Below are 60,948 nucleotides of genomic sequence, written 5' to 3'. Positions count from 1 at the left end.
TACTTTCTGAAGGCACTGTATGTACTGTGTACCAACCACTCAACTCTACTCTGTTTCCCAAAATTCACAGTTTAACCCTTAGAATAGGATGCCACACTGTGCTTGCTTTGCATACTGCTCTTTGGGGTTAAGAAGACAATGTTGTCAATGATGCACTTTCAGAAATGATTAGCAGAAAAGGAACTTTGAAGTTCAATGGTCTTTGTCAACCTTTGTGGACATAAACATTGCATGTACTCATTTTGATCTAAATAATATCCTAATTTAACATAACATATAGAATTTCTAAATAATTTGCATTATGTTCATTGACCAATATTAAACTATTGTAAGTGCATTATAAGCCTATTGTAAATGCATTATTCATGGTTATCTGCAGGCATACGTTATATTCAATATACTTTTTTCGTAGGCTGCAGCCCATCTTCACATCGTTTTCTTGCATGCTTCCTGCTAATCTAGTGGATACTCTTATCTCAGCGCGTGCCTGCAACATCAGCAACTTGCCCGCATGCTGCACTGACTGACGCACTATCCCCATTTGTCTCATCTCTACGCACGGCATTTCTCTTCTCTCGCCCTTTTACTGCAATAGAACCCTGTGTCCTTTCCATATTCACCATCAGTTTTATGACGAATAACGCTACGTTGAGACGTTGCTCAAGCAGTTCAACTGCATTGCTCTGTAGGCTGTCATTCCATCCCACTTTATACCCCATCCCTTTTTGACGGACACACTCTCCTCCATCCTCTTAGTTGCTTGAAAAAAGTGGGCAGTTCAAGATTTTATATTTGCCCTCACTGTCTCAAACTCCCTCTTTTCTCCCTGTTCTTTGCAGCCGGTCGGCCGCACGCGTCCCATACCTGCATAGAGCTCCCTGCATTATTGAGGACCGTCCCTTATCGAACGTCGCAATATCCCGCGCGCACTGCACCAAGAGGGAGACGATACCGAAAATAATTCACTTCATTTCATCCAAAAATATTATAAAGTCCAGTACTTCACAAGCATTAATCGAAATGTTTGTCAAAAGAATGCGGTAGGTGAAGTTTTATTTAATTTAGCCTAACAGCTTTGGACCGATGCCGCTTAAATGAGGGCAGAAAGTTCTAGTTGACCATGTTAGAGTATATTTATTGTATTTACCCATAACCTGCACTTATATGCGACATTGAGCTTTTCTTTCTTTCCTCGCATTGCGTTCCTCCCCCGGTGGTCCTGAATTTAGCCTACTCTTATTTACATGGACTATAATAGGGCTACAAACAGGATTAGACCATTTAGGGTCGTATTTCATTGAAGCTCACCTGCGCACTGTCAGGACAAAAGTATATGTTAAGAACAATACCTTTCACATTTCTTTATTCTACTGTGACATTTGGCAGAGTAATTTTAACGTCTTGCATCAGATTGAGGATAAACCCAGTAACATAACTTTTCATGACATAATCTTAATGCAGTGTCTTTTGGCTGATACGTTTTAAACTTTGCTTTGGAGCTTAAAGTTTGAACCAACTATGTCCCGAAGGTGTCGCCTACTAAATGCTGCTGATGAACGAGGGTTTTTATGTGGACATTTGAGAGTTCTGATATGGTTTGTGGAACATCTTGCAAAGCTCTTTAATGACATTAAGAAACGTACAGTAGACGTCTTCACCCTTTTACTAATGTAGAAACTTACACATAATTCAACTCCATTACTTTCCTTCACTTTCTTTTTTGCTCTTCTCCACTAGTACAGTAACCGTCCTCGTAACTCTCAGTTTAGACAGGGTCATATATAGCATCTCTCTGACTGTCTTTAGTCTTTCTTTCTCTCTTACACCCCCTCTCTTGTCTCCTCCCTGCTACTTCTATTTCTCTCCCTCTCTCCTGCTCTCTCTCTCTCACTCCCCCCTCTCTAATGCAGTCTCTTAGTGGACATGTTGCCTTTGGCATCACAGGCTAGAAGCCCCAGTCTCTGTCAGTGACATTCGACTTTAAAGGTCCAGTGCAGACAAAATTGTGATTGCCTGGGTTTTCTATTTATTTCCACACTATGAAGTTGGAATAATACTGTGGAATTGTGGAAATTAGGACAAATCCCTTTTTGTGTAAGAGCTGTTTGAAAAGACTGCTTGAATTTTCAGCCTGTTTTGGTGGGATGGAGTTTTGGCCTGCCTGATGACATCATCAAAATACCAATAAGAGAGTTCCAAACCTCTCTGCCAATAACATCTAGTTTTCACTTTTCCCCTCCCCACTCAGACCACTCCCAGACAGTCCTATCAAAATTCTTGCTTGAGAAATAGCTCTTTGCTAAGAAGCTATTTTTGTTTCATTTTGACAATTTTAATTGAAAAGAAAGTAGCAAATATAGTAAATATATTTATTTATTTAACCTTTATTTAACCAGGAAGAGCTCATTGAGATTAAAATCTCTTTTTCAAGAGCGCCCTGGCCAAGATAGGCAGCACCAAGTCATTACAAAAGAATTACAGACAGACAACATGAAAAACTACAAGTAATCTAGTAAAAACCATTGAATTCACAAGAGTATAAAACAGCAAATTAAAAACATTGACAGGTCAGGGAATCAGCCTCAAAATCCTTCACCAGTGGTTTAAATACACCAATCGGGACAAGTTCTTCCAGTTTAAAAGTATTTTGTAAGGTGTTCCAAGACGATGGCGCAGAGTACATAAAAGCCCTTTTACCAAATTCAGTTTGGACATTTGGAACAGTTAGCAGGATAAAGTCCAGCGAACGAAGAGAGTACCCACCACATTTCTGAAAATAAAAATGCACTAATAAAAAGGTAGTAAACCCAAAATGGCTTTGTAAATAAAAGTATACCAGTGACTGAGCCTACGAGTGACTAGAGAAGGCCAGCCAACCCTGGTATACAAAGTGCAGTGGTGCGTAAGGGTTTTGCAGTTTAAAATAAATCTCAAAGTGCCATGGTAAAGAGTGTCAATTGATCTCAAACACTGAGCGGAAGCATTCATATATATAATATCCCCATAGTCTAGTAAAGGCATACATGTAGCTGATACTAGCCTCCTGGCTTCAAAAGAAAAACGGGCCTTATTCCTAAAATAAAATCCCAATTTCAGCTTCAATTTTTTTGTAAGTTGTTGAATATGCAATTTAAAAGAGAGGCCGTCATCAATGAAAATTCCAAGATATTTATATGAGATTACAACCTCAATCTCCTTGCCCTGACAGGCAGTAATAGATGAAAGGTTCAGATAACTATTTCTTGCATTAGAAAACACCATTAGTTTAGTTTTGTCAGTATTGAGGATAAGCTTCAATTGACACAAGGTATGTTGAACAGTATAAAAGGCAGTTTGCATGTTCTGGAAAGCTTCTGTAAGAGACGAGGCACAACAGTAAATAACAGTATCATCAGCATAAAAATGAAGTTGTGCATTTTGGACATTTTTGTCTAAATAATTTATATAAATAGTGAATAAGAGAGGACCAAGTACAGAGCCTTGGGGCATACCATTCAAGACAGGCAATTTAACAGACATAAGACCATCAAATTGAGTGCACTGAGTTCTATCAGACAGATAGTTAGCAAACCATGCAACTGCATGCTCCGAAAGACCTACACTCGACAATCTCTGCCTTAGTATAGCATGATCAACTGTATCAAAAGCCTTAGAGAGACCGTGCTGTTTTTTGTCAATGGCTTCAGTGAAATCATTTAAAACCTTCATGGCTGCTGTAAATATACACTGCTCAAAAAAATAAAGGGAACACTAAAATAACACATCCTAGATCTGAATGAAGGAAATATTCTTATTAAATAATTTTTCTTTACATAGTTGAATGTGCTGACAACAAAATCACACAAAAATTATCAATGGAAATCAAATGTATCAACCCATGGAGGTCTGGATTTGGAGTCACACTCAAAATTAAAGTGGAAAACCACACTACAGGCTGATCCAACTTTGATGTAATGTCCTTAAAACAAGTAAAAATGAGTCTCAGTAGTGTGTGTGGCCTCCACGTGCCTGTATGACCTCCCTACAATGCCTGGGCATGCTCCTGACTCGTGGACAGTCTGTGGTGCAACGTGGCGTTGGTGGATGGAGCGAGACATGATGTCCCAGATGTGCTCAATTGGATTCAAGTCTGGGGAATGGGCGGGCCAGTCTATAGCATCAATGCCTTCCTCTTGCAGGAACTGCTGACACACTCCAGCCACATGAGGTCTAGCATTGTCTTGCATTAGGAGGAACCCAGGGCCAACCGCACCAGCATATGGTCTCACAAGGGGTCTGAGGATCTCATCTCAGTACCTAATGGCAGTCAGGCTACCTCTGGCGAGCACATGGAGGGCTGTGCGGCCCCCCAAAGAAATGCCACCCCACACCATGACTGACTCACCGCCAAACCGGTCATGCTGGAGGATGTTGCAGGCAGCAGAACGTTCTCCACGGTGTCTCCAGACTGGCACGCCTGTCACATGTGCTCAGTGCGAACCTACTTTCATCTGAGAAGAGCACAGAGCGCCAGTGGCGAATTTGCCAATCTTGGTGTTCTCTGGCAAATGCCAAACGTCCTGCATGGTGTTGGGCTGTAAGCTCAACCCCCACCTGTGGACATCGGGCCCTCATACCACCCTCATGGAGTCTGTTTCTGACCGTTTGAGCAGACACATGCACATTTGTGGCCTGCTGGAGGTCATTTTGTAGGGCTCTGGCAGTGCTCCTCCTGCTCCTCCTTGCACAAAGTCGGAGGTAGCGGTCCTACTGCTGGGTTGTTGCCCTTCTACGGCCTCCTCCATGTCTCCTGATGTACTGGCCTGTCTCCTGGTAGCGCCTCCATGCTCTGGACACTTCGCTGACAGACACAGCAAACCTTCTTGCCACAGCTCGCATTGATGTGCCATCCTGGATGAGCGGCACTACCTGAGCCACTTGTGTGGGTTGTAGACTCCGTCTCATGCTACCACTAGAGTGAAAGTACCGCCAGCATTCAAAAGTGACCAAAACATCAGCCAGGAAGCACAGGAACTGAGAAGTGGTCTGTGGTCACCACCTGCAGAACCACTCCTTTATTGGGGGTGTCTTGCTAATTGCCTATAATATTGAACTGTTGTCTATTCCATTAACTATTTTCTGAGGAGAGTTTATGATGGGTATTCTTCTCCTCTAAATACAACCCATCTGAAGAAGATCCTTGCATATATATGATCTGACCCCCGCAGTACTGCTTTGGCAATTTAATCTAGTGGAACCAATAGGATTCTAGCTCATAACTACCAAACTATTATTAATATTCAACTTCAGGGCTAATTTTAACCAACCTAATTTGCCAGACGTGATTTAAAATGGCTGGTGACAGAGTGGGAGTATATTACTTGTTATTATCCTTGGCTTGTGTGCTTTGTGGTCACAAAGGTTGTTGTCCTGAGCCCACATTATTGTAGAACATTCACCCCCCAAGCTACGTCTGAAGATTCAGTCTTGACAAACAAATGTTATTGCCACCATTGGTTGTGAATTTGAACTTTTGAAGAGTTTGTCAACCACTGGTAGGTGGTACAACTATGTTGACACAAGGGTTGGGGTCAATTCAATTTCAATGAAGTCAAATCAAGGGGTTGGCTAAAATTCAATTTCCATTTTTTTTTAAATCCATTAGGATTTATAATCTATTGAATCTCCAGCCCAAATAATATGTAATAATCCTTACTAGAGATTTCTACGTCAATGACATCAATCTCCCATTGACATTAATACTTGACTTACGTGAAAGTTCAAGTTAAAGCACACACACATTTCTCAACTTACAATGCAGCCATAAATGACTGTAGAGGTAAGATGAGCAAACTCTTGGGATGTGTGATAGAGAAAATAGACACTGGGGAGTTGAAGAGTAATCTCTAACGGGACATGAGTGATTTATGAATATGTGGAAGCAGGTTAAATTACTAAACGGAAAGTAACTGGGTTCTACATGGTTGTTAAAGGGATAGTTTACCCAAATTGCATTGTAATTTGCATGAACTATCCCTTTAACAGACAAGGCTGCGGGGAAGAGTCAGAGGTAGTACTTAATAAAGGAACTTGAATGAGCCTCCGGTGTTCATTGAAAAAGGGGAAGTTAGATGAATGAACGAGGGTTACGGAGGACAGACCAGCGATGAAGAGACAATGAGCTGAGAGAATTAAAAACAAGCCGCCAACCTTCTCTTGTGTGTCTGTGCCAGAACCGTTCCTTTTGTAGTTTTCTATAAAACAAAATGCGGATGTTGTGCCTCGCTGGGCCGTGCAGAGACTGCTAACATCTTCTGCTTCCCCCGTGACACTGTCTCCTCATCCAGGGAAACCAGGACATCATGCACCTTCTTGTCTTTCATCCCACCCTGCAGGAGGCGAGAGCCGGGCTGCTCTGAGTTCACTCTGTTTCTCTGGCTTTCACCACGCAGCCTCTGGGACTGTGGGCTCATTTAGTTCACTTCAGTAATGGACACAACATATAGGCTGGGCGGGTGGAGAGGAGAGGGGGAGATGGAGGAGTGGGAGCATAAGCAGAGAAGTGAGAGGTGTCCTGACAGAAGTGATGGAGAGCAGGAGGTAAGGAGGGAAAGCAAGATTTGATCTAAACTAAACACTCCATTAAGCATCCCCCAACCTTGAAATGAAGTGACAGGAAACACAACCTCACTAAAATGGGTGCAAGAGCTACATAGCTTCAAATCAAATCAAATTGTATTGGTCACATACACATGGTTAGCACATGTTATTGTGAGTGTAGCGAAATGCTTGTGCTTCTAGATCCGACAGTGCAGCACTATCTAACATATTTAACAATTCCACAACAAAACCTAATACACACAATCGAGTAAAGGAATGGGATAAGAATATATAAGTATATATGGATGAGCAGTAACAGAGCGGCTAAGATGCAATAGATAGTAAAGAATAGATAGTGAAGGATACAGTATATACAGTGCCTTGCGAAAGTATTCGGCCCCCTTGAACTTTGCGACCTTTTGCCACATTTCAGGCTTCAAACATAAAGATATAGAACTGTATTTTTTTGTGAAGAATCAACAACAAGTGGGACACAATCATGAAGTGGAACGACATTTATTGGATATTTCAAACTTTTTTAACAAATCAAAAACTGAAAAATTGGGCGTGCAAAATTATTCAGCCCCTTTACTTTCAGTGCAGCAAACTCTCTCCAGAAGTTCAGTGAGGATCTCTGAATGATCCAATGTTGACCTAAATGACTAATGATGATAAATACAATCCACCTGTGTCTAATAAAGTCTCCGAATAATTGCACCTGCACTGTGATAGTCTCAGAGGTCCGTTAAAAGCGGAGAGAGCATCATGAAGAACAAGGAACACACCAGGCAGGTCCGAGATACTGTTGTGAAGAAGTTTAAAGCCGGATTTGGATACAAAACGATTTCCCAAGCTTTAAACATCCCAAGGAGCACTGTGCAAGCGATAATATTGATATGGAAGGAGTATCAGACCACTGCAAATCTACCAAGACCTGGCCGTCCCTCTAAACTTTCAGCTCATACAAGGAGAAGACTGATCAGAGATGCAGCCAAGAGGCCCATGATCACTCTGGATGAACTGCAGAGATCTACAGCTGAGGTGGGAGACTCTATCCATAGGACAACAATCAGTCGTATATTGCACAAATCTGGCCTTTATGGAAGAGTGGCAAGAAGAATGCCATTTCTTAAATATATCCATAAAAAGTGTCGTTTAAAGTTTGCCACAAGCCACCTGGGAGACACACCAAACATGTGGAAGAAGGTGCTCTGGTCAGATGAAACCAAAATTGAACTTTTTGGCAACAATGCAAAACGTTATGTTTGGCGTAAAAGCAACACAGCTCATCACGCTGAACACACCATCCCCACTGTCAAACATGTTTGTGGCAGCATCATAGTTTGGGCCTGCTTTTCTTCAGCAGGGACAGGGAAGATGGTTAAAATTGATGGGAAGATGGATGGAGCCAAATACAGGACCATTCTGGAAGAAAACCTGATGGAGTCTGCAAAAGACCTGAGACTGGGACGGAGATTTGTCTTCCAACAAGACAATGATCCAAAACATAAAGCAAAATCTACAATGGAATGGTTCAAAATTAACATATCCAGGTGTTAAGAATGGCCAAGTCAAAGTCCAGACCTGAATCCAATCGAGAATCTGTGGAAAGAACTGAAAACTGCTGTTCACAAATGCTCTCCATCCAACCTCACTGAGCTCGAGCTGTTTTGCAAGGAGGAATGGGAAAAGATTTCAGTCTCTCGATGTGCAAAACTGATAGAGACATACCCCAAGCGACTTACAGCTGTAATCGCAGCAAAAGGTGGCGCTACAAAGTATTAACTTAAGGGGGCTGAATATTTTTGCACGCCCAATTTTTCAGTTTTTGATTTGTTAAAAAAGTTTGAAATATCCAATAAATGTCGTTCCACTTCATGATTGTGTCCCACGTGTTGTTGATTCTTCACAAAAAAATACAGTTTTATATCTTTATGTTTGAAGCCTGAAATGTGGCAAAAGGTCGCAAAGTTCAAGGGGGCCGAATACTTTCGCAAGGCACTGTACATATGAAATGAGTGATGCGAGAATGTAAACGTTCTTAAAGTGGCATTATTTGTCACGGCTTCAGCCGATGTCGGTCCCTCTCCTTGTTTGGGCGGTGTTCGGTGGTCGACGTCACTTATCTTCCAGCCATCACTGATCCATTTTTCATTTTCCATTGGTTTTGTCTCGTCTTCCTTCACACCTGGTTCCAATCCCATCAATTACATGTTGTGTATTTAACCCTCTGTTTCCCCTCATGTCCTTGTCGGAGATTGTTTGATTGTATGTTTGTGTATTATGTGTTGGTGCGCGACGGGTTTTATACCCACTTTTTATTATTTTGTCATTTTGGTTTTGGAGTTTTGTGAAGCACTGATTAAACAACTCCGTTTACACCAAGTTCGATTCTCCTGCGCCTGACTTCCCTGCCACCAACCCGCACCCATTACATTATTAAAGTGACTAGTGTACCATTTATTAAAGTGGCCAATAATATCAAGTCTCTAGGTAGGCAGCCGCCTCTCTGTGCTGGTGATGGCTGTTTAACAATATGATGGCCTTGAGATAGAAGCTGTTTTTCAATCTCTCTGTCCCAGCTTTGATGTACCTGTACTGACCTCGCCTTCTGGATAGAAGCGGGGTGAACAGGCAGTGGCCTTGATGATATTTTTTGCCTTCCTGTGACATCGGGTGTTGTAGGCGTCCTGGAGGGCAGGTAGTCTGCCCCCGGTGATGCGTTGTGCAGAACTCACCATCCTCTGGAGAGCCCTGCCATTGTGGGCGGTCAGTTGCCATACCAGGGGGTGATACAGCCCGACAGGATGCTCTCAATTGTGCACCTGTAAAGGTTAGTGAGGGTGACAAGTTAGTGAGGGTGACAAGACACACAAAAAAGTTAGTGAGGGTGACAAGACACATTTTTTCAGCCTCCTGAGATTGAAGAGGCGCAGTTGCGCCTTCTTCACCACACTGTCTATGTGCGCGGTCCATTTCAGTTTGTCGGTGGTGTGTACACCGAGGAACTTAAAATGTTTCACCTTTTCCACTGCTGTCTCGTCGAAGTGGATAGGGAGGTGCACCCTTTGCTGTTTCCTGAAGTACACGATCATCTCTTTTGTTTTGCTGACATTAAGTGAGGTTATTTTCCTGACACCACACTCCGAGGGCCCTCACCTCCTCCCTGTAGGCTGCCTTGTTGTTGGTACTCAAGCCTACCACTGTAGTTGCATCTTCAAACTTGATGAAAGAGTTGGAGGCGTGAATGTCCTCGCAGTCTTGGGGGAACAGGGAGTACAGAAGGGGGCTGAGAACGCACCCTTGTGGGGCCCAAGTGTTGAGGATCAGCGTAGCGGTAGTCATGTTTCCTACCTTCACCACCTGGGGGCGTCCCGTCAGGAAGTCTAGGGCCCAGTTGCACAGGGCAGGGTCGAGATCCAGTGAGATTGAGATTGGGGGGTACTATGGTGTTGAATGCTGAGCAGCATTCTTACATAGGTATTCCTCTTGTCCTGATGGGATAGGGCAGTGTGCAGTGTGATGGCGATTGCATCATCTGTGGACCTATTGGTGCGGTAAGCAGTTGGGTGTGACAGGTAGGTTGGAGGTGATATGATCCTTGACTAGTATCTCAAAGCACTTCATGATGACAGAAGTGTGTAGACCCTGCAACATACGTCTCGTGTTTGAGACATTGAGTTGCGACTGCACTTTGTCTCTATACTGATGGTTTGCTTGTTTAATTGCCTTATGGAGGGAATAACTACACTATTTGTATTCGGTCATGTTTCCAGTCGCCTTGCCATGATTAAATGCAGTGGTACGTGCTTTCAGTTTTGCGCAAATGCTGCCATCAATCTACGGTTTCTGGACGGTTTTAATAGCCACAGTAGGTACAAGATCTCCTATACTCTTCCTTATAAACTCGCTCATCGAGTCAGCGTATACGTCAATGTTATTGTCTGAGGCTACCCGGAACATATCCCAGTCCATGTGATTGCAGCAATCTTGAAGCATGGAATCCGATTGGTCAGACCAGCATTGGATAGGCCTAAGCACGGGTGCTTCCTGTTTTAGTTTCTGCCTATAGGAGGGGAGCAACAAGATGGAGTCATGGCCGGATTTGCCAAAAGGAGGGCTGTGGAGGGCCTTGTATTCATGGCAGAAGTTGGAGTAGCAATGGTCGAGCGTGTTACTCGCTTGTGTACTGCAAATGATATGCTTATAGATTTTAGGTAGCCTTGTTCTCAAATTAGTTTTGTTAAAATCTCCAGCTACAATAAATGCAGCCTCGGGATATATGGTTTCCAGTTTGCATAAAGTCCAGTGAAGTTCCTTGTTGGCCGTCTTGGTATCCGCTGCGGGGGGATATACATTGTTGTGATGATAACCGAGGAGAGTTCTCTTGGGAGATAATATGGCCTGCTTTTGATTGTGAGGAATTCTAGGTCAGTTGAACAAAATGACCTGAGTTCTTGTATGTTGTTACAATTACACCATGAGTTGTTAATCATCAAACGTACACCACCGCCCGGAGAGATGTTTATTCCTGTCAGTGCGATGCACTGAAAAACCCTCTGGCTGTACGGACTCCGACAGCATGTCCCCAGCTAGCCATGTTTTTGTGAAACAGAGTATGTTACAATCCCAGATATCTCTTTGGAAAGCAACTCTTGCCCTGATTTCATACATTTTGTTAACTACTGTAGGGACTGGATATTAGCAAGTAATATACTCTGAAGCGGTGGGTGGTGTGTGTGCATCCGAAGCCTCACTATATGACCGCTCCAGTACCCTCTCCTCCGACAGCGTTGTTTTGTGTCGGCCTCTGGAATCAGTTCAAATGCCCTGGGAGGTGCAGACAAAGTATCCATTTTGGGAAAGTCGTATTCCTGGTCGTAGTGCTGGTTGTGCTGGTAAGTCGACATCTCTCTGCAATAGTTCTTTCCGGCTGTATGTAATAACACTTAAGGTTTTCTGAGCTAACAATGTAAGAAATAATACATTTAAAAAATGAAATAGTGCACAGTTTCCTAAGGACTAGAAGCGAAGCTTCCATCTCTATCAGTGCCATCTTGTAGCTGTTTATGTGATTTGACCTTGGTATGCCTCTTGTATGAGACATGTACTGCGGTAGTACACCTGTAGTCAACCAACCCAGGAGAGATACAGGGTGTGCAGGCTTTTGGTTAAGCCCTGCACTAAAGGCACCAGAATGAACTAATTTCATTCAACTAATTGATTGGAACAAAAAGCTGCACACACACACTCGCCTGGTTTACCAACTACTTCAGTGTGTCAAATCGGAGGGCCTGTTGTCCGGACCTCTGACAGTCTCTATGGGTGTGCCACAGGGTTCAATTCTCGGGCCAACTCTCTTTTCTGTATACATCAATGATGTTGCTCTTGCTACTGGTGATTCTCTGATCCACTTCTACGCATACGACACCATTCTGTATACTTCTGGCCCCTCCTTGGACACTGTGTTAACTAAGCTCCAGATGAGCTTCAATGCCATACAACTCTCCTTCCGTGGCCTCCAACTGCTCTTAAACGCAAGAAAAACTAAATGCATGCTTTTCAATCAATCACTGCCCGCACCTGCTCGCCCATCTAGCATCACTACTCTGGACGGCTCTGACTTAGAATACGTGGACAACTACAAATACCTGGGTGTCTGGTTAGACTGTAAACTCTCCTTCCAGACTCACATTAAGCATCTCCAATCCAAAATATTATTTAGAATTGGCTTCCTATATCGCAACAAAACATCCTTCACTCATGCTGCCAAACATACCCTCGTAAAACTGACCATCCTACCGATTCTCGACTTCGGTGATGTCATCTATAAAATAGCCTCCAACACTCTACTCAACAAACTGGATGCAGTCTATCACAGTGCCATCCGTTTTGTCACCAAAGCTCCATACACTACCCACCATTGCGACCTGTACGCTCTTGTTGGTTGGCCCTTGCTTCATACTCGTCGCCAAACCCACTGGCTCCAGGTTATCTACAAGTCTCTGCTAGATAATGCCCCGCCTTATCTCAGCTCACTGGTCACCATAGCAGCACCCACTCATAGCACGCGCTCCAGCATGTATATCTCACTGGTCACCCCCAAAGCCAATTCCTCATTTGGTCGTCTTTCCTTCCAGTTCTCTGCTGCCCATGATTGGAACGAATTGCAAAAATCTCTGAAGCTGGAGAGTCACATCCCCCTCACTAGCTTTAAGCACCAGCTGTCAGAGCAGCTTACAGATCACTGCACCTGTACATAGCCCATCTGTAAACAGCCCATCTATCTACCTAACTCATCGCCATACTGGTATTTATTTATTTTGCTCCTTTGCACCTCATTATCTCTACTTGCACATTCATCTTCTGCCGATCTATCATTCCAGTGTTTAATTGCTATATTGTAATTACTTCACCACCATGGCCTATTTATTTCCTTAACTTACTTCATTTGCACTCACTGTATATAGACTTTTTGTTTTCTTTTGTTCTATTGTATTATTGACTGTATGTTTTGTTTATTCCATGTGTAACTCTGTGTTGTTGTATGTGTCAAATTGCTATGCTTTATCTTGGCCAGGTCGCAGTTGCAAAAGAGAACTTGTTCTCAACTAGCCTACCTGGTTAATAATATCCTCTTGAATCTAGGGGCCACTACTTTAATTTTTGGAAAAATAACGTTCCCAAAGTAAACAGGCTATTTTGTCAGGACAAGATGCTAGAATATGCATATAATTGACAGCTTAGGATAGAAAACACTCTAAAGTTTCCAAAACTGTAAAAATATTGTCTGTGAGTATAACAGAACTGATATTGCAGGCAAAAGCCTGAGAAAAATCCAATCAGGAAGTGACTCTTTAGAAACCTCTGCGTTCCTATGCGTCCCTATTGAGCAGTGAATGAGATATCAACCAGATTCCTTTTTCTATGGCTTCCCTAATGTGTCTAGTGTCACAATACATAGTTTCAGGCTTTTACTTTGAAAAATGAGCCTGAACGTCAACATTGCGTCAGTGGTCAGCTGGAGTCTCTGAGTGTTTTGTGCGTAAGGGACAAATAAGGCCATTGTTTCTCTCTTTCCTACTAAGAAGCCATCTGTCCCGGTTGATATATTATCGAATAGATATTTGAATAACACCTTGAGGATTGATTATAAACAACGTTTGCCATGTTTCTGTTGATATTATGGAGCTAATTTGGAATATTTTTCGGGCGTTGTTGTGACCGCAATTTCCGGTCGAATTCTCAGCCAAACGTGAAGAACTAACAGAGTTATTTCGGCTATAAAAATAATATTTTTGGAAAAAAGGAACATTTGCTATCTAACTGGGAATCTTGTGAGTGAAAACACCCGAAGCTCATCAAAGGTAAACGATTTAATTTGATTGCTTTTCTGATTTTCGTGAACAGGTTGCCTGCTGCTAGCTAGGCATAATGCTATGCTAGGTTATTGATAAACATACACAAATGCTTAACAAGTGATTAATAAAAGGCTAAGCTGTGTTTCAATATACAGTGGGGCAAAAAAGTATTTAGTCAGCCACCAATTGTGCAAGTTCTCCCACTTAAAAAGATGAGAGAGGCCTGTACTTTTCATCATAGGTACACTTCAACTATGACAGACAAAATGAGAAGAAAAAAACAACAGAAAATCACATTGTAGGATTTTTAATTTATTTATTTGCAAATTATGGTGGAAAAGTAGTATTTGGTCACCGCCAAACAAGCAAGATTTCTGGCTCTCACAGACCTGTAACAACTTCTTTAAGAGGCTCCTCTGTCCTCCACTCGTTACCTGTATTAATGGCACCTGTTTGAACTTGTTATCAGTATAAAATACACCTGTCCACAACCTCAAACAGTCACACTCCAAACTCTACAAAATTGTAGACCTCCACCAGGCTGGGAAGACTGAATCTGCAATAGGTAAGCAGCTTGGTTTGAAGAAATCAACTGTGGGAGCAATTATTAGGAAATGGAAGACATACAAGACCACTGATAATCTTCCTCGATCTGGGGCTCCACGCAAGATCTCACCCCGTGGGGTCAAAATGATCACAAGAACGGTGAGCAAAAATCCCAGAACCACACAGGGGGACCTAGTGAATGACCTGCAGGGAGCTGGGACCAAAGTAACAAAGCCTACCATCAGTAACACACTATGCCGCCAGGGACACAAATCCTGCAGTGCCAGACGTGTCCCCCTGCTTAAGCCAGTACATGTCCAGGCCCGTCTGAAGTTTGCTAGAGAGCATTTGGATGATCCAGAAGAAGATTGGGAGAATGTCATATGGTCAGATGAAACCAAAATAGAACTTTTTGGTAAAAACTCAACTCGTCGTGTTTGGAGGACAAAGAATGCTGAGTTGCATCCACAGAACACCATACCAACTGTGAAGCATGGGGGTGGAAACATCATGCTTTGGGGCGGTTTTTCTGCAAAGGGACCAGGACGACTGATCCGTGTAAAGGAAAGAATGAATGGGGCCATGTATCATGAGATTTTGAGTGAAAACCTCCTTCCATCAGCAAGGGCATTGAAGATGAAACGTGGCTGGGTCTTTCAGCATTTCCCAAACACACCACCTGGGCAACAAAGGAATGGCTTCGTAAGAAGCATTTCAAGGTCCTGGAGTGGCCTAGCCAGTCTCCAGATCTCAACCCCATAGAAAACCTTTGGAGGGAATTGAAAGTCCGTGTTGCCCAGCAACAGCCCCAAAACATCATTGCTCTAGAGTAGATCTGCATGGAGGAATGGGCCAAAATACCAGCAACAGTGTGTGAAAACCTTGTGAAGACTTACAGAAAACGTTTGACCTCTGTCATTGCCAACAAAGGGTATATAACAAAGTATTGAGATAAACTTTTGTTATTGACCAAAAACTTATTTTCCACCATAATTTGCAAATAAATTTATAAAAAATCCTACAATGTGATTTTCTGGATTTTGTTTCTCATTTTGTCTGTCATAGTTGAAGTGTACCTATGATGAAAATTACAGGCCTCTCTCATCTTTTTAAGTGGGAGAACTTGCACAATTGGTGGCTGACTAAATACTTTTTTGCCCCACTGTATTTCACATGTGATTTCATGAATATGAATATTTTCTAGTAATATTTATGTCCGTTGCGTTATGCTAATTAGTGTATGCCTTTGCACAGCAGTGTTCTAGAACATTGTACCGTTGGCACTCATACTTGTCAAATTCTCAGCGCGGCCCAAGCAATTTCTCTAACTGTCAACACGTTCAGATGAAAAAAATAACTTGTACATGGGAGCCACGTTGGTTGTGAAGTTTGGGAAGGTGTGTGTTGGGGCTGTGCGTCCCCCGGGGACAATGGTCTCAGAGCCGCGTATGTCACAATGGGACGCCGGACTATCAAGTCTTAGTGTCTATGGACTATGATTTACGCTTTAAAACCTCTTAAGGATCCACCCCCTTATTTTAGCTTAAAATCACATAACCAAATCTAACTTTCTGTAACTCAGGCCCTGAAGCAAGGATATGCATATTATTGGTACCATTTGAAAGGAACACTTTGAAGTTTGTGGAAATGTGAAAGGTATGTAGGAGAATATACAAAATAGATCTGGTAAAAGTTACCGGTTGAAAGAGCCCTATTTTATACTGTGTGTATCATGTACTTGAGGATATTGCACAGGCAGCTTTTTCTGGATATGGAATTGCTAGTGGTGGTGTCTCTGGGTGATGCTTGAGTTCTATTCACTGTTTTCTTAATTAAAAAGAGCAGAAAAGCTGGCGGCACAATGACTTCAAGTCCAAGGACGTTCTTCCTGAAAGATAACCAGGCATGACCTCCATTTTATTCCCCATCATCAGTCTGTCGCCATTAGGATGGATACAAACCTGTGTTTATGGATACTCATATAACAATTATATAGTTTCAGACATCCCTGGTTAGCGTCCTCTTCATGTGGTCAAGTCCTGTTTAAAAGGATTCCTAGTGGTTTTCGGCTTCCTTTTCCATAAAAAAAATAAAATAAAGTGTGCCAGAGCCTCTTGTCCTGTAATCTTCCCACATGGACTTTTGTAAGAGAACTGATATAAAGTGAAACACAGTGTGCAGCTGTCCTCTTGCCCACCACTCGCCTTTTGTGAGACATTTTCTAGTCGAGAATACTAATGGCTGCATGTCTGTGGAGCAAACCCAGCTGGCATGAATACAAACATTTATTCGACCACAAGAGAGTGCTGTTTTATACTACACTAGTGTCTCTTTGTTGGCTTTGTATTTGGAGACCTTTGCATATGGATAGGTTGTCATTTGATATAAAGTAACAGTAATGATGAGAGTAAGGATAAAAAAAACAAAGATGAATGACCTGTGCACTGCGATTGACTTGATTGCGAGGCTTCAGCTAACATGATTGCCGTTTAAAGTATACTGTTGTGCGCAGCTCACTAATCTGTGTTGGATGGAATCCCGGCCTAAATTTTGACTCAGAAAGAAGCAGATACTGTATAGTGCATGTGTGCTTATGTACAGTACCAGTCAAAAGTTTGGACACGCCTACTCATTCAAGTGTTTTTCTTTATGTTTTACTATGTTCTACATTGTAGAATAATAGTGAATATATCAAAACTATGAAATAACACAAATGGAATCATGTAGTAACCAAAAAGTGTCAAAATATATTTTTTATTTCAGATTCTTTGAAGTAGCCACCCTTTGCCTTGATGACAGCTGTCACGCCCTGACCTTAGTTATCTTTGTAGTTATCTTTATTTGTACTGTTTTCTTTATTATTTTGGTTTGGTCAGGGTGTGACGAGGGTGGTATGTGTGTTTTTGTCTTGCCTAGGGTTTTTGTACATCTATGGGGTTTTGGTATGTCTAGGTAAATGTAGGTCTATGGTGGCCTGAATTGGTTCCCAATCAGAGGCAGCTGTTTATCGTTGCCTCTGATTGGGGATCCTATTTAGGTTGCCATTTTCCATTTTGTTTTTGTGGGTTATTGTGTAGGTGCATGTCAGCACTCGGTTTATCATAGCTTCACGTTAGTTTAAGTGTTCTTCATTAATTAAAGAAGAATGTATTCTTATCACGCTGCGCCTTGGTCTCATCATTACGAAGAACGTGACAACAGCTTTGCACACTCTCAGCATTCTTTCAAACAGCTTCATGAGGAATGCTTTTCCAACAGACTTGAAGGAGTTCCCACATGCTGAGCACTTGTTGGCTGCTTCACTCTGCGGTCCATTAGTACAAAGGACAGATTTCCACCGGTCTAATGTCCATTTTTCGTGTTTCTTGGCCCAAGAAAAAGTGCACAAAAACAGTTGAATGAGTAGGTGTGTCCAAACTTTTGAGTGGTACTATAGGTATATATAAATAAATACATATATATATATTTATACTGAACAAAAATATAAATGTAACATGCAACAATTTCAACAATTTCAGTGAGTTACAGTTCATATAAGGAAATCAGTCAAAATTAGGCCCTAATCTATGGATTTCACATGACTGGACAGGGGTGCTGCCATGGGTGAGCCTGGGAGGGCATAGGCCCACCCACTGGGGAGACAGATCCAGCCAATCAGAATGTGTTTTTCACCACAAAAGGGCTTTATTAGACAGAAATACTCCTCAGTTTCATCAGCTGTCCAGGTAGCATAGTTACATGTGGTCTGCAGTTATGAGGCCGATTGGACATACTGCCAAATTCTCTAAAACGACCTTGGAAGCAGCTTATGGTAGAGAAAGTAACATTAAATTCTCTAGCAACAGTTATTGTGGACATTCCTGCAGTCAGCATGCCAATTGCAAGCTCCCTCAAAACTTGAGATATCATTGGCATTGTGTTGTGTGACAAAACTGCACATTTATTTATTTGTACTGTAATCATTGAAATGCAAGAGAAAGGCCATAATGTATTATTCCAGCCCAGGAGCTATTTAGATTTTGGCCACTAGATGGCAGTAGTGTGTGCGCAAAGTGTTAGACTGATCCAATGAAGTATTGCATATCTGTTCTAAATGTTGTATCAAGACTGTCCAAATATGCCTAATAGTTTTTTTTAATACATTTTCAAGTTCATAATTGTGCACTCTCTTCAAACAATAGCATTGTATTATTTCACTGCAATAGCTACTGTAAATTGCACAGTGCAGTTAGATTAACAATAATTGAAGCTTTCTGCCCATATCAGATATGTATATGTCCTGGGATTTTGTTTTGTTACTTACAACCTCACGCTAATCACATTAGCCTATGTTAGCTTAACCTGTCCCGTGGCGGGGACTCCGATCCTGTAGAGGAGGTAGACTCAGCGATGCAAGATATACACAATATCGGGCTGATTTCTTCAACAATGTTGAAGCTTGAGGCTAAACTTATCCGCTGTTTTGGTTCTGTAGCTACTCCGTTGTAGCAGCATGAAGCACACCTGTACACATGTGTAGATCATATGTGTGACTGTGTGAGAGCAACGTCTTGCATCGTTCTCAGCTCAACTTCTATGGTGCTGCTCATGCCAATGTCGTAGCGCTGAGTCTACCTTTAAATATTATGGAATAATATGTATTTACACTGTAGTTAAACTGTCTCTGCCTATGTAATTACTTTGTAAAGACACATTTTTAGGCAAATGCTTTGAAGTGGTCCCGAAATGCTCACATTCAAAGGGTCATATAAGGACATGACTTTCAATTTCACTTATCTCATCAGAGAGTGAATATCCACAAATTGTAGTATTAGTAGTAGTAGTTTATTACATTTTACATGTAGGCCGTACTTGGCAGCTAAAAGCTGAATTGCAGTACACAGCATATACAAGTAACACATCTCAAAGCACTTGAAAAGCAAAACAAGCATCAATTAAAAGTATGAATGACATGAGTATAGGTCTGCACTTCAAAGTTCTAAGTACTTCAAGCCTCTAAGAGATGAAGCGACAACCGCTTATACATTTGTAGCTACAACCCGCATCAGAGTAGCACAGTAACACAGACAGCTCAGAGTAAACTATGTGTTGTCTCCTGCATTTACATATTCCTTACCATGACTTGTATCATGATGGAAGCTGATCTTGGATATCCAGAGAATTGTACTGGTATAACATGTGCTGGGTCTTCCTTGGTCAGTCGAATGAACGTGGCTCTGTTTTGAGGGTGTCTGGGGCTCATTTAGTAGTAAGCTTTGTGAAACTGTGGGAGGTGGATTGGTGCAACTGGTGCTTGACTATTAGAATTTCAGTCACATAGAATGACTAAAAAAGCCTGAATCAAGCCAGCTGGACAGGAGTGTACTCCCCCAACACAAAGACGAACACCCACATACACACAAACACGCGTGCGCGCACACACATACACACACACAGAGTATTTGTGTATATTTTGACGAGAAGACATTCTTCATTTAATGTGAGCAGGGTTATATTTTTTTGAACAGCTCACAGACTCTGCTTGTCTCTGAAACAGTGTCTGCTGTCCACGTGACTTAATAGTCTACTGTGTCTGACTGAAAAATTATACAAATGAAACAGAAACAATATTCACAAATATGTGTAACAAATACAGATAACTAGAGCGTTTTTCAAAAGGTTGGTTTCCCGCAATCATTGCATTTTTTTTGCAGAAAAGGCACTCAAGTTTTCCTTTATCCGCAGAATTTACCATTGCTGCAGAATTTCCTCAAAATGCATTTTTCTTCACCGCTACTAGATGGCACCAGCCACACTGTATACTTACCCCGTCAGCTAACCTAACATAGCTAGGCGTAAAAGAAACACCTGAAACTAGATCCTGGCAGGGAAGGTTCTCTTCTGCACTTTTCAACCAATCCAGTAAATGTGAAGGTGAAGTTAACCTCTAACGAGTGTCGCCTCGTTAACTTCCGTTTGTTGGCAACTCTGCTAATGCTACCAGTCAACAAACAGTCAGGGAGATTCTCAATTGGCCAAAAGTCTGTCCTGACCTCAACTCCGTCCTCCTCTCTTCTGTGACCCGGAAACCGGTAAGTGGTCAAGTGGTCGAGGAGAGTGTCAGTTTGTCAGTAGACGAATGCAGGAGTGTCCTCTTCACCTCGATAGCCTCCTCTCGCAAAATCCTCCACAGAAGAGTTTTGAAATCTGCCACACCACCTTTGAATCGGCTGTTGCACATATTTAAAAATGATACACTACTTATCCTTTTATCTATAATATCTGTAGCACAACTACCTACATTTATTGTTAATGCTTCACACATTTATGTTGGGATACCACGTCTGTAACTGTCATGACGCGCTAGTGAAGAAGGTCTCATTTCATAGAAGTGCATTTGTTTCCATGTTTCATCCCCTTCTCTCCTTGATTACCTTTTGACTTAAAAAAAAAGAAGTGAGGAGAAGAGGATGCAAGGAATTGAGAATACCAATTGAGATTCTCCCTTCATCGTTCATGGAGGAAGAGAGGTTTTTACGACCAGCTCAGCCAAACACAGGAAACTAGGCAACTTATCAGGTTTAGCGGGTTTTTGACAATTTAAATGTTTGCTCTAAATGGTAATTTAGGCACATTTTTCAAGTCTGCAGAATTTGGGGAAAGTGCATCTAGGAAAAACGGGGATGGCATAAAGATATAATGAGTGAAATCATAATCGTATCGGTGATTCAACTGGTGGTCAAGACACACAAAATTGAAATATTTTAATTTATATGAGGTTAAAGGTAAAAAGCATACCCTTTTGGAGAAGGTTCTGAAAGTACTCAAGTATGAGGTAAAGTTTGTTGCCTTGTCCGTTCTGAAAAGTATTTTTGAAAAATATAAGCTGTCTATTGTCAAAAATGCCTCTGCACTTATTTGTGTGGGGTAGATGTTTATGGCCCCTCCCCTTTCCATCGTGGCTACCTCTGAGGTTGTGTGAGGTCAGTGAGAGCCGCCTGCCATGCCTGCTGAGCTAATAACAGGGTCAGACTGGTGAAGAAGCACTGGCAGAAAGCCCTGGGCAATGCAGACATGTAATTTTCTCTTGGAGGTGATGAATCGCTTGCGGTCAGATGTGGATGTGCCGCCGGATTTCTTTTTGGGGTCTGAGCAACTGCTCCTCCAATGTCAATGTGTCCCGTATTAGGATATTTCAAGGTCCTTGATCTTTTTATATTATTGAATTAAGACCGTTTAGTCTTTACTTTATTCCCATAAATGGTCAATTTTCGGTCACCACCACATTTTTTCCCTCATACTGCATGTGCTTTTCATCAACTACATTTTCAATCTCATCATCCTCCATTTCTCCACACATCCTTCTCTCAGCTCCTGCTCTCTCTCACTGATCAGTTAGACGCTGTTTGTCATTCAAACTACGTGTTTACCATCTGGCATTGATCTAACATTTTAATACTCATCATTCATCACTCTCTGCCCTCTCTGTCCTTATCTACACTCGAATCATAGAGTGTATATAATGTACGAGTAAAATAAGCCAACAAAAATAATACTGTAACCAATTGGCGAAGTAGAGATTGTTTGTTAAATGAGGTGCATATGCCATATGTAATATTATGTAATATTTAAAAAAAACTCTTATCTCACTCTCACTATCTCTCCTCCACAGACCAGTAAGGTTCCTCCTCCTTCTGTGCGCACTTTGCCATCAGACCCTGGCTTTCCCCTCCCAAACAGGATACTCAGAAGGTACAGATCTTCTAACGTGTATTTTGATGGACTATCATTATTTGGGATGACAATGCATTGCATTAAAACTTTTATTTTGATTTCAGGTTATTATTTTAAAGGGATACTTCTGGATTTGAGCCGTTATCTACTTCCCCAGAGTCAGATGAACATGTGGATACCATTTTTATGTCTCTGCTAGCATTAGCGCAAATAGCATGCTAGCTGTTCCTGTAGACTTCTAGTCATTGTGCTAACGTTAGGTAGCATTGGCTCACGAAACTACCTCTTAACTTCCGTCATACTGGACGCAGAGACATAAAATGGTATCACAAAGTATCCCTTTAGCCTTAGCAGCGCTGTGGTCCTCATGAACTGAAATTTAAAGACTCAGTTGCTGTATAGTAATTGCTGCATAATAGTTGCTGTGTTACAATTGCTTTGGATAGAAGATAATCCATGTTTATATTAACTATGTATAATTTATATTTCTATATATTCAACATGTAGCTGATTAAAGCATTTGTTTTTCCGCCCACTCCGTAATCATATAATATTTTGAGGGGAAATACACTCATCCATGGAATATAACCATTGCTGCAGAATTTTGAAGATTGTCCCCGAAATGCATTATTAACCATCACCACAAGAGGTCAATAGCCGGCCACTTACTAAGTCAGCATCATTTACTCACTGTGTCTCTCCTTCCTGACTCAGATGACAATCGACAATTCCAGGTCACCATCTCCAAGGCAACCCCGATTTCCACTGCACAGCTAGGAGGCTCCATCACAATCCCATGTATGGTGTCCCTTTCCCCTGGGCTCCCCTCGTCCTCCTCGCCCCCCATCCCGCCCCGGGTCAAGTGGAGCGTGTTGCATGATGGGGAGCAGGAGGAGACAGAGATCCTGGTGGCGCGGGGTCAAAGGGTGAAGGTCAACGAGGCCTACGGAGAACGAGCTTCCCTGGTCAACTTTGCAGACTCGCCCGAGGACCTCTCCCTCTGGCTGGGGGAGCTGCGCTCAACAGACACAGGGCACTACCGTTGCGAGGTGCAGCAGGGCCTGGACGACGCCAGTGACTTCACACAGATCAAGGTCAAAGGTAACAAAAGGAGAAGGATTTTTAAGGCTGTAGGAGTCTGTGAATATTTTAGATTTTTTTAAAACTTGTCTAACAGGTTTAGAAACTGCAAACATGTTTAGAAACAACCAGATTTAGCCTTATATGCAACTATTAATATTTTTTCTTTCAGTTTTTACCACATATTGTGTATTTGAACCTGTCAATATTTCTCTGTGTGTGTATGTTTGTGCACACGCGTGTGCATGTAGGTGTGGTCTTCCACTACAGACATGCCTCTGGTCGCTATGCATTTTCATTCAGTGAGGCCCAGGCGGTGTGCGAGAGCATTGGGGCACACATCGCTACTCCTGACCAGCTTCTGGCAGCCTATTACGATGGCTATGAGCAGTGTGATGCCGGCTGGCTTGCTGACCAATCTGTCAGGTATCCACAACTTGTCTTATAATACAAAGACACATTTCTTAAAGGTTAAATACTTTGTTCTGACTAATTCACACGCCTATAGGCTACTGGGAATTTTTGAATTTGGCCCACTGTGTGGTATGTAATACTATTTTCTGGCAGACTGTATGTTGACCTGAATCAGTTTCACTCTAGTCCAGCTAGATTTCCTCATGAGCATTATCATGGCTTACATGTGTAAGATAGGGACTCTATTTGGTCTGTGTTCCCAACACACACTTCAATTCCCGCTAACAGATTAAAAAACAATGACTGAGGCCCCTCACCTATCAGAGTTAGTCTTTACAACATTTTCTTAGCACAGGAAATACTAATATTTTCTATTTCCCAGATATCCAATCCAAGTTCCGCGGGAAGGTTGCTATGGTGACATGGATGGTCGCCCGGGAGTGAGGAACTATGGGACGCTGAAACCAGAGGAGCTGTTTGATGTGTATTGTTATGTGGAGCATATTGATGGTAAAGAACAACAACTTGTGAATAGCTTCCCGTAAAATAATGACAGTGTGATTAGCTCCCCGTAAAAAGGCAGTGTAAATAGTGACAGTGTGAATAGCTCCCCGTAAAAAGGCAGTGTAAATAGTGACAGTAAATAGCTTCCCATAAAAAAAGGCAGTGTAAATAGTGACAGTGTGAATAGCTCCCTGTAAAAAGGCAGTGTAAATAGTGACAGTGTGAATAGCTCCCCATAAAAAGGCAGTGTAAATAGTGACAGTGTAAATAGTTTGCCATAAAAACGGCAGTGTAAATAGTGACAGTGTGAATAGCTCCTCGTAAAAAGGCAGTGTAAATAGTGACAGTGTGAATAAATGTGATTCTACTGAGCAATAACATATGTTTGTGTCATTGTGTCAAAAAATAATAAAGGACAATATGTCCTTTTGCCCAGACAGATGCTTTGTCATTGTATATCATCATGTGTTCTGAAGGCACTCTATAAAATGACTGTGTTGGGTCTCCTTAAAGGGATAGTTCACCCAAATTGCAAAATTACATATTGATTTTCTTACCCTTCAAACAATCTCTGAACACAGTATGACAGCAATCCATGCTTTGATTTAGTTTCCCTGGTACTGTTTCCACATGCTAACCTTTTAGTATTCAGCATTTGTGGCACCATCCGAGTCATGGGACCAATATTATACAATTTTAGATACTTTCTGATTATTTGGACATGATGTGCCAAAAATGCTAATATCGGTCCCATGACTTTGAATGGGATGTGTGCCACAAATGCTAAAACATGGTAACAGTGCCAGGTAAACTAAACCAAATCATGGAATGCTGTCATAACTTTACCATAAACCACTTACAGGGCAAGGAAACCAATAGATAATTTTTTAATTAAGAGTGAACTATCCCTTTAAGTCACAGGCATGTAGGGATTTTAGCTAGTGGACAGAATACACACTTTAGATGAGTCAGATCATTTGTATTTACAGGTACAATACATATCAAATACTGATGTCATTTTCCCAACCGAGATCTCATTCTCCCATGTGTTTAGCCTTTTGTATTTTTCCAGATACTGCAGGAAAATGAAGGATCTAGGACAATCTTTCGGAATCTAAATCCCATTAGGACTCTAACACATTACCTTTTTTTGTGCAGGGGAGGTGTTCCATGGCTCTGCCCCTAAGCAGCTGTCATTGAATGAGGCTTGGGCGTACTGCGAGAAGGAAGGGGCAGAGCTGGCTACCACAGGGCAGCTGTACATGGCATGGAGTGAGGGTCTGGACCGCTGCAACCCTGGCTGGCTGTCTGATGGCAGCGTGCGCTACCCCGTCATCACCCCTAGAGCGCGCTGTGGAGGTCCACAGGCAGGGGTCAAGACCCTGTATCGCTACAGCAACCAGACAGGCTTCCCTGAATCCTCCAGCCGCCATGATGTTTACTGTTTCAGAGGTCTGAGTCTTGTACTGGACTAATTAGTAGTTAACCTCTATGGGACGGTTGAGCTAATGTGATTAGCATGAGGTTGTAAGTAACAAAAAAAATCCTAGGACATAGACATATCTGATATGGGCAGAAAGCTTCAATTCTTGTTAATCTAACTGCACTGTCCAATTTACAGTAGCTATTACAGTGAAATAATACCATGCTATTGTTTGAGAAGAGTGCACAAGAGTAAAAATGTAATAATAAACAAATTAGGCACATTTGGGAAGTCTAGATAAAACATTTTGAACAGATATGCAATGGTTCATTGGATCAGTCTAAAACTTTGTACATATACTCCTGCCAACTCGTGGCCAAAATCCAATTTGTGCCTGGGCTAGAATGACACATTATGGCCTTTCTCTTGCATTTAAAAAATGACAGTACAAAAAAAAATGAATGTTTATTATTTGTATTATCTTTTACCAGATCTAATGTGTTATATTCTCCTACATTAATTTCACATTTCCACAAACTCCAAAGTGTTTCCTTTCCAATGGTATCAAGAATATGCATATCCTTGCTTCAGGTCCTGAGCTAGAGGCAGTTAGATTTGGGTATGTCATTTTAGGCGAATATTGAAAAAAAGTGTTGGCTCCTTAAGAGATTTTAAAAGAGAGGGCAAAGTACTTATTTGAGGTCTGTTTTGTACTGGACTAATAACTAGTTAAAAGATTCTTAAGAGTATATTGACGCACCCGTGTGTTAAACCTTAGTAACATAATAATAAAATCCCCATCAAAATCTGTCAGTTTAAGCTAGAGATATCAGGTTTTTTTTGCATGGGCTGCGTCGCAGTCCATAACAACTGTCTATGTCGGCCTTCCGTATCTGCGGTGGAAGGTGGCTGAGCTACAGAGGTGTTTGTCAGACCATGAGACATCCTGAAGATCGGTCTTCTCACAAAAACAGATGTAGCATCTGAACGGTTTGGCCTAAAAAACTGTTATGACCACTCTATGGAAAAGGGAGACCCTCACGAACACGTTTTCTCTTTTGCTTTACGAGGACACGGGTCTCGTCTGAAGGTAACCCATACAAACAAATGGAAGTGTGAAGGTCGTTTTGTGCCTACAAAAATAAGGGTTTAATTATGTGTAAAGAAAAAAACAAATGTATCCTGAGCTTTCTTATATCTCCTAAATATAGGACACACACTTCAAAACCTTATTTCTTATGAAGTTTATTGTTTTATTATTTTTTGCCATATTTGAATGTGTTATTCAATGCGTTTCTATGGGCTATAGTCGTAAAGTCCGAATTCAATATTTAATCAAATAATGTTGAAAAAAAAGGTTTAAAAAGTTGATACCTAAATGGGTCCTAAAATTCTAATCAGATATCCATATGATCCATGGTATGACCATCTTAAAATAATTCCATATTCCCCACTAATTTTAGAGGTCTGTTTTGTACTGGCCGAATTAGTAGATAAAAGAGATAGTACAGTACTTATTTCAGAGGTCTGTTTTTGTACTGGACTAAATAGTTGTAGCATAGATAATAGTTTTTTTATTGCAAGATATTTGTTAGATTGCATGCTTCTATGGATTATTTTGTGTTATGCAAAGAATGTCTTAATTTTACGTCCATTCATTAAACAACCTCACTGAGTCACCTGTCCACTCCCTGTTCTTCTCAGGTAATGGGAATCCTCACACTGATGCCCCCATGGACTACATGGCCACTGAACCAGAGAACATCGGACAAGATATTGTTGTTCTTATGGAGCCTGCCGAGGAGCTCCATCCGAGCCTGGATCCAGAGCAAGTGGAGCGAGAGGCCCAGAGTGTCCTGCAATCCCTCCCCGTCTTCCAGTCAGCTCCTGCTCGGGAGGACCTGCAAGGATCTCCCCCTACTTCCATGTCAAGCACAGAGGTCCCACTCACCCGTACAGCTTCCACCCAGGACCTCCTCCAGCCTTTTGATGAGACTTCACTTCCTGTAGAAGAACACTACCACTCCCAGCATCCTACTTCACTTCCCAGCACCTCCAGTGAGCCAGACTCCCTTCACGAAGAAAACTATCACTCCCAGCATTCTACTTCACTACCCAGCACCTCCAGTGAGCCAGACTCCCTTCACGAAGAAAACTATCACTCCCAGCATTCTACTTCACTTCCCAGCACCTCCAGTGAGCCAGACTCCCTTCACGAAGGAGACTATCACTCCCAGCATTCTACTTCACTTCCCAGCACCTCCAGTGAGCCAGACTCCCTTCTCGAAGGAGACAATCACTCACAGAATTCTACTTCACTTCCCAGCACCTCCAGTGTGCCAGACTCCCTTCATGAAGAAAACTATCACTCCCAGCATTCTAGTTCATTACCCAGCACATCCAGTGAGCCAAACTCCCTTCACTATGGAGACTATCACTCCCAGGATTCTACTTCACTTCCCAGCACCTCCAGTGAGCCAGACTCCCTTCACGAAGGAGACTATCACTCACATAATTCTACTTCACTTCCCAGCACCTCCAGTGAGCCAGACTCCCTTCACGAAGAAAACTATCACTCCCAGCATTTTAGTTCATTACCCAGCACAATGAGGGAGCCAGACTCCCTTTACGATGTAGACTATCACTCACAGAATTCTACTTCACTTCCCAGCACCCCCAGTGAGCCAGACTCCCTTCACGAAGGAGACTATCACTCACATGATTCTACTTCACTTCCCAGCACCTCCAGTGAGCCAGACTCCCTTCACGAAGAAAACTATCACTCCCAGCATTCTAGTTCATTACCCAGCACAATGAGGGAGCCAGACTCCCTTTACGATGTAGACTATCACTCACAGAATTCTACTTCACTTCCCAGCACCTCCAGTGAGCCAGACTCCCTTCACGATGGAGACTATCACTCACAGAATTCTAGTTCATTACCCAGCACAATCCAGTGAGCCAGACTCCCTTCACGAAGGAGAATTCTACTTCACTTCCCAGCACCTCCAGTGAGCCAGACTCCCTTCAATTCTATCACTCACAGAATTCTACTTCACTTCCCAGCACCTCCAGTGAGCCAGACTCCCTTCACGATGGAGACTATCACTCACAGAATGCTACTTCACTTCCCAGCACCTCCAGTGTGCCAGACTCCCTTCACGAAGGGGACAATCACTCCCAGCATCCTACTTCTTTACCCAGCACCTCCAATGTGCCAGACTCCCTTCACGAAGGAGACTATCACTCCCAGCATCCTACTTCATTACCCAGCACCTCCAGTGAGCCAGACTCCCTTCACAAAGAAGATTATCACTCCCACCATCCTACTTCATTACCCAGCACCTCCAGCGTGCCAGACTCCCTCCACGAAGGCAACTCCAGTTTCTACCGACTCAAACTGGAAACGAGCCCAGAATTCCCAGAGCCGTCCTACGAGCCACACATACATTACCAGCCGATGCCAGAGATGAACCCGGAGGAACCCGACTACCAGCAGTCAGGCTCTTCCAAGCACTTCCAGCCAATGCCAGAGACCAACCTGGAGTTGGATCAACTGGAAGCCAACTACAGCACAACAGCAGGTAACCAGAGTCATCGGGAGAATGCACAAGAGACTACCAACATGGCCTTTGACCCCATAGAGAATGCCACAGAGGCACGTGACCCCACTGCAGAGAGAAGATCCAAAGAGGCGATCGTGGGAGAACTTGAAGAGACATCCATCTCGACCGAATCCCTGGGTGAGCTTGATCCTCACCCAGTCTGGGATACACTCTCCCCCCACGGAAGGGCAACCTCAGTGTGGTTGCCCTTGGATGGATCTGGAGATATGTTCCAAGGTATGGCTATCTTGCAGCAGACACTCCCATCCAGAGGGACCCACAGCTAGTACATTCATCTTGGGGCGGCAGGGTAGCCTAGTGGTTAGAGCGTTGGACTAGTAACTGAAAGGTTGCAAGATCAAATCCCCAAGCTGACAACGTACAAATCTGTCGTTCTGCCCCTGAACAGGCAGTTAACCCACTGTTCCTAGGCCGTCATTGAAAATAAGAATTTGTTCTTAACTGACTTGCCTAGTTAAATAAAGGTAAAATCAAATGAAGATAGCCAGGCGAGACAACCACATATCACAGTCGTATCCCAAACACGTACCACATACATAATACAATGCAAAATACGATACAAAATGCATAAAAATGTATGTGTGCCTCTTCACAGTCCCTGTCGTGCCGTTAGTTGTTCTTTTATCACATTTTTTGTCTGGTTTTATTTGCTAGCTTGAGTTACCTGGGGTGGCTGAGAGTTCCATTTAGTCATGGCTCTATTTAATATGGTGTGTTTCCTAGCCTAAGTTCTGGACCTGGGGACTGTGAAGAGACCTCTGGTTGCATGTCTTGTGTGATACCGATGAGTGTCCCAGCTATGTGCCAACTGCTTGAACAGACCGTTCTGTACCTTCAACACATAGACCACTAGCGATGCAGTCAATCTCTCCTCAACTTTGAGACAGAAGAGATTGACATGCCTGTGATTGACATTCGCTCTCTGTGTACGTCTAAGTGTGATGCGTGCTGCCCATTGCATGAAAACATGCTTGTTATTTTAGAAGCAAGTGTACTTTGATCATACTCGAAAATCGTGTATAATGTAAAAAATAAAATCAATATCTTAGATGTTACAGATGTTTTTGATCTTATAGATGTTACAGATGTCACTCCTAAATCCTCTTCTCAAAAGTATGTACTTTGACATTGTAGGGCTGTGTAGAACTTAAGACTTGATAATCATGCAATAATAATGTATATCGTACCTTCTTTACAGAGATTGACCTAGGTGTCCACCAGGGAATGCACACAGACAGATCCCCCACCTCTGAACCCTCTGACTTCACCACTCACATGTCTGCCTCCCCTGAAGCCACGAGCATCTCCAGTGAGCAGCAGACAGGCGTTCCGCATTCAAGCAACATCTCATCTGGACTGGATCATTCTGAAGAGCTGGGACTGGATGTGTACTCCACAGTAGCTGTGTACTCCACAGTAGGCCATCCACCAGGAACCTCCCAGGGAACTTCCTCCGCTAGACCGGAAGGCAGCACCAGTCTAGATTTCGAGGGTATCGTCAATCCAGAGAGATTGGAACCTTCAGGAACAGTGGAGCTGGCACCAGGGGAGTTTGATGAGGAGCACCTGGGGTCTGGAGAGGAAATAGCTATGACTGAGTCTCCAGACCTGTCCACCACCTCCCAGCTGCCTGTCGAGTTTACCACAATGGGCTATCAAACAACGGCCATGTCCAGAATAGAGGTGGATCCCACAACCACGGACCCTGAAGAAGACGGAAGTGGACATGAGCCAGGCACTGATGAACCGTCCCTCGGAGAAAAAGTTACAGTCTTCCCCCTTGAGTCGCAAACAACCAGTTGGGATCTGCACCGTACCACCTCTGCACCCCAAGAGTCTCAGGACGACCTTGAATACAGCGGGGAACCCGCTTCCTCCTCTTCCCAGACAGAGTTTCCAGACTCCTCAGCAGAACCTGAACTGTTTGGGTCAGACTCCTTGTCCACCTCAAGTACAGATCCCACCGCTGCCACTATGTCCACATCCACCGTGTACACATCCACAGAGTGGGCTACACAGACCTGGAGCCCCGTCACCTCCACTACACAAAGTCCCCCAGAGCCAGAGAGGGTGACGGCTCTTAAACACCCTGTGGATCATGGCCAGATGGATCTGGAATTCGGCCTCACCCAGCCGCCAACCCTGCTCATCTTGCCCAATGAGAGAGCTGCTGTGGGCAGTTCCAGGAAGATTTCAGGTAACACTCGAGCCACCCTAACCAGCCTAACCACCCTCCTCTTGCTGCTCGACACGGCGATGCACTAAACCCCGGCCTCTCCCACCCCAAACTGCCTTGCTCCATTTTCTGTAAACTGCCACCCTCCCAACGGCTCCCCCCTCTTCGTCTGTCTCACTGTTTGTTTCAGCAGCCCACTCACCCTCCTCCCCCTCCCTCCCCCTAAAGAGCACCCTGCTCCTTGTGATGCCCAAGAATTGAGCATTGAGAGAGATATGGGGCAACCCCCTTTTGACATTTGTCAAACAAACCAGTCTTGCGGTGCATGATGTTTTTTTTCACTCAAAGATTGACTTCTGTGAAGTACTGTATTGCCTGGACACACCGTTTCTGTGAAAGAGAATTGCTATGCTTGATTGTCTCCCTCTACTCTTCCTGCAAGAGTGAAGTCCAACTAGCACCTTCACCGTCCTGAATGTTTTTCCTTTCAAACAGTCAATTTCCTCTTACCGGGGGGCCCATATTAGTTTGAGCACAATTCCAAGTGGGGAGAAAAAACAGTGTTATTCAACCGGACAAACATTTGTCCTTGCATTGTAACTCCACTAACTCTGAATGTAACAGCACTGACTCCCAAATGCAACACCACTGACACTTTATTGGTCACGAACACAGATATTATTGATTTAATAGAGGGACAGTATCCCAATTACAAAACATCAGCAACTTTTTAAACTAACTCAGCAGCTATTGAGTTGGTTTATAGTAGAGAATGTATGGCAAGGAATGTCACTTTCATAACCACAATAAGGGAATATCTGGTTTTCAAGTCTTGTAGATATGTAAATGACATCTATCAGAATATGTGTAATGTTATTTGAGGTGAAAATGTCTGTACTGCCATCAATCTCCCATTGTAACAGGACGCAACATTTGAAAAATGATAATGACCTTCCAGATGGCGGTCTGATCATAGTTTCTCCCAAATATTTTAAACATTTGTAATGAGTAAGAGTTGCTAAATGCAAAATGGAAACTATTGAGGCTGGTTTATTGTTTGACGTGAAAGTGTAGTCAGTGTGGCATGATTAGTGCCATGTCATCTAATCTAAAATGGGTTTTTGTAGATTGTGATTGTACTATAGATGGAGAGTCAGAAGCAGCATCTCACAATGTGTGCTCACATGTGTGCTTTCTCCTCTAAGGAATTAACTCATACAGGACGGCCCAATCCATAAAACCATTCAACTAACAGACCATAAACCAGCCTGTTGGATAACATGCACAGAATTGTATAGAATGCTACATTTGCCGTCTCATTTTAGTAAATGTGCCTTTTCACAGAGCCGTAACCATTAAAGGTGAAAATCTAAATTCGAGGACATGGCCTTTAATATTAGGTTTACTTTGTCACTGGTGCTTTACATTCCTGACAGGTTAGCTAGATGTTTCCCTTTTTATTTCACCTTTATTTCACCTTTATTTAACCAGGTAGGCCAGTTGAGAACAAGTTCTCATTTACAACTGCGACCTGGCCAAGATAAAGCAAAGCAGTGCGACAAAAAAACAACAACACAGAGTTACACATGGGATAAACAAACATACAGTCAATAACACAATTTAAAAAATTATGTACAGTGTGTGCAAATGTAGTAAGGTTAGGGAGGTAAGGCTATAAATAGGCCATAGTGGCGAAACAATTACAATTTAGCATTAACACTGGAGTGATATATATGCAGACGATGATGTGCAAGTAGAGATAATGGGGTGCAAAAGAGCAACAAAAAAAATAACAATATGGGGATGAGGTAGTTGGGTGTGCTATTTACAGATGGGCTGTGTACAGGTACAGTGATTGATCGGTGAGCTGCTCTGGCAGCTTCTCTAACCACTCACACTGCATCTGATATTATCTAATGGCTAAAATACTGGGTTGGGTAATCTGTTTCTACCTCAAACTTTCTCGACACTGAGTTAATGCCAGATGCAGGCTTTGTGAGTGTTGTTATCAACTCAATATGTGAATTTTGATGCCATCTACTGGCTAATTGCATGCTCATCTAAAGGAAAGGAGAATTGGGAGGTAACTTGTGGAATAGACCACATCAAATCAAACCAAATTGTATTTGTCACATGCACCAAATACAAAAACTGTAGACCTTACTGTGAAAGGCTTACTTACAAGCCCTTAACCAACAATGCAGTTCAGGAAATAGAGTTAAGAAAAAATATTTACTAAATTAACTAAAGTAAAAAATAATTGAATCAAAAGTAACACAAGAAAATTACATAACAATAACGAGGCTATATACAGGGAGTAATGGTACCGAGTCAATGTGTGGGGGTACAGGTTAGTCGAGGTAATTTGCACATGTAGGTAGGGGTAAAGTGACACCAGCTGGAATGCGGTTTTAACCAATCAGCATTCCGGATTAGAACCACCTGTTGTATAATGTCCGATTTGCGTGTCCTCTAGTCTGACACATGAGGCAATGTGATGCTTTCAGTTAGATTCTTTTTGGTGTTATTTTGGTGATTTCACACATTTCCACACCAAATCGTCTAATGTCTAAGTCTCACTCGCTCACTTCTGGTTCCAGCCCAGGTTACATTTACAGTAGATTGCAGAAATACCACTAAGGAATGAGGCATCCATAATGTGTCATAGTTAATTTATACAATTGTCAGCACTCTTAACACTGTACTTTGGTAATGTGTTCTCAAACCAAAATATAACATCTACACAGAGATACCTGCAAAAGTATAACCAATGCAAAACAGCATGAGAGTTTAATTGTAGGTAATCAATTGCAGATAAAGACAGTAATACTAATTCCCTTGCACTCTATCACACCACCTTCATCATCACAACACTGAAATCATTATTGTAATTGTCAACGTGATAGAAATGCCTTAGTCATCCTTCCCAGAGAGGGCGTAATTATCCTGAGAGCTAATAAGTACTTGCCCTGGTGAATAGCCAGGGAGTCAGTCAAGGTAATGGTGATATATTCAGCAGACATGACAAGGACTATGTTTCTTTTATTTTTAAATTTAACCTTTATTTAACTAGGCAAGTCAGTAAAGAAGAAATTCTTATTTAGAATGAATGCCTACCGGGGAACAGTGGCTTAACTGCCTTGTTCAGTGGCAGAGTTACAGATTTGATCTTGTCAGCTCGGGGATTCAATCCAGAAACCTTTCAGTTACTGGCCCAACGCTCTAACCACTAGGCTACCTAGTGAACATCATTCTGGCAGGAGACGAGGCACCTGATTGGGCAGCCTTACAGACCTTCACCAACTTTGCTTTTCCTTTACATCATCTCTGAAACCCTTTGTCTTCAACTCTTTTATCATCATACTCATATTCTTTGCTGCAGCTGCCCTCACCGCTTTCTACACACTAGGCTGTAATTGTATGATATTATCATTGTATTGTTATTTTTACTACAGTACAACTTTATTATTTACCAGTATTACTACAGTAGTAGGCTGCATATGATTATCAGAGCTGGCAGGACTGGCCTCTTGCTGTGTTTCAGATGCCTGTCTGGAGGACCCCTGTGCCAATGGCGGCACCTGCGTCGAGATGGGCGGGAGCACCAAATGCCTCTGTTTGCCCAGCTATGGAGGTGACCTCTGTCAGATGGGTGAGCTCCTCATTCAGCTGTTACAGTACCTCTGTAATTGTAAGAGTGCTATTAAACAGGGTTCTACTGCACCAGGTGGTAGAATACTGGGCGACAGGTAGTCTAGCGGGTTAAGCTCAGGGATTTGCAGGTTCAAATAGTTGATAAATATGCCAATGTGCCCTTGAGCAAGACACTTAACTCTAATTGCTCCTGTAAGTCACTCTGGATAAGAGCGTCTGCTAAATGACTAAAATGTAATGTAATGCACCACCACATTCAGTAGTAATAATTGTGGGTTTGTATGTGCTGGAGCAGATTATTTTCGTAATAAGGAAGTAATTGGATATATACGGCCAAAACATTAACAAAGTAACAGGTCCTTCATTGTTTTGTTTTTAGAAGGTAGGACATTTGTACTAGTCTAGTAGTACTAGTCTATTAATAACTAGTAGTACTATTAACTCAATCAATCAAAATATAAATATTACACACTGTGGCTTTAAGAGCCCATTAATCACAAAGACCCACCTTGTTTTGAAGAGGACAATCCAGGAATGGCTGTTCCATCCCTGAGCCCAACTCAAAAAAGAACAAAACCTTGTTTTTGGAACAATTGTCCCCTTCAGTTCAGTCGGGCGAAGCTTTTTCTTTGAGACCTGCTTGCTATGCCACCATGTTCCTGTCACATAGATTGAGAGATGTGAAAATGGAGATGGAAAGAAGGTGAGATGAGAAGTGTTCTTTAGATGGATGAACCTCATGGATCCATCTGCTCAGGGAATCAGGGAAACTGTCTCCCTGGGTTAGAATCATCTAGTTTCAGAGTAAGGCCAGGATTCAATCAAAGGCCATTTTCCTGACATTGGCGGCGATCACATTCACGTCAATACTGGGCGTGTTGGCTCAAGCATAAACAATTTCCTTCAAAGGTCAAGTGTATTGAACTTGTCGATAATGCATCTTTGATTGAATCCCGGCCAAGGTCTTAAGGTAGTTTTTCATTCGATCCCCTCGTTGTTTTTCATCAATACCACCCCTTCGCTCTCTTTCTTGTTCAATGGTCAGAAAAGCTAAACGGATCTTACCTTTCCCTCTTAATCATTCAAATAAAAATAATGACATCTAGTAAATCTCTCCCTCCCTCCTGTTCTGTCTCTTAGATCTGGAGCAGTGTGGGGGGGGCTGGCAGAAGTTCCACGGGAACTGCTACAAGCACTTCAACCAGCGGCTGAGCTGGGAGGTGGCGGAGCAGCACTGTCGCATGGTGGGGGGCCACCTGGTGTCAATCATGACCCCTGAGGAGCAGGACTTCATTAACAGTACGGTGGGAGTGGTGACAGCGAGCCCCTGAACTTCATGCTCCACCTTTTCTCTTTCATTTATAGGCAACTCCATTTGTTAGCATAGCGTACCATTTTACTGCATATTAATACATTGGAAATACAGCAGCAAACTCTCAAGGGTTTGTGTGTGCTATTTATTAGCGTAGGAAGGCCCATGACCCTGCTGTGCGGAAGTGCTACATGCAAATGCTAATCTGGTCCATTAAAGAGGTAGTTCAGCAAAATGACTAAATAAATTAGACGCACACTTACTTTTAACCAGAGTGACAGACTGTGTTCTAAGTCACTGTCACCAACTGCTGACATTAGCATTCATTGCCAAAAAAACAATGGGAGTGATCGGGGCAGCTTTAGCATGTTGTAAATTACGTGGCCACATGACTTCCAAGTAACTTCATGCCCAGTCAATTGGAAACACAAACCCTGGCAGAGGTGTTGATATTCGCAGTGGAAGCACAAAGACAAAGGCCTACTGTATAATTTCTTCGAGACGTGACAAGCCTACTGCTTGAAAAGCAAATAAAATGGCTTATTCTATCCGCAGATAACTATAAGGAGTATCAGTGGACTGGACTGAACGACAAGACCATCGAGGGGGATTTCCTCTGGTCCGATGGTAACCCACTGGTGAGTCCAGACAGATTGGGTTGACATAGAAAACGTACTGTTGAAACATGTCCACAGGATGACATGCAGCTACAAAGACACAGGACCACAAGACATTAGCTCCCATGCTTATAAACAACTACAGCTCTGTGTCTCTTACCTTGTCTTCACAGCTCTATGAGAACTGGTACAGGGGCCAGCCTGACAGTTACTTCCTGTCTGGAGAGGACTGTGTGGTGATGGTGTGGCATGATGCCGGGCGCTGGAGTGATGTGCCCTGCAACTACCACTTGGCCTACACCTGCAAGAAAGGCACCTGTGAGTAATGGACAGGATGTTACTACAAGCAAGCACCTATCTACCAGTGCCTTTACATACCTGTAACTACCTCTGTGCAATAGAGTATATTGCTACAGTATACAGGCAATAGGTCACAGAGGTAGTTAACTTAGAGGTATGTAGAAGTAGCAGTAGATGTTTAATGCACACATTCAATACAGTCCCAAACTAGCGTAATGTTCAAAACGTAACTGAATGTGTACATTAGGACAAATAATCGTTCAACTTTTCATTCATATGTTTTGAATTTAGAGGACATTATCACCTACAGTCTTTGTAACTCCTCCCACAGCTTCATGTGGCCCTCCCCCCAAAGTCCGGAACGCATCTGCGCTTGGCAGAATCCGCCAGAGGTACGAGACAGACGCCATTGTGCGCTACTACTGTGCCCAGGGCTTCCAGCAGAGACAAAACCCTCTGGTCAAGTGCCTGCCAGGTGGCAAGTGGGAGGAGCCCCAGATCCTCTGCATTCCTGGTATGAACAGTTCTCTGATCAGCTCACCTATCTCTAATCCATGACCATGTTCCATTGCACTTCTGATATTGCTAAATATGACTCAAGAACAGTTATTGGGATACAGTTCATCTCTCATGACAGACTGTCAGCAAGAATCTGCCTCACTAAAGAAATACTGAAGAATTGTGATTTAGTACATCAGTCTCAGTGATTCTTTTAAAGAACTAAGGAGATGCTTAAGAGCAGAGACAGGTTTTTTAACTGGAAATTTAGTTGTTGCTCTGTAGTGGGGAGTTGCTGAAACTGCTTTAGCTCTGGAGGAAAACATCTATCTTTGGGTTCAAGGCTGGGATTCTATCAATCGCATTGTCGACATGCGCACTGCACTTTTAAAGGTAGTTTACACTTGAGCCAAAATCCGCAGCGTTTACTGCAAATTTAATCTACACGACCGTCAGGGAATTGCCTGTAGAAGGCACAATATCAGCTGTCGACAGTGCTGTGCTCTTGTTGCAATGCCATAACAGCAGGCAAAGCCAACCCAGAAAACTAGTGTCTAAATCGGACAATGTTCTCACTCTGCACATTATGAGGGGGGGACAAGATACATGTATGAAAGGGGTGTACATATGACACTGCCTTTTTACCCAACAGATTTGTCAGAAGTCTTTATTTTCAACTTGTTGGGGTTTTCTTTCAGGGGCAGGAAACACAGCACAGGTAGCAGGAGTAACATCACCAACAACAGGAAACCAGGAGCTGACTGAAGAGGAATCATAAAAAAAGAAAACGCCTCACTACTGGGACATCAAGTGGAACTTTTAAATTCCATACCATGTCCCATTACACTTCAAGAGTTTTCTTTCTTCATTGACTAGAGATCTGAAATGGCTGAACGTGTGAAGGCAATATTGTGATCTTGAAAGGAGACAAGGAAAGAGTATTGGGACACAGGGTCAGTTTGGCATTACATTCCTACTCCTCATCGAAGCACATCGATCTGAATCTGTAGTTGGGATAGCCTGGGCTTTAGGGTCTCTTGCAGCCCTACATAGGATGCCATGAATTGCAATGGTGTGCTAGATTGCAGAACACGGAACATTTTCCGTGAAAAGTCCTTGGGATTTCCGAAAATCCTGTCACTGACGCATGTCTGTTATCAGTAACTCCTTGTCCATCCATCCGGATTGTACACTATATATATAAAAGTATATGGACATTGCTTCAAATTAGTGCATTTGGCTTTTTCAGCCACACCCATTGCTGACAGGTGTGTAAAATCGAGCACACCGCCATGCAATCTCCATAGACAAACATTGGCAGTATAATGGCCTTATTGAAGAGCTCAGTGACTTCTGACATGGCACCGTCATAGGATACCACCTTTCCAACAAGTCAGTTCGGCAAATTTCTGCCCTGCTAGAGCTGCCCCGGTCAACTGTTAGTGCTATTATTGTGAAGTGGAAACGTCTAGGACCAAAAACAGATCAGCCACAAAGTGGTAGGCCACACAAGCTCACGGAAAGGGACAGCCAACTGCTGAAGCTCCAACTGTGTTAGACAGTGGTAGGATACACGGTAGCTCGTCTTGAGAAAATTTGGTTCAGACGGATTCTTTAACGATATCCACACATTGTACAATCCAGAAGGACGGACAAGGAGTAATGGGTTATAAATATGCCTTAGGTAGCAGAGTTTTTGGAAACCTGGATGCCAAAGGATTTTTCACCAAATATGTCCCGGGCTCCAAATTATAGCGATCTAGGATGCCATTGCATTCAATGTGCGATGTCAACTGTAGGCCCAGGACTCTTGTTGGTTTTAAACAGCCGTCATCACGCTAACGGTGTCAATCATTGTTTATTGACTATTATTGGCAAATCAGCTTTATAAATCCACCCATCATATTTTAAACAACAGCTGGTCTGTTTGCAATTCCATTCATATTCCATCAGCTAGGGATTACCTGGGGTCTGTTCAGGAGGGGGAATGTTACAGAACGTTCAGATAGAAATGTATTGTGTAGAACAGATATGATTGTCCAGCCTGGCCTCAGAGCCATATTAAATATACTTGATGTATTTCTGAGCACCTCCAAGACGTATGATACCTACTAATGGTCTAGTTACTTGAGACAGAAACTCAAGTAGGGGAGGTTGGTCGGGGAGGATGGGTGGGCGTAATCTGCGACAATCTAGCAATCCAAGGTTTTGCATGTGTGAGCCGCATCAGGGTCATCTGTAGCATTTTAGCTAACCCTTATTCTAAACTTTACCCAATACACCTAACCTGCTATGTAAATTGACCTAACCTTTGTCGTTTTAGTTCTCCTAACCTTTGTCGTTTTAGTTCTCCTAACCTTTGTCGTTTTAGTTCTCCTAACCTTTGTCGTTTTAGTTCCCCTAACCGCCCATGTAAATTCTCCCTGTAATTCTCCTTTGTTGTTACAGCGCAACAAGGAACCTGGCCTCAGATAAAGACCTGCAATACTATACGTCCTCCAAGACGTATGATAAGTTACGTCACCCAATTCGTATGTTTTGTATGACCGGGTAACACCTATGACACTGTACGTCCTCGAATTCGAATGATATTGTACGACTGCTATTCCATTTAGAATCTAATGCAACGTGTCATACTAAATTGAGTCTTAGACTGTCACAGATGTACGTACAGAATAATATGAATTGCCCTGAGACCACATTGGATTGCCTGTAGACTTGGGGACGAATGTAGTTCTATTAATAATATTTCTACCTGCAATGTTTTTGTTTTTGTCTCACTGAGTACACTCCAGGACAGGTGAGTCATTATTGGGATGTTTGGTTGAGTGTCAGGGAAGACACACAACAGACTCTGTGGTCCATATTCAAACCTGTCCCACGTCACAACCTCTAGGTCCTTTGAGGCCCCTTCATAGAACTAAAAAGGACTGTATAGGTGTACACAATATTGTGGGAACTCTGCCAAGCCTACCAGAGGACTAGGTGAGGCTATTACCATATTGCTGATACCAATCCAAATATTTCAGATCCACAAGGTGATTTGACAAAGTCTTTAGAAATGAAGCAATGGTTGGTTTGGAAATGGAGCATCAAAATCCCTGTCCTCCTAGGAACCCATATCAACTCTTCAACTCAGCATTATTTCCATCTCAACTTTCTCACAACCATAGATAGGCCTTCTTAGACTTTTATCCACAACAGACTTTATATGAAATATGGTGCTCACACTCTTGCCTATGGTGCATTTTGACCTCCTTTTAAATTGTAAAGAATCAAAATGGCACGTTTGTGCAGTAGGATGTCAGAAAACAAAGTGACTCCAAGCACAGCATGTTTACAAAGCCAATTCCATTATCAAACTAAAATGTACATTTCACACAGTGGTTTATTTATTCACTCTTAACTATTTTGGGGTGAAAAAGGCTAGAGTGGATAGCCTGCAATTGTTTTTACAAGGGTGACAATGCCTTTACTGTACGTATCAATGATATTGGTTAGATTTTGTTTCAAAGTATTGTTGAATTACTGTCCACTCTTCCCTGTGATAGATGCCCTACATTTTACTGATACAGTCCTATGAAAAGCTTTATGTTGTAATAAAGTTTTGTAGAATAAAGCAAGGACTTAATCAGAATTAAACCACAAAGCCATTTTCAGACATATTCTTTGTTCTTTATTTTCTGATTTTATAAGTATCTTTTCCAGTAACACTCTTCCTTTATAAACAAAATAAAATAACACAACGTTTCTGTGACTGTTTGTGTGCCTGTTTAGTTGATGTGGAGCATCAACTGTTGAGAGGTAGTCAGAGGTTCAGGTACATAAACATTGTAGAATTTATTTAACAGTCCAGGTGATGATGAAGACTATATCCAGAGGTTGTATTTACACTGAACAAAAATATAAACACAACATGTAAAGTGTTGGTCCCATGAAATGAGCTGAAATACAAGATCCCAGAAATGTCCCATACGCACAAAAAGCTTCTCTCTCATTCTGTCAATTTTGTCCACAAGATAATCCATCCACCTGACAGGTGTGGCATACCAAGAAGCTGATTAAACTGAATGATTATTACACAGGTGCACCTTGTGCAGGGGACAAATAAAGGCCACTCCAAAATGTGCAGTTTTGTCACACAACACAATGCCACAGATGTCTCAAGTTGAGGGATTGTGCAATTGGCATGCTGAATACAAGAATGTACACCAGAGCTGTTGCCAGAGAATTTAATGGTCTCACAACCGCAGACCACGTGTATGGCATCAGGTGGGTGAGCGGTTTGCTGATGTCAATGTTGTGAACAGAGTGCCCCATGGTGGCGATGGGGTTATGGTATGGGCAGGCATAAGCTATGGACAATGAACACAATTGCATTTTATTGATGGCAATTTAAATGCCCAGAGATATGACGAGATCCTGAGACTATATTTGTGCCATTTATCCACCGCTGTCACCTCATGTTTTAGCATGATAATGCACGGTCCCATGTCGCAAGGATCTGTACACAATTCCTGACAGCTGAAAATGTACCAGTTCTTCCATTGCCTGGATACTTACCAGACATGATTGAGATGCTCTGGATCGACGTGTACGACGACATGTTCCAGTTCCCTCCAATATCCAGCAACTTTGCACAACCATTGAAGAGGAGTGAGACAACATTCCACAGGCCACAATCAACAGCTTGCTCAACTCTATGTAAAGGAGATGTGTCGCGCTGCATGAGGCAAATGGGCACACTAGATACTGACTGGTTTTCTGATCCACTCCCCTACCTTTTTTGTAAAGGCATCTGTGACCAACAGATGCATATCCGTATTCCCAGTCATGTGAAATCCATAGATTAGGGCCTAATGAATTAATTTTAATTGATTGATTTCCTTATATGAACTGTAAATCAGTAAAACTTAGAAATTGTTGAATGTACCCTGCTGTTTAATCAGCTTCTTGATATGCCACACCTGTCACGTGGATGGATTATCTTGGCAAAGTAGAAACGCTCACTAACAGGGATGTAAACAAATTTGTGCACAAAATATGAGAGAAAGAAGCTTTTTGTGTATATGAAAAGTGTTGTCTTATTTCAGCTCATTAAACATGGGACCAACACTTTACATGTTGCGTTTATATTTTTGTTCAGTATACAATAATCTGCTTTGACTGGCCGACCAAGATTTCAAAAAGGAGATGGTTCTGAACTCCGTAAGTTAGCTGTCTCCTGGGCACATGTACATACAACAGTCCTCATATGCTGATTTCTCACATAGATGCACATCTTAAATCAGGTTACGTTACAGACCAGTTAACTAGGCCTTAGACCCCTAGATTTAGCGAGCATATCAATATCAGCAGGCTCGTTATTGGTTTTGTAACACTTATGTAACATCTCTATTTTAGTAATGTGATGATGTGCACTGGGTGAACTTAGAACAATGGATGTGAATTTGTGATTGCATTTCATTCACCAAATGCATACCCTTTCCCCCTACTTCCTAGAGAGAACACGTCACCATAGACCATTGGGAGTCTACAAACAGCCAGGGGAAGCCCTCACACATACTGGCTGACATGTGGCCAGGGGAAAAGGTTATTCACCAGTTTGTTATGTCAACCTTCCAGGCTCCTCCAACAAACACATTAATGGGATACAAAGTGGGAGGGGGAGCCCTCACCACATTCCTATTTTACAGACAATCGGGGGGAAAATAATTTATTCACCAGTTTGTTCTGGTAAAGTTCCAGGTTCTCCCAATTTCTCCTCCAAATCTCTTTCAGGCTTCCCCTTTAACACGAAGAAACAAAGGCCATCTGAGAAGCTTCTGGCCTCCCTCTCCTGGACTGACCATCATACTGATTGCCCACACCGGAGTCATTATCAAGGCTTCCTGGCAGAGCACATCCCCTAAACCTTTGCTTCTGCCCCCTGGGGATGGAGTGTGGAAGTGTATCATGGAGAAAGTTTGCTAACGGGAGAGGTACTTGACACGGCTATACAGCCTGCAGGGTTTTTTGTACATTTCATGGTCAAAAAAGGGCAGAGGAGCATGGTTCATGATCAACAACTCATGGTGTGATGTAGTACTGTACAAACCCCGGGTTGCCACCAACAAAAACATCAACGAGTATACATACAGTCACTGGGTTCATCAGGAAATGCATGGAGGATGTTGTCCCAACATTGACTATCCGCACATATCCAAACCAGAAACCATGGGTAAATAGTGACATCCGCGCAAAACTGAGAGAACGGACCAACACATTCAACTCCAGTCAGATTGCTGAGGATATGGATGAATACAAAAAGATCAGCCACGACCTCTTGATCTTCAAGCTTGTGAATACTCGCAAAGCAGCTGGCCCAGAAGGCCTCCCCAGCCATGTCCTCAGAGAGGACTGGTGTTCAGACATATTCATCCTCTCCCTGTCCCAGTCTATGGTCCCCACATTCCCCACCCTGGGGCGGCAGGGTAGCGAATGTTGGACTAGTAACCGGAAGGTTGCAAGTTCAAATCCCCGAGCTGACAAGTTATGAATCTGTCTTTCTGCCCCTGAACAAGGCAGTTAACCCACTGTTCCTAGGCCATCATTGAAAATAAGAATTTGTTCTTAACTGACTTGCCTGGTTAAATAAATAAAAAATAAAAAAATGTATTCAATATGTCCAAAATTGTCCCTGTACCCAAGAAAACTAAGGTAACCTGCATAAATGACTATTGCCCTGTAGAATTAACATCTGACATCATGAAGTGCATCGAGAGGCTGGTCAAGGACCACATCCAGCTCCACCTTACCTGACACCTGGGACCTACTCCAATTTCAACACCATAGTCCCTTCCAAGCTTGACACTAAGCTCAAGACTCTGGGTATGAACAACTCACTCTGCAACTGGATCATGCACTTCCTGACCCCAGGTGGTGAGGTAGGCAACACCTCTGCCACACTGATCCTCAACACTGGGGGACCCCAGGTGTGTGTGCTCAGCCCCCTCCTGTACTCCCACGACTCCAACACAATCATTAAGTTTGCCGATGACGACGTGGTGGGCCTGATCGTCGACGAGACAGCCTACTGGGAGGAGGTTAGAGCCATGGCACAGTGGTGGAGAGCACGCCCCTGTTCTCATCTACAGGGCTGCAGTGGAGAGGGTCAAAATCTTCAAGTTCCTCGGCGTGCACATCACAGAGAACCTGACATGGTCCAATCATACCACCACTGTGATAAAGGCACAGCAATGCCTCTTCAACCTCAGCCACCTTTAGAAATTTGTAGTGGGCCCTCAGATTCTAAATAAGTTCTTCAGCTGCATTCTTGTTCTTCAGAGCATTTGGACTGGCTCCATCACCACATGGTACGGCAACTACACAGCCCTCAACTGGAAGAACCTACAGAGGGTGGTGCGAACAGCCCAATGCATCACTGTGGGCAATCTCCATGCCTTCCAGGACATCTACACCAGGCGGTGTCTGAGGAAGGCTCGAAAGACTGCCAAGGACCAGTAACCCGAGCAACAAACTGTTCACTTTGTTACCATCTGGCAAGTGGTATCGGAGTATTGGGTCTCGGACCAACAGGCTCAGAGACAGCTTCTACCACCAGGCCATCAAACTACTGAAAAGCTAAACCTAGCCATCTCCCAGCACAGACCTGCACCTTAGAGACCATTTGCATTTTAGAAATTATTTGCACTGACTACCCACACATCCATGCCTTACACAAACACACACACAGTCAACGCTGCGGTTCTATTATTAATGATTGATTCCCCTACCCACTTTATATTTGTAAATATAGTCCGTTATTACTATGCATACTACATCTCTTATTTCTACTATTTGTTACTTTTTACTTGACTCAACTCTTCATTGTTGTTATTGATTAGTGTACTGCATTGTTAAGGGAGGTAGCACATAAGCATTTCACTGCACCTTTAATATCTGCTGTAAACTAATATTTTGATTTGATTTGAACAGTTAGCACTAGGCTAGCTAGTGGCTAACATAAATGCATGTGCCACAGAGTCCTCCACACTCCAAACTGGGAAATCCAATCCTACAAACAGCGCCAACAAAAGCTACCAAAACCATAGCCAAAAACAGTCAACACAAAATGTTCCGGCCCATGAGCAAAATACCTCACCAGCCCTAGTAGTTAGCGACTACCAGCTGTAAACAACTGACTAAACGCATGGCCGTCACCCAAACATCTCTGTTGACCAGAACAGTGAGCTATCTTGCTAGCCAGAAAACTGAAACTCACAGTAGCACTGCTGCAACTCTGTCCTACCATGCTAGCTTGACGCGCCTGCTACAAACTCTCAAATGCACAACCACAAAACCAAGCCATATCGGTTCAAAATCAACCAGACTAAAACCACAAATGCCAACATTTATCCCGGACGAGCCCCCATATCTTCTGCAACCAGTAACTAGCCTGCTAATATTGACACGCTTGCTAAGTTGAGGTCTTTGGCCTAGTTAACTGGTCTGTAACCTGATTTAAGATGTGCATCTATGTGAGAAATCAGCATATGAGAACTGTGTTGTATGTACATGTGACCAAGAGACAGCAAATTTAGAGATTTAAGGCCCAGCACCATTTTGACCTCTTGGTTTCAGCTTGTCCAAGCAGATTATTCATATGTTCATGGTGACAAAATAAATATGTACAAAAAAAATACAAAGCATGAATAGGTTAACTTAGAAACAATAGCCAGCTGAGAGGGTTCTGGCCTCCCACTCCTGGCCTGACCATCATACTGATTGATCACACCTGAATAATTACAAAGGCTTCATGGCAGGAGCACATCCCCTAAACTGGTTGCTGCTGCCCCCTGGGGATGGAATGTGGAAGTGTATCTTGGTAGTGCGTTGCCTAACTGTGTGCTAACACTAAAATTACACAAGTGTGTGTGAGACTGTGCCTCGTTACAATTGTTTTTTACCAGATGCAGTGAATGCTATCAAACGCAGTGTAAAATACTGTACAAATATCTTTGTTTAGTTTAAAAACCCTACAAACATCCCGTCAGTGTCCAATTAAACCAATAATAATAAAAAAAGGTGTAGATTAATGTGCAGAGCGCGGTAGGTGTTTATTTCACCGTCGCAGAAGGCAGGAATCGTGGTCGCAGGCAATGGTCATACACAGGTAGGAAAACAGGCAGCTGAATCAAAACAAGGACTGACGGCTGTAACTGGTTCTAGCAAATAACCTAGGAATAGGCTTTTTAGAGTCAAAACGAACAATACCTCACAAAAGCACAAACAGAATGAACTGAACTCAATAAGGAGCTGATGAGACCAGGTGAGTAACGAACACAGGTGAAATCAATGAACAAAAATGAAAGACAGGGCTACGTTCAAGAACACAAAGAAAAAGGGCTACGTTCAAGAACACAACGAAACAGAACACAAGGTTGACTAAGAAAATAAATACGGAACCTTACAGGAACAAGTGTATACCACTCTAAAAAACATTTGATGTATTTGATCATGTTGCAGTTATAATCCACATTTACTTGAGGCTTCAAGTTGCAATAAATTAGGTTTATCGAACTTGGTCAGCATTAAATCATACCATTAAACAGCCATATAAAAATGACTGGTGGCCGATCTCAGCTCTTCAGTATGTCTACCATGCTGAACACATAGTGAAGGCTTCAGGGAGCTATAATTAGAATCAACATTGGCAGGAAAGGTTCCCTGGGCGAGAATATCAAAGTGACAGTTGAGTCAAAACACACATTTGTTCAGTTAAAACATATGCTCGCAAATGGTTGTTTTTAACCTATTTCTAGTTTATGTTGCAAGTTTTGTGAAAGACATGGTACAGCCAGGTTCTTGGACACATCATAGAACTATGGTTCCCATGATCCCGAGGCCCAAAATGGAAGGTCCAACTCCAGGCACACGGTCGCATGCAGTATTTACATAAAGTGTAGTTTTCGTGGTTACAGGTTCAACAGGAAAAGGAGGAGGGAGTATGAACAATTTCCGGGAAAAGAAGCGAGTCATATAGCATTGATAACTTGAACTCCTCAAATGGAGAAGAGATGGTGAGCGAGGACATTTTGAGTGAGTTTGTATCCCACGTTATAGCTGCTAACAAGGCAACTGCGTGACAGAGAAACTAGGACTGCATAACTAAATAGGCCAATGTGGACAATGTGTACCCTCAGTGTCCAACAGAGGCAAAAGCTGCTTCAAAGGTCATAACTCGAGCATTAGTCAACATTTTGGGATTTTCAATTTTCAAGCTGTGCAATATTGAAAGTGTAATCCAGCTAACAAAAAGTGTTCCCCCAACTTTAGTTTCCTTAAGAGTCTCATTAGCTCATTAACTGTGTTTTCATACGAATGTTCCTGTAATGTGCAAGGAATGTTTCCAATGGACCATTTCCTGAATGACAAATAGAACTTACCCAAAACTTGGTTACCATGTTCTCAGAATTTAATACATCTATGGTCTAGACATGTTTCATGGGAACATTGAAAACACGTTTAGTGTCCAGTTTTCTGTGGGTTAGGAGAATATTCTGTCAACGTTCCCGCAAACATACACAGAACATGGTTGGCATGTTTTAGAACATAAGATATTAATGTTCTAGACACGTTTCATGGGAACACTGCAATGTCTGCCTCAGCATACAAGACTTTCTGTACTACTCTGATCCTGGCAACCTCGACCTGCCTTTCTCTCACCAGAAACTTGTGATGTCCAGCACCATGGGCAGCCCTAGAGTTAAAACACACCGCTTTTTCCACCGATACTACACATTTCTTTGTCTCATGCCCTCCTGCACACTTCTCACTTCTAGGAATCTCACCCCTACACACTGCTGCAACATGACCAAAAGCTTGGCACCTAAAATACTGTAATTGGTTCGGGAACGAAAGCCTCACGTGATAACTGACACATAACTTGACTTTGTCGGGTAAAGACTCTGCATGAAAACTCAGCAGGACACACAGTGTCTTTCTGGTTTCACCACGCTCTCCACCAGGTCTGATTCGCACCAAACAGCAGGCGTCACAAACACAGTGAATATTCAATTTCAGTTGGTCCTCCTCGACATTTAATGCTACTCCGGTTATCACTCGTTTCCCTACTCCGGAGAGCAAAGCAAGTCACAGGTCTTGTGACCTCTGGATGGAAGACACAACAAATCCTCACGAATACACTTACTTTCCCTGTTTCAACAGCCCACAACCTCTTCTCCACCCATCCTGACACGACATATGATCAGCCAGAAGGCAAGGGTCCATTTTCATAACTCCGACTGTACCAGAATCATCCTTGTCATCATCAGAACGAGGCCCAAACTCGCCGGTCTTCACCACACCTGCCACTGCAGGTAATTCATCCCCACTTTCGCCAGGCTAGATTTCTGAGCAACCAGAGTACGTTTTTTTATATTTTTGTACACGCCGCCAATCTTCTTCACCACACCGCTCCTTACCTTCTTCCTTGTTCTCCATTTCCACATCTTCACTATCTTTCTGCTCCTTCATCCACTGTAACAGCAAACTGTTCAAATGGTTCTGGTATCTTGAAGTAAAAAAAAAAACGTTTTTATCTGTTGTTGTTTATTACTGTCTTTTTTGCTAGCTAGAGCCATCTACTTTAAGTGCCGCCTGTCTCCCAGTAGCCTACCTGGTGTGTGAACTGCTGACTACTAATCATTTGCAGATAGTTGTTTACACATCAAACAGGATCAAGGGGCAGGGCAATTTGTGACTTGTTTTAGTAATCAGTGGCTGTATTGGAAAGGGAGTGGTTTCGTCTCTTTTCTGAGTCTATATAACCAGCTTCTCAGGCTCCATCTCATTCTATAGATATAGTGATATGAAGAAGTGATGTCATTTTTTTTAAACAGATTTTCTAATTTTTGTCAACTATGTTTGTGTGTTCCATACTTTGCGCCTCTCGTTTGCGCCTCTCCCTGTAGGCTTTACAGACTCTCCCCACCCCTTGGCTGCAACCCTTCTAATTTAGTGTACCATACGTGCACAAGCAATGTGGAATTTCGGGTCTCAGCCTATATTGCCCTTCAGTCCCTTGACTGTTTGGCCCTGAAGGAGACATGGATCACTCCAGAGAACACTGCTACTCCAGCTGCTCCTTCTTCATCTGACTATGTTTTCTCTCATAGTCCGAGAGCATCTGGTCGCCGTGGTGTTGGCACAGGTTTACACATTTCTCCTAAGGGGAGATTTTCTCTTTTCTCCCTCTCACCTGTCCATCTCCTCATTTGAATTCCATGCTGTCCCTGTCACTTGTCCACTCAAGCTTAACATTGTTGTCATCTATCGCCCACCAGGTGACCAGGTGCCCTTGGAGAGTTCCTCAATGAGCTTGACACATTGATAAGCTAATTTCCTGACGCTGGCCCACTGCTCTTCATAATCTTCGCTCTATCTCTCCCACTACTCTCTCCTCTTCTATCCTATCATCCCTTCTGCTAAATCCTTCTCTCTCCTGTCTTGTGCTTCTGCCTCTTCGACACTACTCCTCCTTTTCCGTATCCTATGACTCGCACTGTCCCCTTTCCTCCCGGCCTGGTCGGCCCTCCCATCCTGCTCCGTGGCTGAGTGACTCATTGCAAGCTTACGGAACAGGCCTGCGGGCAGCTGAGTGAAAATGGAGGAAAACTACACTTCCGGAGGACATATCATCCTTTCACTCCCTCTCTACCTTCTCTATCTCTATATCTGTTGATAAAGCACTTTCTACCACTCTAAATTACAAACTTCTGCCTCTTACCCAGGAAACTATTTTCTACATTCTCCTCCCTCCTTAATCCTCCACTCCCTCCCTCCTCCCTCTCTGCGGATTACTTTGTCAACCACGATGATAAAAAGGTTGACAAAATCCATTACTCATTCACTTAGCCAATAGAGTCCACTGGTCTCACTCACACAGAACTACGCTATGCCTTGACCTCTTTCTCCCTTCTCTCTCCAGATGACATCCTGCGACTAGTGAGGTCTGGCCACCCGACAACCTACCTGCTCAACCCCATGCCCACCTGCCGTCTCCAGACCATCTCTGGAGACCTTGTCTCATTCCTTACTTCCCTCATCAACTCATCCCTGACCACTGGCTGCATTCCCTCTGACTTCAAAATGACCAGAGTTGCTCCCCTCCTCAAGAAACCAACACTCGAGTGAACCATCAGATCCTCCTCTCCACCCTCTCAGGGCTGGGCGTCTCAGGCTCTGCACACTCTAGGATTGCATCCTACCTGGCAGGCCGCTACTACCAGGTGCCGTGGAGAGGATCTATGTCTGCACCACATATTCTCACTACCGGTGTCCCCAGTTCTAGGCCCTCTCCTCTTCTCTCTATACACCAAGCCACTCGGCTCCGTCATATCCTCACATGGTCTCTCCTATCATTGCTATGCGGATGACAATCAACTACTTTTCTCCTTCCCCCCCTTCTGACACCAAGGTGGCGACGCGCATCTCTGCGTGCCTGGCAGATATGTCAACTTGGATGTGGGCCCACCACCTCAAGCTCAACCTGGACAAGACGGAACTGCTGTTCCTGCCCGGTGAAGGTGAAGGTCTGCCCACTCCAGGACCTCTATCACAACTCCACAGTGTCGCCCTCCCAGAGTGCAAAACACCCCGTCGTTCTCTGCAAACATCAAAGCAGTGACACGCTCCTGCAGGTTCATGCTCTACAACACCTGTAGTGTACAACCCTTCCTTCCTTTGAGGGGGTTGAATAGTCGACTCACTTTGAATTGAATTCCGCTACTCTATAGATTGCACACACATTCGGTCTGGATCTGCCATCGCAAAGCTAACTAAAAAGCAGCATTCTCCAAGTGAGGATGGCTTCACTTCAGCAGTAATAAATTCATGAACTTCTTTGAGGAAAAGATCATGATTATTAGAAAGCAAATTACAGACTCCTCTGTAAATCTGCGTATTCCTTCAAAGCTCAGTTGTCCTGAGTATGCACAACTCTGCCAGGACCTAGGATCAAGAGAGACTCTCAAGTGTTTTAGTACTATATCTCTTGACAGAATGATGAAAATAATCATGGCCTCTAAACCTTCAAGCTGCACACTGGACCCTATTCCAACTAAACTACTGAAAGAGCTGCTTCCTGTGCTTGGCCCTCCTATGTAGAACATAATAAATGTCTCTCTATCCACCGGATGTGTACCAAACTCACCTAAAGTGAAAGTAATAAAGGCTCTCTTGAAAAAGCCAAACCTTGACCCAGAAAATATAAAAAACAATCGGCCTATATCGAATCTTCCATTCCTCTCAAACATTTTTAGAAAAGGCTGTTGCGCAGCAACTCACTGCCTTCCTGAAGACAAACAATGTATACGAAATGCTTCAGTCTGGTTTTAGACCCCATCATAGCACTGAGACTGCACTTGTGAAGGTGGTAAAAGACCTTTTAATGGCATCAGACTGAGGCTCTGCATCTGTCCTAGTGCTCCTAGATCTTAGTGCTGCTTTTGATACTATCGATCACCACATTCTTTTGGAGAGATTGAAAACCCAAATTGGTCTACACGGACAAGTTCTGGCCTGGTTTAGATCTTATCTGTCGGAAAGATATCAGTTTGTCTCTGTGAATGGTTTGTCCTCTGACAAATCAACTGTAAATTTCGGTGTTCCTCAAGGTTCCGTTTTAGGACCACTATTGTTTTCACTCTATATTTTACCTCTTGGGGATGTCATTCGAAAACATAATGTTAACTTTCACTGCTATGCGGATGACACACAGCTGTACATTTCAATGAAACATGGTGAAGCCCCAAAATTGCCCTCACTCGAAGCCTGTGTTTCAGACATAAGGAAGTGGATGCCTATAAAACGTTCTACTTTTAAACTCGGACAAAACAGAGATGCTTGTTCTAGGTCCCAAGAAACAAAGAGATCTTCTGTTGATTCTGACAATTAATCTTAATGGTTGTACAGTCGTCTCAAATAAAATTGTGAAGGACCTTGGCGTTACTCTGGACCCTAATCTCTCTTTTGACGAACATATCAAGACTGTTTCAAGGACAGCTTTTTTCCATCTACGTAACATTGCAAAAATCAGAAACGTTCTTAATCCATGCTTTTGTTACTTCTAGGTTAGACTACTGAAATGCTCTACTTTCCGGCTACCCGGATAAAGCACTAAATAAACTTCAGTTAGTGCTAAATACGGCTGCTAGAATCCTGACTAGAACCAACATTTTTTTATCATATTACTCCAGTGCTAGCCCCTCTACACTGGCTTCCTGTTAAGGCAAGGGCTGATTTCAAGGTTTTACTGCTAACCTACAAAGCATTACATGGGCTTGCTCCTACCTAACTCTCTGATTTGTTCCTGCCGTACATACAGTACCTTGCGAAAGTATTCGGCCCCCTTGAACTTTGCGACCTTTTGCCACATTTCAGCCAAATCCGGCTTTAAACTTCTTCACAACAGTATCTCGGACCTGCCTGGTGTGTTCCTTGTTCTTCATGATGCTCTCTGCGCTTTTAACGGACCTCTGAGACTATCACAGTGCAGGTGCATTTATACGGAGACTTGATTACACACAGGTGGATTGTATTTATCATCATTAGTCATTTAGGTCAACATTGGATCATTCAGAGATCCTTTGCTTTGTTAAAAAAGTTTGAAATATCCAATAAATGTCGTTCCACTTCATGATTGTGTCCCACTTGTTGTTGATTCTTCACAAAAAATACAGTTTTATATCTTTATGTTTGAAGCCTGAAATGTGGCAAAAGGTCGCAAAGTTCAAGGGGGCCGAATACTTTCGCAAGGCACTGTACCTACACGTACGCTATGGTCACAAGACGCAGGCCTCCTAATTGTCCCTAGAATTTCTAAGCAAACAGCTGGAGGCAGGGCTTTCTCCTATAGAGCTCCATTTTTATGGAATGGTCTGCCTACCCATGTGAGAGATGCAGACTCGGTCTCAATCTTTAAGTCTTTACTGAAGACTCATCTCTTCAGTGGGTCTTATGATTGAGTGTAGTCTGGCCCAGGAGTGTGAAGGTGAAGGGAAAGGCTCTGGAGCAACGAACCGCCCCTGCTGTCTCTGCCTGGCCGATTCCCCTCTTTCCACTGGGATTCTCTGCCTCTAACCCTATTACAGGGGCTGAGTCACTGGCTTACTGGTGCTCTTTCATGCCGTCCCTAGGAGGGGTGCGTCACTTGAGTGGGTTGAGTCACTGATGTGATCTTCCTGTCTGGGTTGGCACCCGCCCTTGGGTTGTGCCGTGGCGGAGATCCTTGTGGGCTATACTTGGCCTTGTCTCAGGATGGTAAGTTGGTGGTTGAAGATATCCCTCTAGTGGTGTGGGGGTTTCAACTGTTCTGCCTGCAGCTATGGAATCCTGACCTATTCACCGGATGTGCTACCTGTCCCAGACATTTTTTCCAACTCTCTAGAGACAGCAGGAGTGGTAGAGATACTCTTAATGATCGGCTATGAAAAGCCAACTGACATTTACTCCTGAGGTGCTGACTTGCTGCACCCTCGACAACTACTGTGATTATTATTATTTGACCACGCTAGTCATTTATGAACATTTGAACATCTTGGCCATGTTCTGTTATAATCTCCACCCGGCACAGCCAGAAGAGGACTGGCCACCCCTCATAGCCTGGGTCCTCTCTAGGTTTCTTCCTAGGTTTTGACCTTTCTAGGGAGTTTTTCCTTGCCACTGTGCTTCTACACCTGCATTGCTTGCTGTTTGGGGTTTTAGGCTGGGTTTCTGTACAGCACTTTGAGATATTAGCTGATGTACGAAGGGCTATATATATATACATTTGATTTGATTTGATCCTAGATCATCTCTAACAAATCAGAGTATCAAAGTTGATAACTCATCATGTAGGCTGGCTCTGGCCCAACCCATCAGTTTCTGACACCAATCAGAACGGTCAGAATGTGTTCATATTATGGAAATGGTAGGGGAGGGAGGTAAATCCAGATTTATCTTGGAGAAGAAACGTCAGTTAGGTCGGAGCGATGTGGATAGGTTAAATAGGCATTTGCTCTCGCCTCCTTCTCTACCACTAGATGGCATCATTGAGACATGTTTATATACTCATAGTTGGGTGTGCTAAGAGAGCCAAAGGAAGATGGGGCAAATGTTCTTAAATAGATTCAACGCTAGTGCATTTATTTTCGATAGCGGTTTGGGGTTTATTAACTGTGGGATCATTTAAGAGGGGAAACAGCCTGTTTTCTTAGGGTATCTGAATTTGAGATATTGAGGGTATAGAGTTTATATTCCCCTCTTTACATGTGAAAATGATGTTGTGCCTATGTTTGTGAAAGTGTGTGTGTCTTGGCCGTGTGTGTGGGAGCTAATCTTTATGAATTCATTATGTAAGCTGTGATATCAGTGCAGCAAGGGATACTGCTGGCATCCAGATGGTATTTATCTTTGGCTTAATTAACACAGTTTCAGTTATGAAAAGGATCAAACGACTGAAGTCACAGTTGCCATGCCTCTTTTTTGATACACTGCATTCAGTGGTGTAAGGTACTTAAGTACTACTTAAGTCATTTTGGGGGGGTATCTGTACTTACTTTACTATTTATGTTTTTGACAACTTTTCCTTTTACTTCACAACGTTCCTAAATAAAATAATGTACTTTCTACTGCATACATTTCCCCTGACACCCAAAAGTACTCGTTATATTTTGAATGCTTAGCAGGACAGGAAAATGGTCCAATTCACACACTTATCCAGAGAACATCCCATGTCATCCCTTCTGCCTCGGATCTGGCACACTCACTAAACACGTGCTTTGTTAGTAAATGATGTCTGAGTGTTGGAGTGGGCCCCTGGCTATCCGTAAATTTAAAAAAACATTAAAGTTGTGCCGTCTTGTTTGCTAAATATGAGCAGTTTTAAATTATTTTACTTTTGATACTGAAGTATATTTTTGCAATTACATGTACTTGTTATACTTAAAGTATATTTAAAGTCAAATACTTTTAGACTTTTACTAAAGTAATATTTAACTGGGTGACTTTCACTTTTACTTAAGTCGTTTTCTACTGAGGTATCTTTGATTTTACTCAAGTATGAAAATTGGGTACTTTTTCCCAACACAGACTGCGTTAAGCTGGGCCTGGGGGGTAGCTAGAGTGGTGTTTGTGTGTGATGGCGGAACAGAGTGGGAATAATAAGCAGAATCCCGCTTTAGGCCCCGTCTCCACGTGAACCAGGGTGCCAGGGCTTTCCCATGAGCCAAGCCAGGTGTTCTTTGCATTAATGAATGGACAGTAATTAAGATACCGTTTAATTATGGTGTAAAGCTCTAATTATAAAATGCAAGAAAGTGCTGCTAATTGTGATTATGATAATAACCCCGCTCCGAGCAGAATCTTAAGCAAATTTCTCAGATCCTGACCAAGGTTGGCCCTAGCTAATCTTTTCACTGTCAGCAACATGAAAAACAGTGTTATCAGAATTTGAACAGTGTGTGTGTGTGTGTGTTTGTGCGTGTGCGTGGAGTGCGTGTGTTTGTGTGTATATGCACTTGTGCAGTGACAGCAATGAGGTGAACCCTGAATGCAATTTTTCTTACGGTTGTTTGGAGAAAGTTTCAGGGTCTCCACCATATCAGTAAACCACACAGCCCCAAATGGGGTTGCATTGTGGGCCTTGATCCCAAGGTCATAGGGTCTGTAAGAGGTGAAGAGAGGCCAGTGTTTATGAACAATTTATGGAGTTCCTCCTTCTTTTCAAAGGACGTGTGGCTCTTTAAGCAAAGGGAATTTAGCGGTAATTGAAAACTGGCAAAAATTTGCTCTCTGACCCCGTCCCAAGTGCAAAGTGCTTTTCACTCTGTGATGATCAGTCACCCCCAACCCCCATGGGTAGATGGAAAGAACGTTTATTCGGAAAATATTAGATTTTGCAGTATATTTCATTCCTTTTCCCTTGTAGCCTACTTCAACAAGTGTAATAAAAAAAGGTTCCTATTTATTAATACAGTACTTGTCATTTCCATTGAAAAACATACCATCTACTGTGACCTCCTAAATGATTTGCATCCTAGGTAAATATGAACAGAAAAGGCTGAGAAAAAAATCTCATTGTTGTTTATCAGCTTGATTCTACACTCAAAATATCATATTAATCTAACTTTTAATCGAGTTAAAAAAGGGTTTGTTCTGTGTCGTCATCAAGTAATAGTTTTATTCAAAAACATGCATGTAACAATTATTGACACCCCTGCATTTAGTACTTGTCCACCCTCCCTTTGCGAAGATAACAGCTCTGAGTCGTCTCCTAGAATGTTTGATGAGGTGGGAGAACACACCCTCCCTTTGCCAAGATAACAGCTCTGAGTCGTCTCCTAGAATGTTTGATGAGGTGGGAGAACACACCCTCCCTTTGCCAGGATAACAGCTCTGAGTCGTCTCCTAGAATGCTTGATGGGGTGGGAGAACACACCCTCCCTTTGCGAAGATAACAGCTCTGAGTCGTCTCCTAGAATGCTTGATGGGGTGGGAGAACACACCCTCCGTTTGCGAAGATAACAGCTCTGAGTCGTCTCCTAGAATGTTTGATGAGGTGGGAGAACACACCCTCCCTTTGCGAAGATAACAGCTCTGAGTCGTCTCCTAGAATGTTTGATGGGGTGGGAGAACACACCCTCCCTTTGCGAAGATAACAGCTCTGAGTCGTCTCCTAGAATGTTTGATGGGGTGGGAGAACACATAGGAATGGATTTAAGACCATTCCTCCATACAGAAACTCTCCAGATCAGTCCTTGGTCCTCGGTTGTGGACTCTCCTCTTCAGCTCAGCCCACAGGTTTTCAATAGGGTTTAGGTCAGGGGACTAGGATGGCCATTGCAAAAGCTTGATTCTCTGGTGAGTGAAGGATAGTCATCTGGATTTGGAGGTTTGCTTTGGATCGTTGTCCTGCTGGAAGATCAAACGACGACCCAGTTTGAGCCTCCTGGCAGAGGCAGACAGGGTTTGGCCTAAAAACTCCTGGTACTTGATGGAGTCCATGATGCCAAGGTTCCCAAGGCCCTTATAAGTAAAACTGCTCCACAACATCCCAGATCCACCACCATGCTTCACAGTGGGGATTAGGTTATTTTCTGCATGACGATGGCTCTTTTTACGCCAAACCCACCTCTGGTGTTTGTTGCCAAAAAGCTATTTTAGTCTCATCAGACCATACAGCCTGGTTCCAATCAAAGTTCCAATTATATTTGATCAAAGTCCAGGCGCTAACATTTGTGGTTTGGTGACAGAGGCTTTCTTCTGGCAACCCTTCCAAATAACTTGTTGGCGTGGAGGTGGCGTCTAATTGTAGTTTTTTGAGACTTGGTGATCCCGAGATGTAACCAACTTCTGCAATTCTCCAACTGTGATCCTTGGAGATTTTTTTTTTGCCACTTGAACCATGCTTCTCACTGTGTGTTGAGGCAAAGTACACCTGCTTCCTTTTCCAGGCAGCTTCATTAAACGCTCCAGTTCTTTTACATTTCTTTCTTATTGCCCTAATAGTGAAGATGGGTATTTTCAGACATGTAGCTTTCTTTTTATAGGCTTTGCCTGATTTGTGAAGGTCAACAACCTTTTTGTCTCATTTAATTTGTGTGTTCTCTGACCTTTCCCATGTTGATGGATGTCTAAGGGAGTTTAGCCTGTGTGTCACCTCATATTTATACCCCAATGAAGCAGGAAGTCATTGATGATCACTTAGAGGACGATTCCACCCCAAAACAGCATCATATGGGAATGGTTTCTGTATTTTGAAAGTTGCATATCTTGAAAACTTGAGTGCTGACAAGCAAAACATTTTGGGACTATGTCAACAATAGCAACTGCTCGGCCTCCGACCGCAAGGCACTACAGAGAGTAGTGCATACAGCCCAGTACATCACTGGAGCTAAGCTGCCTGCTATCCAGGACCTCTATACCAGGCAGTGTCAGAGGAAGGCCCTAAAAATTGTCAAAGACTCCAGCCACCCTAGTCATAGTCTGTTCCCTTTGCTACCACACGGCAAGTAGTACCTGGGTGGCAAGTCTCGGCCCAAGAGGCTTCTAAACAGCTTCTACCCCCAAGCCATGAGACTCCTGAACATCTCATCAAATGGCTATCCAGACTATTTGCATTGCCCCCCCCACCCTCTTCTACGCTGCTGCTACTCTCTGTTATTATCCATGCATAGTCACATGGTGCATAGTTTTCCTTTAAGAGTTCCCAAAGAATCAGATGAACTTTAAAAAGTTAAATTTTTATCGGATTATACAGTACATTAATTATAACTTCTAGGGATGCATGTTTTTGAATAAAAGTATTATTTATTGATGCCGATTATTATCATTTTTTTTTTTTTACTCAATTAAAGGTTAGATTTATAGGACATTTTGAGTGTAAGATCAAGCCGATAAACAACAATTCCATTTTTTCACAGCCTTTTCTGTTCATATTTACCTAGGGTGCCAATAATTCAGACGGGCATTGTATTTAGCAACAAGCCATTTTGTTATCCCTTATCAGAAGAAAATACATGTTTGTTTTAAAAGCAAACTATGCTTATCATAACATGTTTTAACCTAGGGCCAATTGGAAGAACAAAATATGTCATATTTTCTGGTAGTTCACGGCATGACCTGTTACATAGTATATTATATAGGTATACTTATAAAGATGTCAGTAGCCAATAAGAAAATATGGGGAGGTTTTAGTTAATGAGCAACAAATTATACAGCACAGCAAATAACAGCACTGGAGTCATAGGAGGGCTGGCATCTACAACATGAAAAAACAAAACAATGAAGTGAGTGAAAAAAGAATGTTAGTTGGGCGTGCCAAGTTGGCTAGGAATCCCGCCGATATGCTTTTACCCATAACCCTTCACCCCAACTCTCGTTGCATCCTTTCTCAAATTACAAACAACCTTTGTGCACACCAACCTCCCTTGCAGTCCAATTAGCACAAATACAATATCAACACCACTTTCTACATTGACAGCAACACCTCGAACACTATCCTTCTCCAGCTCTGGACGAATCACACACACATGCGCACGTCGCCATGCACGCGCACACACAAACTAAGTTCATCCTGCAGATGGCACTTTTGAAACAATTCACTTTTGATTCATTAACAGATGTGGGATCTTAATTTGAGCCAGTTTGCTGTAGCAGGACAATAATCCTGCAGCGACAGGAAATGTGAATGTGAATTATTGGACATATTTTGTATGGGTTGATATATTTTTTTCTTAAGGGAAAATCAACTCTTAAAATATCAACGTGGAAATCACAAACTTCAGTAGCCTTTTTAAATCTCAAATAATACGCTGCAAGTAGACCTGCAATAGGGGGATCAAATGAAGATCCTGCATCTACACAGAGAGAATGGGAGGAGAATGGAGGCAATGGAGGGCATAGCCTGAATGTGAATGAAAGGTCAACAGCCGAAACAGAGCAGTGGCGAGGAAGGAGACGGGTCTACTTTTTGCTCCATCGCTGTCTGCTACTTTTGTTCCGTGGCTATTGTGTAAAGATACAGTTCTAGAGACAGCTATACGGCATGCGCCACGGGCAAGATCATAGACACTGTTCATGGTGAAAAGTTGTAGCTAATTGCCTGGCGTTGAGCCCGTAACTCTGAATCGGTTTACATGCTGCCAATTTGCCAATTTTCTAAAATAATTGGAAGTGGATCCAGAAACAGGGGGAGGATCTGCTATATGGTAAAGTGACTTGGCCAAGATGTGGACTACAAGAGAATATCCAACTGTTGCTTTTACAATATTCGTCTTTTACCACACACCCATAGGAGTTTGATGTCAAAGGTCTACACCCCCCCCCTTAATTGGATCACCCTGTTTCAGGGAATGTAAAACACACTTATAGTGTATTTGAGGTTTGAAAAAGCTTCTGAAGTTTGTCATTTCCACTTTGAAATTCCACTTTCCCTTACGAAAAATGTATCAAGGCAGTTCATGGAACCTCCATTGAATCAGGTGCCTTTTCCCCACGTTGCCTACAGAGGGGTTGGCTGATAACGTCACAAAAACGATGGGCGCACTTCAAAGGGGCAGAAGGCTGTGTGTTGTGATTCTGGAGGGCCAGATTGCCATCAATAATGACAAGAAACTTCCATGT

At 42.8% G+C, this 60,948-nt stretch overlaps 1 protein-coding gene across 3 annotated transcripts; it reads left to right on the top strand.

The window, feature by feature from the left end:
* The first annotated feature begins 843 nt into the window (after nt 1-843).
* LOC135549887 (brevican core protein-like) lies at nt 844-41,553 on the top strand. Of its 3 annotated transcripts, none has more exons than XM_064980262.1 (13): nt 844-1,040; nt 22,138-22,217; nt 22,914-23,300; nt 23,531-23,705; nt 24,076-24,203; nt 25,356-25,649; nt 30,445-31,443; nt 34,967-35,074; nt 36,217-36,375; nt 36,944-37,026; nt 37,179-37,323; nt 37,637-37,819; nt 38,502-41,553. In XM_064980262.1, exons 1-13 carry the CDS (start codon nt 1,021-1,023, stop codon nt 38,579-38,581), a joined length of 2,841 nt encoding a protein of 946 aa, XP_064836334.1. In that variant the 5' UTR covers nt 844-1,020; the 3' UTR covers nt 38,582-41,553. The 3 variants fall into 3 exon arrangements, 2 of the variants coding, with proteins under 2 accessions (XP_064836334.1, XP_064836335.1); XM_064980263.1 differs by lacking the exon at nt 844-1,040 and adding an exon at nt 20,961-21,300; XR_010457035.1 differs by lacking the exons at nt 37,637-37,819; nt 38,502-41,553 and having other exon boundaries at nt 36,217-36,380; nt 37,179-37,268.
* Nucleotides 41,554-60,948: the final 19,395 nt, after the last annotated feature.

This window comes from Oncorhynchus masou, chromosome 12, assembly GCF_036934945.1.
Source record: "Oncorhynchus masou masou isolate Uvic2021 chromosome 12, UVic_Omas_1.1, whole genome shotgun sequence".
Taxonomy (NCBI): domain Eukaryota; kingdom Metazoa; phylum Chordata; class Actinopteri; order Salmoniformes; family Salmonidae; genus Oncorhynchus; species Oncorhynchus masou.
This window is presented reverse-complemented; position numbering and strand designations above follow the sequence as displayed.

Coding starts and splice junctions, on each gene's coding strand:
- LOC135549887 (XM_064980262.1), top strand. CDS start 1,021: ATGTTTGTCAAAAGAATGCG. Junction 24,204..25,355: donor TTATGTGGAGCATATTGATG/GTAAAGAACAAC, acceptor TTTTTTGTGCAG/GGGAGGTGTTCCATGGCTCT. Junction 36,376..36,943: donor GGAGCAGGACTTCATTAACA/GTACGGTGGGAG, acceptor TTCTATCCGCAG/ATAACTATAAGGAGTATCAG.